Source organism: Camellia sinensis, chromosome 5 (genome assembly GCF_055761805.1).
Source record: "Camellia sinensis isolate YWXY chromosome 5, ASM5576180v1, whole genome shotgun sequence".
Taxonomy (NCBI): Eukaryota; Viridiplantae; Streptophyta; class Magnoliopsida; order Ericales; family Theaceae; genus Camellia; species Camellia sinensis.
In genome coordinates, this window is record NC_138965.1 from 69,886,829 (window position 1) to 69,958,917 (window position 72,089).

At 37.8% G+C, this 72,089-nt stretch overlaps 2 protein-coding genes and 1 long non-coding RNA gene across 3 annotated transcripts; 1 reads left to right on the plus strand and 2 right to left on the minus strand.

The window, feature by feature from the left end:
• Window positions 1–5,285: 5,285 nt before the first annotated feature.
• On the plus strand, window positions 5,286–11,126 carry LOC145791475 (uncharacterized). Its single transcript, XM_082871826.1, has 4 exons — window positions 5,286–5,487; window positions 9,773–9,964; window positions 10,022–10,317; window positions 10,791–11,126. The coding sequence occupies exons 1-4, from the start codon at window positions 5,286–5,288 to the stop codon at window positions 11,124–11,126; spliced, it is 1,026 nt and encodes a 341-aa protein (XP_082727952.1).
• Window positions 11,127–22,755: 11,629 nt separating this feature from the next.
• On the minus strand, window positions 22,756–26,404 carry LOC145790686 (uncharacterized). Its single transcript, XR_014329612.1, has 4 exons — window positions 24,517–26,404; window positions 24,140–24,291; window positions 23,959–24,050; window positions 22,756–23,134 (listed from the first exon to the last, which is right to left on the minus strand). It is a non-coding gene; the product is annotated as an uncharacterized LOC145790686 (long non-coding RNA).
• Window positions 26,405–26,908: 504 nt separating this feature from the next.
• On the minus strand, window positions 26,909–30,596 carry LOC145790685 (putative methyltransferase PMT24). The gene is made up of 3 exons (XM_082869055.1): window positions 29,204–30,596; window positions 28,552–28,708; window positions 26,909–27,326 (listed from the first exon to the last, which is right to left on the minus strand). Exons 1-3 carry the CDS (start codon window positions 29,472–29,474, stop codon window positions 27,095–27,097), a joined length of 660 nt encoding a protein of 219 aa, XP_082725181.1. The 5' UTR covers window positions 29,475–30,596; the 3' UTR covers window positions 26,909–27,094.
• Between the last annotated feature and the right edge of the window lie 41,493 nt (window positions 30,597–72,089).

Here is a 72,089-nt window from a genome sequence, read left to right on the forward strand (position 1 = left end):
CACCAAACAGATTAACAGCTTATGTTCACAAATATAAGCCATAATCTGCTAAGTTATAATTTATAATCACTTTTTCACAGCTCCACCAAACCGAGCCATGCTCTTTTTTATAAAAAGCACTTATACAAAATATGTGATAATGATATTTTCATATTAATTATTAGTGATAAAAATAGATTTAAAAAAAAAAAACTTCTAATTAATAAATATAAATGTATGCATGGTTTAAATTTTGGAAGAAAATTCCCTCTGGTCACTGTTTTGGACTGGACGGGTTATTTCAGCTTATGGGGGCCCACTACGTGTTTCGTTTTAATAATCTAAACCGTTCATTTTGCTGAGTAATTTCGTATATTTCATTCACACATAAAATTAAGTCGATTCGAAAACTGTAACTAGTTTAATTTATCTCATTTTTAACAAAAAAAAAAAAAAAAACACAAACAGCTTTTTTGATGACAAATAAGATAAATTAAACTAGTTACAGTTGTTAGATCAACTTAATTTTTTTTATGGATGAAATACATGAAATACTCTACAAAATGAACATTTTAAATTATTAAAATGAGACTCATAGTGATCTTAATTAGCCAAAACAATCCTGTCCAGTCCAAAACAGTGACTGAAATCCTGCAAATTTTTTGCATACATTTGTATCATGTACGGAAATCACTATAGTGAAACAAAATGTTTGTTTCTACCTATGCATAAAAAATAAATGTTTTAAGTCAGTGATATCACGTTTTCCTTCAAATGTAATAGACAATAATATGGAACAACATACCATCAGCAATGAAGAAAGAGAAGCTTTGGCCGATGAAGCAGCTTGTATCTTTAGGGTGCATGAAGGATTACGTCATGCAAATGAAAAGGCATACACACCTAAGCTAGTTTCAATAGGGCCTTATCACCATGGTCAACCCAAACTACTTGCTATGAAAAAACAAAAAGAACGTTATTTGGAATCGCTCCTTCAACGTAACAACAATCAGAGTAAGGATGATTATTTAGATTCCATGGACAAGTTAGAAGAAAGAGCTCGCAAGTATTATGCAGACTCATTTGACCACCTCGACAGTCATCAATTTGTGAAAATGATGCTATATGATGCTTGCTTTGTTATTGAGTTTCTTCTTGGTATGTTTGGGATTGGAAGCATAAAACATTTCTACTTTATTATCTTTTTGATTATGTGACAAATGCTAAAATACATAAGGCCTGTTTGGTAGAGGTTTGGTAGAGGTTATAAGCTGCTTATTTCAGCTTTTAGCTTAATTTAAGCTAAAATGTTGTGCTTGGTGCAGTATAAGTTAACCAGCTTATAGTTTAAATTAAGCTATTTCTCAGCTTATCTCAAAAGCTGGTCAGGGGGTGCTTAAATTTTTGACTTAAGTGCGCAGTTGGTGTGGGGGGGCTAAAATTACTTAAATGCCCTCGTCAATACCCAAGTTTTAATATTAATATTAATTAAAAAAGAAAAACTTTTATATTTCTGAAGAAAAAAAATCAATATCAATTAAAAAATAAATATTAATTGGTATTAATTATTAATAAATTCATATTGTATATTTTTATATTAATTAAAAAGTAGAAAATTGTATATTTCTGAAGAAAAAGAAAAAAAAATCAATATTAATTAAAAAATAAATATTAATTGGTATTAATTATTAATAAATTCATATTTAGCATTTTTATATTAATTAAAAAATAAAAAATTGTATATTTCTGAAGAAAAAGAAAAAAAAAATCAATATTAATTAAAAAATCAATATTAATTGGTATTAATTATTAATAAATTAATATTGTATACTTTTGTAATGAATTAATTATTAATTGATACTAATTAATAACAATTGTTGATTATTAATATTAATTGATACTAATAAAAATTAATTATTAATAGTAACTGATACTAATTAATAATTTTAGTATTAATAGATACTAATTAAGTAATTAATGGACACTAATTAATTTATAATGGAAAAAAATTGTAACAATAATACTTCCATTACATTTTTATCAAATGTGTCAATTTTTATATTAATTGATATTAATTAATACTAATTATATTAACTTTTATTCATGATATAATTTTTTTAAAATTGAAACTGAAAAAAATGACAAAATAATCATTTTTATGTCATATAAGGGCAGAAAGGACAATTATACAGTAAAAAGCTATTTTATAGCTTATTAACCAAACACTACTCTACTGCTTAAATCCATAATCCCACAGCTGCACCAAACAAATTAACAACTTATGTTCACAACTATAAGCCATAATCTGTTAAGCTATAATTTATAATCACTTTTCCATAGCTCTACCAAACGGAGCCATACTGTTTTTATAAAAAGCACTTATACAAAATATGTGATAATGATATATTCATATTAATTATTAGTGATAAAAATAGATTTTTTTTTTTAAAAAAAAAATACTTCTAATTGATAAATATAAATGTATGCATGGTTTAAATTTTGGACGAAAATTCCCTCTGGTCACTGTTTTGGACTGGACGGGTTGTTTCAGCTTATGGGGGTCCACTACGTGTTTCGTTTTAATAATCTAAATCGTTCATTTTGATGAGTAATTTCATATATTTCATTCACACAAAAAATTAAGTTGATTCGAAAACTATAACTAGTTTAATTTATCTCATTTTTAACAAAAAAAAAAAAAAACACTTATAGCTTTTTTGATGACAAATAAGATAAATTAAACTAGTTACAGTTGTTAGATCAACTTAATTTTTTTTACGGCTGAAATACATGAAATACTCTACAAAATGAACATTTTAAATTATCAAAATGAGACTCATAGTGATCTTCATTAGCCAAAACAATCCTGTGCAGCCCAAAACAGTGACTGAAATCCTCCAATTTTTTTGCATACATTTGTATCACGTACGGAAATCACTATAGTGAAACAAAATGTTTGCTTCTACCTATGCATAAAAAATAAATGTTTTAAGTCAGTGATATCACGTTTCCCTTCAAATGCACTAGATAATGATATGGAACAACATACCATCAGCAATGAAGAAAGAGAAGCTTTGGCCGATGAAGCAGCTTGTATCTTTAGGGTGCATGAAGGATTGCGTCATGCAAATGAAAAGGCATACACACCTAAGCTAGTTTCAATAGGGCCTTATCACCATGGTCAACCCAAACTACTTGCTATGCAAAAACGTAAAGAACGTTATTTGGAATCGCTCCTTCAACGTAACAACAATCAGAGTAAGGATGATTATTTAGATTCCATGGACAAGTTAGAAGAAAGTGCTCGCAAGTATTATGCAGACTCATTTGACCACCTCGACAGTCATCAATTTGTGAAAATGATGCTATATGATGCTTGCTTTGTTATTGAGTTTCTTCTTGGTATGTTTGGGATTGGAAGCATAAAACATTTCTACTTTATTATCTTTTTCATTATGTGACAAATGCTAAAATACATAAGGCTTGTTTGGTAGAGGTTATAAGCTGCTTATTTCAGCTTTTAGCTTAATTTAAGCTAAAATGTTGTGCTTGGTGCAGCATAAGTTAACCAGCTTATAGTTTAAATTAAGCTATTTCTCCGCTTATCTCAAAAGCTGGTCAGGGGGTGCTTAAATTTTTGACTTAAGCGCGCAGTTGTTGTGGGGGGCTAAAATTACTTAAATGCCCTCGTCAATACCCAAGTTTTAATATTAATATTAATTAAAAAAGAAAAAATTGTATATTTCTGAAGAAAAAAAATCAGTATCAATTAAAAAATAAATATTAATTGGTATTAATTATTAATAAATTCATATTGTATAATTTTATATTAATTAAAAAATAAAAAAATGAATATTTCTGAAGAAAAAGAAAAAAAATCAATATTAATTAAAAAATCAATATTAATTGGTATTAATTATTAATAAATTAATATTGTATACTTTTGTAATGAATTAATTATTAATTGATACTAATTAATAACAATTGTTGATTATTAATATTAATTGATACTAATAAAAATTAATTATTAATATTAACAGATACTAATTAATAATTTTAGTATTAATTGATACTAATTAAGCAATTAATGGACACTAATTAATTTATAGTGGAAAGAAATTGTAACAATAATACTTCCATTACATTTTTATCAAATGTATCAATTTTTATATTAATTGATATTAATTAATACTAATTATATTAACTTTTATTCATGATATAATTTTTTTAAAATTGAAACTGAAAAAAATGACAAAATAATCATTTTTATATCATATAAGGGCAGAAAGGACAATTATACAGTAAAAAGCTATTTTATAGCTTATTAACCAAACACTACTCTACTGCTTAAATCCATAATCCCACAGCTGCGCCAAACAGATTAACAGTTTATGTTCACAACTATAAGCCATAATCTGTTAAGCTATAATTTATAATCACTTTTCCACAGCTCTACCAAACGGAGCCATTCTCTTTTTATAAAAAGCACTTATACAAAATATGTGATAATGATATTTTCATATTAATTATTAGTGATAAAAATAGATTTTTTTTTTTAAAAAAATACTTCTAATTAATAAATATAAATGTATGCATGGTTTAAATTTTGGAGGAAAATTCCCTCTGGTCACTGTTTTGGACTGGACGGGTTGTTTTAGCTTATGGGGGTCCACTACGTGTTTCGTTTTAATAATCTAAATCGTTCATTTTGATGAGTAATTTCAAATATTTCATTCACACAAAAAATTAAGTCAATTCGAAAATTGTAACTAGTTTAATTTATCTCGTTTTTAACAAAAAAAAAAAAAACACATACAGCTTTTTTGATGACAAATAAGATAAATTAAACTAGTTACAGTTGTTAGATCAACTTAATTTTTTTATGGATGAAATAAATGAAATACTCGACAAAATGAACATTTTAAATTATCAAAATGAGACTCATAGTGATCTTCATTAGCCAAAACAATCCTGTCCAGTCCAAAACTGTGACTGGAATCCTCCAAATTTTTTGCATACATTTGTATCACATGCGGAAATCACTATAGTGAAACAAAATGTTTGCTTCTACCTATGCATAAAAAATAAATGTTTTAAGTCAGTGATATCACGTTTTCCTTCAAATGTAATAGATAATAATATGGAACAACATACCATCAGCAATGAAGAAAGAGAAGCTTTGGCCGATGAAGTAGCTTGTATCTTTAGGGTGCATGAAGGATTGCGTCATGCAAATGAAAAGGCATACACACCTAAGCTAGTTTCAAATAGGGCCTTATCACCATGGTCAACGCAAACTACTTGCTATGCAAAAACGTAAAGAACGTTATTTGGAATCGCTCCTTCAACGTAACAACAATCAGAGTAAGGATGATTATTTAGATTCCATGGACAAGTTAGAAAAAAGAGCTCGCAAGTATTATGCAGACTCATTTGACCACCTCGACAGTCATCAATTTGTGAAAATGATGCTATATGATGCTTGCTTTGTTATTGAGTTTCTTCTTGGTATGTTTGGGATTGGAAGCATAAAACATTTCTACTTTACTATCTTTTTCATTATGTGACAAATGCTAAAATACATAAGGCCTGTTTGGTAGAGGTTATAAGCTGCTGATTTCAGCTTTTAGCTTAATTTAAGCTTAAATGTTGTGTTTGGTGCAGCATAAGTTAACCAACTTATAGTTTAAATTAAGCTATTTCTCAGCTTATCTCAAAAGCTGGTCAGGGGGTGCTTAAATTTTCGACTTAAGCGCGCAGTTGGTGTGGGGGGACTAAAATTACTTAAATGCCCTCGTCAATACCCAAATTTTAATATTAATATTAATTAAAAAAGAAAAAATTGTATATTTTTGAAGAAAAAAAATCAATATCAATTAAAAAATAAATATTAATTGGTATTAATTTTTAATAAATTCATATTGTATATTTTTATATTAATTAAAAAATAAAAAATTGTATATTTCTGAAGAAAAAGAAAAAAAAATCAATATTAATTAAAAAATAAATATTAATTGCTATTAATTATTAATAAATACATATTTAATATTTTTATATTAATTAAAAAATAAAAAATTGTATATTTCTGAAGAAGAAGAAAAAAAATCAATATTAATTTGTATTAAATTAATACTGATACTTTTGTAATGAATTAATTATTAATTGATACTAATTAATATCAATTGTTGATTATTAATATTAATTGATACTAATAAAAATTAATTATTAATATTAACTTGTACTAATTAATAATTTTAGTATTAATTGAGACTAATTAATAATTTTAGTATTAATTGATACTAATTAAGCAATTAATTGACACTAATTAATTTATAATGGGAAAAAATTGTAACAATAATACTTCCATTGCATTTTTATCAAATATATCAATTTTTATATTAATTGATATTAATTAATACTAATTATATTAACTTTTATTCATGAAATAATTTTTTTAAAATTGAAACTGAAAAAAATGACAAAATAATCATTTTTATATCATATAAGGGCAGAAAGGACAATTATACAGTAAAAAGCTATTTTATAGCTTATTAACTGTAACAACCCTCATACTGTTTACCGATTAAAGACTGATTGATTACCGATAACCATCGATTACCGTTAAACTGAATTGATTATGACCGATAATTGAACTGATTAAAGTGCTGAACTGACTGACTGAAAACTGGAACTGGATTGAATGAGTACATCTGTTTGAATTGCATTTTATCTGTTGACTGTTTGTTTGATCTGTTCGTATTTTAGTGTTTAAACTGCTAATTGAAGGCCTTATCAGCGGTCGAATCTGAAATTGATTGATGTTTTATGATCGTCATAATTAATGAGATTTTATGGTATAATTATCCGAAAACTGATTAAGTATGCTTACATTAGATTAACTAAGCTAATTTAAGAGTTGGACTTAATTACCATTTTGCCCTTGAGTGGGCCACTACCTCTACACCTTGAGCTCACTATACTTGAGCCAAAAACATTTTCCTCAGCCCTCTTCTTGTTCTTGCCGACCTTGAGGGAGAGAGGGAGAGAATAGAATTGTTCTTGGGGGTTTGGCTTAGTCAACTTGAAGAATTGCTTGAAATTGAAGTGTATCTGCCTATTTGAGCTCCCTCACTTCTAATTCTACACCTAAGGTAGATCATTCATCATCTTAATGGTGTCTTTGAGTTATTCTTGCATGATTCATACTTCATTGTAGAACTAAGTCATGAATTGGTTCATTGTTGTTGGATTGAAACTTAATTGTTGCATGCATGTACATATATTGAAGTTTTGAGGTTGTAGTCCATGTTTCCTCACATGCATGTCCATCTTTTGGTCATACTCCATGAGTTCATCTTGTTTTTGAAGGTTTGAGCTCTTTTGAAACAGCATTAAAGCTTTGAAAATGATTTGAGATCATGCATGTTGCATGTTCATATTGTTCTTGAAATTGGTTTGAAATTGGGTTTGAATAAAACACCCTTGGGCTTTGATTTCTCAAATTGAGTTTTGAATCATGTTTAACTATGAGTTTACATGTGTTTTCTGGAAATTTAGCCCAAGAGGTCGAGTTTTGATGCTTTTGAACTTGGTTTTGAGCTTGGGGGTGCAATCTGGGTTTTCCAGATTTCGCACTTCCGCTCGAGCGGGGGAAATGCCGCTCGAGCGTGGAATCCGAGCAACCAGCATCTCTCTGCACTGTTTTGCAGTCCGCTCGAGCGGAGGATTGGGCGCTCGAGCGGAGTCATGTCTCAAGCTCGAGCGGGCGTCGAGCGGAGATTTCACCCATCCAGTACTTTTACAGTACGCTCGAGCGGGTAAGTTCACGCTCGAGCGTGTACCTTTGTTACGTGACCGCTCGAGCGGGGAAACATGCGCTCGAGCGGGACCCTATTTTTCTGAAAATTCTTTTAAATGTACATCTTTGCATCCTCATTCCATTCTAGGCATTCCTAGGCCTAGTTTAAGGCATCTTGTTGAGGATATAGATGTAGAACACACCGAGGCATTAGGAATTAAGTTATGATATTTCCCAACTGTGTAGCTTAGTGTGTTCAACCTGTGAACTGTGTAGGGTTGGCGACTGGGGAGACACGCTCTAGCATACCGTAGCCCAAACTCTGTGAGTAACGATTGTGTAAAGATATGTTCAACTGATATCTTTTGAATACTGAACTGAACTGTTTACTGAACTGGTATTACTGAATGAATGTATGTCCTTTATTTCTGAACTGTACTGTGGCATCCTTAGTACCTACTGTTTACTGTTACTGTTACTGTTACAGAGATCTCTGTCGGTTCCCTCGTGGAACCACTACTATTTACTGACTGATGGCCATCATTACTGTTCGGTCTTTTAAGACCTACTGTTACTGTTATGCTAATGGATGTACCACATATGACTGTTTACTGTACTGAACAACTGAAATACTGATTGAATTGAACTGTTTCCATTACTGTAAGGACATTCATTCTAAACCCCTTTACGCATTATGTTATTCACTGGGCTTTAGCTCACTGTTTATATATATATGTAGGTGCTCAGCCACCAGATCGGAGCTAGGAGCGTGGGTTAGACTCCAGTTTTGTCAAGCCAGCCTTTGTGCCTCACTGCGAGGTTCCGAGTTGCCATGCTATGGCTTTGGGGTGTTTTGTTTGTTTCCCCCGTCTGTCTCCATACTGTTTGGATTACTGTATAGACTGTCAGTTACTAACTGTACTGTTATCTAGGGATTAGGTCCCTGTACTGTGTGACTGTAAATTTTGTATAGACTGTACTGTTTGTATATGTATGAATGCATGAAAAATCTTTTTGGCATACAGACTGTCACAGCTCATTGGACATTGTTTAATTACTGTTTTGGCTTCCGCCAGGCCCTGTACTCTGTTTTACTGTATTACTGTTCAGCAGGCCTTCGGTAATCTCGGATTACTGGCCGGTTACGGTGCTAAACCCATAGGGCCGGGTTTGGGTCGTGACATTAACCAAACGCTACTCTACTGCTTAAATCCATAATCCCACAGCTGCACCAAACAGATTAACAGTTTATGTTCACAACTATAAGCCATAATCTGTTAAGCTATAATTTATAATCACTTTTCCACAGCTCTACCAAACGGAGCCATTCTCTTTTTATAAAAAGCACTTATACAAAATATGTGATAATGATATTTTCATATTAATTATTAGTGATAAAAATAGATTTTTTTTTTTTTAAAAAAAATACTTCTAATTAATAAATATAAATGTATGCATGGTTTAAATTTTGGAGGAAAATTCCCTCTGGTCACTGTTTTGGACTGGACGGGTTGTTTCAGCTTATGGGGGTCCACTACGTGTTTCGTTTTAATAATCTAAATCGTTCATTTTGATGAGTAATTTCAAATATTTCATTCACACAAAAAATTAAGTCGATTCGAAAACTGTAACTAGTTTAATTTATCTCGTTTTTAACAAAAAAAAAAAAAAACACATACAGTTTTTTTGATGACAAATAAGATAAATTAAACTAGTTACAGTTGTTAGATCAACTTAATTTTTTTATGGATGAAATAAATGAAATACTCGACAAAATGAACATTTTAAATTATCAAAATGAGACTCATAGTGATCTTTATTAGCCAAAACAATCCTGTCCAGTCCAAAACAGTGACTGAAATCCTCCAATTTTTTTGCATACAATTGTATCACGTACGGAAATCACTATAGTGAAACAAAATGTTTGCTTCTACCTATGCATAAAAAATAAATGTTTTAAGTCAGTGATATCACGTTTTCCTTCAAATGTAATAGATAATAATATGGAACGACATACCATCAGCAATGAAGAAAGAGAAGCTCTGGCCGATGAAGCAGCTTGTATCTTTAGGGTGCATGAAGGATTGAGTCATGCAAATGAAAAGGCATACACACCTAAGCTAGTTTCAATAGGGCCTTATCACCATGGTCAACCCAAACTACTTGCTATGCAAAAACATAAAGAACGTTAGTTGGAATCGCTCCTTCAACGTAACAACAATCAGAGTAAGGATGATTATTTAGATTTCATGAACAAGTTAGAAGAAAGAGCTCGCAAGTATTATGCAGACTCATTTGACCACCTCGACAGTCATCAATTTGTGAAAATGATGCTACATGATGCTTGCTTTGTTATTGAGTTTCTTCTTGCTATGTTTGAGTTTTGTGTTGTTGAGGATAAACATCAACAATCACATGTGGGTGATGAAGTCAAAGTGTCATGGAAGAGAATACAGATTGGCAATGACTTGATGTTACTTGAAAACCAACTTCCATTCTTTGTTATATCTGAATTTTATGACATGAGCTACGGCATGATAGTGACCTGAAATCCAAACCAGATTCATCATGATCCCACCTCCACCCCCACCCTCACGAAGATGGCAATGTTACCTATACTTGAGAAGCTACCAGGAGGGATTGACTTTTCCAAAATCGATTTTGAAAATACGTCCGTCTCTGAAGGCAAGCATTTTCTTGACTTGGTGCATAATGTTTGTCTTCCCTCCTGCTCTAGAGATGAGTTAAATGACCACCAAAACAAGAATCAGAGAACTTGCTTTAATATGCCGTGTGTGATAGAGCTTAAGGACGCTGGTGTCAAGTTCGAGGCCAGAGAGGAGCGTAACCAAAGTATGTTCGACATACACTTCGAACATGGTCATTTTAAAATACCAAAGTTTAAAGTCTCTGATTCGACAGAAATATTCTTCCACAACATTATTGCCTATGAACAACATTCCTTGGATGACAAACCAAATATTTCACCGATTATACGTCTTTCATGGATTAGCTTATCAACTCCAAAGAAGATGTGAGCCAACTTCGTCGCCATGAAGTTCTTGACCACTGGCTTGGTGACGACGAAAAGGTAGCACTTATGTTCAACAGCCTGGGTACAGGGGTGTTCGTTTCGGAGCAGTTCTACTATGTTGAACAGCGCAGAAAAGTGAATGCTCATTGCAAGAGATGGTGGAACAGATTGGTAGCTTCATTGAAGCGTGATTACTTCACAAATATATGGGTCACTGTTGCCACTTTTGCAGCTGGTTTTCTCCTCCTCCTCACTCTCATACAGATTGTCATTGCCCTTATTATGATTATTACTTCGCCCCTGTCCCGACACTGATATGATGTTGTTTGCTTAGGCCACCACCCTATCATCCACTATTTCATTTCAACAAAATATTTTGCATCTGCATATGTAGACAGTTTCTATGTTTATATTAATCTGAGTGAGAATGAATATGTTTTCAGAATAAGTGTAATGGTTATTAAGTTTACTCATAAACTTGAATATTAAATGTGTTATCATGTGAGTGTTTGTGATTTCTACTATGGTTTTTATGTGTTTAAATATTATATGTTCTTAAGATTTCAATTAGAATGAACTATGATTTTACTTTCTATGTCTATTCTATTAGAATTATAGCTTCTCCAGTGATCAGTGACAGATCTACACTAGACCTAAGAGGCAAATGCCTCTCCTCGAAATTTTTTTAAAAAAATTGTTTTTGCCATAAAAATTTAGAAAAGAATTTCAAATTGCCACCTGTTTTTGCCGTTTTTCAACTAAACCCCTTCATTTGCCCCTTGTATATATTACTTTGAAGAGGAGGCTATTGTAGATGTTGGAGGGACATTGAAAATCACTAGAGAGAAGCTCTCTGGCGCCCCCTTGTATTTGGAAGTTTACTGCATGCTAGTATGATTCAGGTTTGTGCGATTCATCAAAAGTTTTATTTTTAATAATTCGAATCATTTATTTTATAAAAACTTTCATATGTATATTATTCAAAAAAAATAATTTAATTATAAATTATTCTATTTATCAAATTTATCACAAATCATAGTACAATAATATGAGAGAACAAACTATGATTACTAATAATACGAGATTCCAAAGTTCAAAAAAAATAAAAATAATAAGATGAGAGCCCGGATCAAAAAATTAATAATATGAGAGACCTACAAAACTGTGCTCTCATATTATTGCCTTAATTAATGATGCAATAAAATAAATAAATAAATCAGTGTGCAAAAAAAAAAAAAAAAAAAAAAAAAAAAAAAAAACCGCAACACAGAAAAAACTTATTTACCCAAAAACACACCGAAAAAGTTTACAACCGTCTCGCTTTTATGCCTGGTAATTTGATGCAAGCTACCGTTCCCAGTTACACCTGGATAGATTGGTTACTTATTAATCTGGTCCTTTTAATTTTAATTTTAATTATTTTAATTTTTATTTTAAATTTATAAGTTTATCTTAATTTATTTTATTGATTATAATTTTTTAATTTTTTTTAATGAAAAATTCACTCATAAATCACATGTAATTATTATTTTATTAACAAAATTGTAAGTTCTTAAACTTAGCAAGTTATCTTCAGCTAATTTGGTAACTATTTTCTTTCAAAAATTCTAATTAATATTATTAATTGGATTAAATTGATACAATATCTAAGATTAATGGTCAAAATTGAGCTAACTTAAATGCCAAAGACCAAAATAACATAAAGGACAACATACATGGACTATCGATATAATTTATCCAAAAATAAATAAATGACAAAAACAAAAAATAGAGCCCGAACAATATTACCATTAAAAGACACCAAATTTATATGGTTTGGCCAACTAATAGGGTAGATATAGTCATAGTTAAAACAGACTAAATCCCTGTAGTTGAAAGCACATTTTCGTTATTATAGTCTAAAATTAAAAAACAATTAAGTTTTGTTTGGCAATAGGTTTTATTGGTTAAATTAGTTACAAAAAATAAAATAAATTAAAAATTAATAAAATAAAATGTCACATCTAAATTACAATTATTTCACTTTTTTCTCACAAAAGTAAAAAAAACGAGCTCAAACAAACTTTTTATCTTGAACTAAAATAACCAAAACATCAAAAAAAAAAAAAAATAAATAAAAAAGGCAACTAAAAAAGTCAATTGCCAAATGACAACATAATACATAAAATGAGTTAATGTTGTAATTTTTAATTCAATTGGAAAGATTAATATAAAACAATAGTTGAGGGGATAAAATATAGGAAAATTTACTTATAAATTCCATATTGAGAAATAGTGATCCATTTAGTCCCAAAGATTTTTTTATGGACCAATTAGTCTCATTGATTTTGAAAATTTATATTTAATATACTATTTAAAAGTTAGATTTTCGGTTATACCCTTATTTTTATTATGTTTCCTTTTTTTTTTTTTTCTTATGCTAGAAAGGTAAAGTACACAATGTATGAGAATCAAATTTGAGATGAATTTTTATATGAGAATCTTTTTTATTTGACAAACATTTCAAAAGGAGTGCAAAAATGACTTAAAATATGGGATTCTTCAAACATTCTAAGACGATGTGAGATTTTTCAAATATTTCAAAATGAGTACAAAAACTCCTTAGTAAGTTTTGGGCAAATATATTATTTCAAACTGTAATACACCAATGTAACACTAAAATGTAATACTCCAAACAAAATTCTTAGTATATTTTTTCCAAACGTAACACTCTAATATAACACTTCAAAAAAACTCCTTAGTGTAACACTCTAATGTAATACCCAAAAAAAACATTCGTTAGTGTACTTTTTTAAACATAACTCTTCAATATAACACTAAAAAAAATTACTTAGTGTAACATTCTAATGTAACACACAAAAAAGATATGGGATTCTTCTAAATAATAACATTAAAATTAAAATATTATTATTCAAGATCAAAAATTAAATTCTCTTTTCAAGTTTAATAATATGACAATCAATTATAATATTAAAGGTAACACTCTCATATTTTTTTTAATTATCAACTAATCATATAATTTACACATTATTAAATCAAAAAAATGGGTCTACAAAATTGGCTTTAATGGATGATTAAAACTATAACATATGACTTTTGTGAAATGCTTGACGGGTCAACAAAACATTAAACTCCTCATTTGATCACTTGCAACTTGCAAATTCACCTTTGCTTATGAGTTGAGCTAAAGAACACACTTACGGAAATATGACTTTCTTTGTTTTTTAATAATTTATGATGAATTGTTGCTTTGATTGTGCACATTTTGATGTGACTATCATGGCTAGTCTGGTTTTGAATCAGTAATCCAACACATATCTCTGAAAATTTAGGTTAGGTACATGCATGTTTTCTTCATTTTTCACATGTATATATACGACCATATCTTCAACTCTAGATTTGATTGTGCAAATTTTGATGTCACTTTCATGGCCAGTCTAGTTTTGAATCAGTAATCCAACACATCTCTCTGAAATTTAGGTTATATATGATCATATCTTCAACTCTAGATTTGTTACTATGTACAGCATCTCATGTTTATAATGTGGAAAATGCTGGTTGATCTTAAAAAATATTTTAAAAAGACCGACCAAGTGCACGAGATTCCCAATACAACAGACTCTGGACATAAAAACTTGAGGGTTGTTTGATACAAATATGTTTGCTCAATTTGTTGCCACTGTTGTGTGGTTATCTGGGTTCATTTCAATGATTCAAACTGTTCACATTTTATAATATATTGAGTATAACATATCTGTAAAAAATCAAGTTGATCGAATATCGTTAACCATTTCATCCACTCCCATTTATATTTAATTTTATACTTTAAATCACAATTGTCATTTATTTTTGTAAATACAAATGCATTTATATTTAATTTTATACTTTAAATCACAATTGTCATTTCTTTTTGTAGATACAAATGCAATTCGATGTAATGGTTAACGATATCCGATCAATTTGATTTTTTGCAAAATGTTTTACTCGATATATTCTTAAATGTGAACGGTTCAGATCATTGAAACGGGTCTCGAAATGAGCCCCATATGACTGCACAACAGTGGCCGTTATGTCCCCGCATAGTAGCGACCCTAGAAATAGAATGGAATTGTATCGCTCATACTTCTAAGAAATTTCTCTTCTTGAAATTTGTATGATAATCTGTTGAATCTCGCTACAAATGGGAAATATAATCTTCAAATAAAAAAAATATTTTAGATCTCGAGCCCTGAAATTTGTTACTGAACTTATTCTGTCGAGAGTCAGAGCCTTGTATACACTGAGTCTTTAATAGTGAATATTGTAATCCGAGAGAAAATAACCCACTTGAATCTTGTATACTAGGAAAATGAATTCTTGTAAGAAATCCACTACCTCGGGGCCCTCAGAACTCGCACTAATGAGAGTAAGGGCTATCCCTCGGAAGTCCAAACAGAAGCACGGCTGTCTCTCAAGAGTCCGAATAGTAGCACACACCCTACTTCGGCAAGAAAGATCCCTCTAGAAGGCCACCGAGTCTACCAAGCTTGCACCAACAGAAGTAAAGATTGTCTCTTGGAAGTCCGAGCAGAAGCAAGGTTGTCCCTCAGAAGTCCGAGCGGAAACAAGGCTATCCCTCGAAAGTCTGAGCAGAAACAAGGCTGTCCCTCGGAAGTCTGAGTGGATGTGCACTTCTACTTCGAAAACTAATGGAAGCAAAGGCTATCCCTCGGGAGTTCAAGTAGGAGTCCATTCTACTTTGACAAGAAAGATCTTTGGAGCTCGTACTGATGGAAGTAAGGGCTGTTCTTCGGACCCGCACTAATGAAAGCAAGAGCTGTCTCTCGGAAGTCCGAACAGAAGCAAGGCTGTCTCTCAAGAGTCCGAATAGTAGCGCACACCCTACTTCGGCAAAAAAAAGATCTCTTCTGACAGGCAACTGAGTCTCGAGGGTTGTTATTCGGAAGTCCAAGTAGGAGCACTACTTTAATAAAAAAAAAGATCCTCGAAGCTCACACTCATGGAAGCAAGGTATGTTCTTCGAAAGTTTGAGTGGGAGCACAAACTCTACTTCAACAAGAAAGATCTGCAAAGCTCACACTGATGGAAACGAGATCTGTTCTTCGAAAGTCTAAGTGGGAGCACACATTCTACTTCAGCAAAAAAGATCCTCGAAGCTCTTACTGATGAAAACAAGGGTTGTCTCTTGAAACTCCAAATGGAAGCAAGGGCTGTCCCTCGGAAGTCTGGGTGGAAGCACACTCCTTTCTTTGGCAAGAAAGATCCCTTCTGGCTGGCAACCGCAAGAAAGATCCCTCCTGGCTGGCAACCGAGTCTACCAAGGTTGTACTAATGGAAGTAAAGATTATTCCTTGGAAATTTGAGCGGAGGCAAAGTTGTCCCTCGAAAATCCGAATGGATGTACACTCTCTTCTTCGACAATCAATGGAAGCAAATGCTATCCCTCGAAGCTTGCACTGACGGAAGCAAGATTTGTTCTTCGAAAGTCTGAGTGAGAGCACACACTCTACTTCAGCAAGAAAGATCTTCGAAGCTCGCATTGATGAAAGCAAGGGCTATTCTTCGGAAGTCCGAGTGGGAACATACACTCTGCTTCAACAAGAAAGACTCTCGAAGCTTGCATTGACGGAAGTAAGGGCTATTCTTCAGAATTTTGAGTGGGACCACACACTCTACTTCAGCAAGAAAGACCCTCAAAGCTTGCATTGATAGAAGCAATGGCTGCTCTTCGGATGTCCAAGTGGGAGTACACTTCTACTGTGTCAAGAAAGGTCCCTTCAGGTTGGTAACCGAGTTTACTATTCCTCTTTCTTCTTTGAAGGGCAACAAAATTTGAAAACTGTCTCAAGCAACATAACACAATGAAGATACACAATATAGAGAAAATAAACTTCTAATGGAGATACACAATATGGAGGAAATAAACTTCTAATAGAGATACACAATATGGAGGAAATAAATTTCTTCATAACATAAGAAAGATAGAACTTCTTGAATAATGCCGTAAATATAAATTGTAAATGTCATAGATAGACTTCTTCTACGGAATGTCGATATTTGCCCCTAGAGTTGCAAGGTCATTTGGAAAGCTTTCACCAGCTGCTCGGGTTATGGCTGTCATACACCATCATAGCCATGTCTTCTAAGATATCATGGGCCCCCTGTTCTTTGAACTCTAGCTCATGTGCTTCAATTTTCTTTTTAAAGATCTTCTTAAGCGTCCGACACTTTTCTGTAGGACGTCCTATTGATCGGTGGAAAACACAATAATTAGGGCCCTCGCTGTCCCTCGCCATCCTTCTTCGGCAAAAGCTCTTCGATACGAGGCAACTTCAGTTCTCCATCTGCCACCCATTGTTTAACTAAGGCCTTCACCTCCTCAACACTACACGGAAAAAGAGTGTCATCTTTTCAGCTTTTCCTCTTCTGACCTCTGAATTCCTCCCCCTGCGACTTTCGGGTAGAAGACGTGGAAGCCACAGTGATAGAAGGTCCTCGGGATGTCTTGAAACTGGTTTTATAACTAGTCTCGAACCCAATCTCCTAGGATTAAGGTATGTTGATGTTTCAAGATGCTTCAATTAGTGCCGAGAAGGTGGGTAGCTTGTGATTAGCAAAAAGCATCTTGTACCCGTTCAATACCCCTTCAACACAGATTTGGACCACGTAGCTTTCTTCTACAGCCTCATAACAGTCCACGGCTTTGTCCTGGAACCTCTTCACATATTTGAGAATTTCTTCACCTTCCTGTTGCTTTTCCTTACACAGGGTGAGTGTGGTCACTTTCTCGGCCACTTGAAAGAATTTGTCATGGAATTTATTAACCATCTCCTCCTAACTTCAGATAGAGTTTGGGGCCAAGTTCACGTACCAACTATATGCTCGGTCGGTGAGGGACTTGGAGAATTCTCTCAGTCGAAGGACATGATTTGAACCATGAATCCCCAAAGTCTCGATGAAGCGAACAACATGTTCTCGAGCATTTCCTTGCTTGCCATTGAATTTGATGAATTTCGGCACCGTGTACCCCTCCGGATATGGATAACTCAACATCTCAATAGGGTATGGTGGCTTGACATCCAGATCGGGCAAAAAGGGTAAAGTCCTTTTGCCCCGTTCGAGATCGAACATGGCTTGCACATCGATGAGAGTGAGAAATTATTCAGGGAGAGAACTTGATGGTGGTATTTTTGGAGCTTGGCTTATGGAGCCGAAGACCGAGTCTGGAACGACTTGGCCATTTGGGTGTTGAGAATTCATCATTGGCAAAGACACATGATGATATTGGCCATCGGCACCTATGGACAACCCATTTGATGATGGGACATTGAATTGGGTCCCATAAAGTCCATTGCACACTGCGGCTATACCGGGTTGGTCTTGCAAAACCAAAGTAGCCCCCTCGGTGCATGAGTAGAATTTACAATTAGTGGAACAAAATTAGGCATGAGTGGAGCACCATTTGGTAAAGAAATTTCTATGGGCCTTCCTTGAACTTCCACCGCCATTGGAACACCATTCATCGCGTCGGAAACTCCTCCAACCACCGCTGGACCATGGCTCGATCCTCCAGGTGCGTGATTTTGCGCTCTATGGGCCGCAGGCTGGCTATGACTTGTTCCTCCTAAAACTTGATTTTGCACACCATTTAGTACAACTTCAGGGAGAATTTGGGGTGGATCTTGATGGTTTTGACCATTCCCAACATTACCATGAAGTTGTTGATGCTTGTCGGCGCCGACTGGACCTCCATTTGTTATTGGTGGTGCGAAATTCGAACCCATCACCAACATGGTGTGGGCGAGATTTTGAAAGGTCGTGAGAATCTCTTGTTGAGTGTGTTGGAGTCCTTCAATGGCTTTAAAGATGAGAGGTGAGTCTTGAACTTGAGTCCTCTCATCACCACCATTAGAGGATCCATGTTGGTGAACTTTTTCTTGTCCAGCCATCTTCACCGGAGTTGTGTAGATTCTGGATCTTGTTGAGACCATTAACCAATCCACCTCCCCAGCAAAGTTGCCAAATGTATGAGAGGGTTCAAAAACATCGTTGGAAAATTCAAAGATCGAAGATCTTTGAAGAAAATTCGAATTCTCTAAAAATGATGAGACGCTTAGATTCTTCAATAGTCACAACTAAGAACACAAAAGCAAAGAGATGATGAAGATAAGAGATTGAGTGAAGAAGAAGGCAAAGTTGTTAGAGAGATAATAATGGCAAGGCTCTCCCATGGATCTCCCACTTTCACTCTTAAGGTTGATAATAGAGAAGGGAAATTAGTTCTTTTCCAAGAGTCATCTCTCCAAAATCCATCCTTTGTAAAGCTATGGGTGGGTGCTATTTATAGGCACCTCATGATGTAGGATGGAGCCCATGTGCAAGGCATATGGGAAATATTCTCTCTAACCACCTTGTCCGAGGAGGTGACCTCTCCGAGGATAAGAAAAACCTCGAAGAGGAGATCAACATCTCGGCGAATCCTTCTTCTTAGCCACACCTAACCAATGATCCCCAATCATCCCAAAGGGTCAGGGGTAGTCCCAGAGGACGCCCTGCTGCAGAAGGGTCAGGGGTAGTTCAAGAGAACACCCTGCCGCAAATATTGCAAGGTCTCAGGGACTCCCTAGATAGTGCCACCTCGACTCGAGTGTAGGCAAGTTTAACTGAAGAGTGAATTTATCTCCACTCACCATCCTCGAGATCGGGTCCTTTGTTCGGACTCCATGACACCCATAGTTCTGGTACGTAGATCCCGAAAAGCTCCGAGTCCGCAAGTGTTCTGGGACTCATTAATGGAGCGGCTTCTAGATCGCGTCTGAATCCGTTTGAAGCCAAGTGCTTCAGATCTCTAGGTTCGTAGATCCGAACCCTTTCGAGTCCGGGTCTGAGTAAATCTCTGAGTTCGTGGATCTGAACCCTTTCGAGGCTTAGAGCGATTCGGCCCGTTTGATGGCGATAAATCTAGGCCCACCAATCTTGGACTTGCGATAAATTCAGGTCCACCAACCTTGGACTATTGGGCCTAATTAATTTTAGTGGGCTCAAATTAGCTCCTCTTATGTAATAACCCTCACGCTATCCTAACCTTACTCATATGCATCCATGTGATTCTGTCTTGCAAGCTTGCGTTTCAAGTCTTGTCCTTGTTCGTTTAAGTGTCTCAGCATGTTTTGTACCTTGCTTGGTGTGAGTTTAGCCGAGGTCGTATTCCGTCTAGGATTACCTTGGAACCACTTTGTTTGACCTCCACCTTCGCCCTGACAGATTGGCCGAGATGTCATTATGTAGGCCGAGGTGTTCATCACCAAGGCCGAGGTGTGAATCATCTTGGCCGAGATGTTACCTTTGCACCTAAGTGATCTTGTCCCGGAGAGGTATGACCTAGACTGAGGTGTGGCACATCTAGGCCAAGGTGTGGCACAGCTTAGTCAAGTGTTGTCCTTCCTAGCCGAGGTCATTATTCCCTACTTGCCGATGTCTTGTTCTTAGCCGACACTACTACAAAAACAGATAAAGATCACACTTTTTTTGTGTGATGTATGTTATTTAATCACACTTTTTAAGTTTTATTAAAGTGTGATCTTTGGGAGTGTGATTAAAAGGGGTCATTTTTAATCACACTTTTTAAGTGTGCTTAATAACATTTAGATCACACCTTTTAAGTGTGATTAAAAATATTTAGATCACACCTTTTAAGTGTGATCTTTAGAAGTGTGATTAAAAATGGTCATTTTTAATCACACTTTTTAAGTGTGATTAATAACATTTAGATCACACCTTTTAAGTGTGATCTTTAGAAGTGTGATTAAAAAGGGTCATTTTTAATCACACTTTTTAAGTGTGATTAATAACATTTAGATCACACCTTTTAAGTGTGATCTTTGAAAGTGTGATTAAAAATGGTCATTTTTAATCACACTTTTTAAGTGTGATTAATAACATTTAGATCACACCTTTTAAGTGTGATTAATAAGATTTAGATCACATCTTTTAAGTGTGATTAATAACTAATAAAATTTGTAATAAAAAAAGGGTTCGGCATATTTGAAAAATAATCAATATTATTTTTGTATACACATTTGAAGAATGTAATACACACTATATACTATATTTTGAATCATAACCACATATTGAATAGAATAACGTCATATATTTCATAAATGAAAATTAAATATTCAAAAGTATATATACAAAGGAATTAAATAAAAAAAAATTAACTGTGCTTACATATATTAAAAAATGAAAAAACTTAAAAAACTAAGTTCTTTAATTCTTGGACCATATTTTGCATCTCTCCAAAAAATTTCTGGCCTGAAAAATAAAAACACAAATTAATCCAGAAACCACTGATGCATATGAATAAACTAAAAAATTAATTCAACAAACCAAAATAGGAACATTAATCATTTCTACTTAATCTTAATCCTTTTGGAAGTAACTTCCCTGTTAACAATTAGATGCCATAGCAGCTCAGTATCAATGACATTGTAATTAAGAGGTCACTAATGAGCATAGTATTTAAAAATGATAAATCTCAATACAGCTTGTGTACGATCTTTTTGTGAATGTATATTATTATTACTGTTGAACCATAATTCTAGGTACCCATAAATAAATAAATAAAAACTCAAGAATTTAGTCCTTTTTTTTTTTGAGAGGGGGGTACATACATTGCAGTTACTATCACCAGCAGCAGCAGGTTTTGGAGAAGCAGAGGCTGCATTTATGAAAAGAATTCATCGGAGCTTCTAAATACACTCGCTTATTTTCTCTCTACACTCACTATATGCATTGTATATCTTGTATGTTACAAAGAAAAATTTGTGGATATAGGTGTAGAGGTGAACTTGGCGGGTGTGTGGTGGGTTTAGAAACTCCCAATTGCATCATTTAAAACGAGGATTATTATCCAAATGAAATTGTTTCTTTTGAAGTTACAACATTTTTTCCATTTTGTTTTCCATAGCATTTAAAACAAGTACTCTGTTTTATGTAAAAAATCATTTACAGCATTGTATGAGAATATCACCAATTATATTTATTTTTGAAAATGGATCCATTCTGTTTTGCAATCATCCAAGTCTGATTGGAGCTTTCTTTGCAATGACACTATACTAATGATGCATTTGGTTCTCTAGATGCCATGGAAATAGAAAAATCCATGGTATTTAATAATACAATAAGAAGCTGAAATATAAAGCTGACCTGTGTGACCCACTGTTCTCTCTGAGTCATATATCTCAAAGTCATTTCCTTCCTGCTCAAACAAACACCCAAGCCCTTCATTTAGTCCTAAAAGAGTACTAAAAAAAGTTAATGAAAAAAGGGCAAAATTTACTTTACCCCATATGGTTTACTCCATGTGTTGTCTACGCTCAGATGTTTAAAATAAGCATATAACTCTCTATGGTTCGAAGATTAAAGTGCACCGTCTATACACTTCAGTGAAAGGATCAAAATACCTCTGAAGTAGCCTTAACATTGAGCAAACTAAGGGCATTTTTGCCATCTTTTTGGGCATGAAATGTGTTTTAACAGAACCATTCGCATTCCAAGCACATGTTTTCACAGAAGCTATTAATTTTGATGGAATTTTGATGGTGCACCAAATCATAGGAAGGTTATATGCTTATTTCTAAATATCAAGAGGGGTAAACCACAAGTAGAATTAACCATGGGGTGTTGAAGTGAAGTTTGCCCCCCCAAAAATAAATGATCTAATACAACACATCACCACAGGGAATCATAGCTTCTGAAACAAGCTCATGGCACATGGAAAATAAGTGCAAACACTAACAGCTGGCACAAACGTATGAAAAATCATAAAAAAAATACATTATTATCTCAAAATACCTGGCCAAGCATTGTAGCCTCAGATTCAATTCCTCCAACTCCCCAGCCAACAACTCCTAAGCCAACAATCATAGTTGTATGGGAATCAGTTCCAAAAACGCTATCAGGGTACAAAATGCCATTTGTGTAGAAAACAACCCGTCCAAGGTATTCAAGATTAACCTGAAAATTACCAGAGTCACTTGCTAAATGCCAAACCAAATAGTATTATAGTGCTAAAAAAATGAAAAAATTTGGACTATGATTTACAAGAGGCTAGAGGTAAATGTGGCTTTACTCCATAAGCCCCACAAATAGTTAAACATTGCAAACCTCATGTATTGAGCCTATGCCTATCTAATGTTTTGGCCCTTTTACGAGTAAACCATTCATACCACCTTAAGGTCAAATTCTTGCACCTTGCCATGAGAATTTTCCTTAACAACAATATAACATCTAGATATTTCACCACCAAACATTGCTAAATCAATCTACAAAATAAAGTTCAATTATTTTGATGAGTAAAAATAAGATAATTCAAATCAAATAACATAAAAAGAAACCAGTTTGTGACATTTGAAATGAATTCACCGTCATGATCAAATGCCAAGAGTTAGAACCCAAAAATAATAATAATAACCCAAAATTTGGCATGATACGAGACAATAATTTAATTCAAGCCGAATGAACTTATAAGACAGGACAAGAGCCAAAATAACAAAGGTTGAGGTAGGAAGGTGAGGAGGTATGGCTTTGGATAAAGCTGAAAGGGAAAAAAATTAGAGTCTAGATTGAAGAAAAGTGTTGCCTTAGATATATCAGAATTGTGAAAAGAATTTGTAAAGCAGACCCCATATAGTTGGAATAGAAGGCAGTACTATTACTGACTCGAGATTAATACACAAGTATGAGCCATATATTTGTGCCCAGACCTTTAAAAGATTCACATCAAGGGAATGTCGAATCTGCTGCTCCATGGATTATAAGATGATTGGTTTTGATGCACCTATCATCCGTAATTTTTAGCCAAAAAGTTTTTGAACCAAGCTTTCATGAGAGCATTTTTGACATAAACATTCCAAAAGCTATTTATGGCTCCTTCGTCAAGTTTCATTGGGAGGTTCCAGACAATGATTTCCAAATATGTGGTTAAAGTCAGATAGTACCACCCAATGATAAATTTTAGGCTCTATAAGAAAAGGTTGACCATGAATCTATGGATTGGGTGAGAGTTGGAATGACGTCACCCAATTCTATGATTAATTGCTGACATTGATTTTCTTTTATATATAAGTAAATAAAAAATTTATCTTACTCTGATGGCATGTATCCAAATGTACCCACAAGACGTGTGGGCAGCGAAGTACTCCCTACTTCAGTCAGCTTTGTTAAGCCAAAATTTGCAACCTGGAAAAGACATATTTACCACAATTATGATGACCATCACATGGTCAACAACGACTATAGGACTGCAAGGAAAAGAGCATCAACACAACCTTGCCGCGATAGTTTTTGTCTATCAGTATATTTGCTGATTTGATATCACGATGGATATAGACAAGAACAGTATGCTCATATATATATTCAAGTCCTCTCGCTGAATCAAGGGCAATTTGCACCCTTGTAGACCATGGCAGGGGGTCCCTCCCTGCAAACATAAATTTTTTTTTTGATAAATAAACTTACTTCATTAAGGCAACATCAAGATGATGCAAATAATACAAAAATGCCCCAGCAATAAGCTAGCAAAAGAAAGCAAAACCAAGAAACAAAACCAATCAACTAACTAAACCTGCAAACATAAATTTAACCACCAGCATTGTTTAAAAGCACTACTGCTAGATAAAGTCTTGACATGCACATCTAATCTCACCTCCACGAAAATGTTCACTTAAATTGCCATTCTCGATAAATTCATAGACTAAAAAAAGAGAGCCCTCTACGCAATACCCAATCAAACGCACCTGCATTAGATGCCAATGTAAGTTACAATGTCTATATAAATACATATATGTATATATACTTAACATCGTCCTTTATATTTCAAAGATCAATCAGTTAAAAGATAAGAAAAAGTCGCTTAATGATATCACAATCAAAATTAGAAGACAATTGGACCCTCAAGTTTCCATCAACAGCAAAATTGTACTGTAACAACCAACCTATTGAAATTCCATATGATAATACACTTTAAATATTCATCTCCTACCGTAGAAGACTAAACCTGTGAATACCTCAACCATAGAGACTTTTAAACAATCAAAAAAAAAAATCATGATAAATTAAATGGCGCAATGTAAATATATTGGTCGTCAAATTACCATGAAATGATAAATTCTGGAGGATTAAAAATAAAAAGGATTCCCCAAAATGGAAGTAAATATCAATCAATTCCAATTACTCCAGGTTCTAAATGTCAGTGAAGTCCATATCAAATCAACAGAAGTGCATGTGCATATATTTACTAACAAGATAACCACATCTCAGATTTAAGCATGATGGTATGTCTGTAAAAATCTGTGGTACACGCACAAAATATGAAATCATGCAATGACAATAGAGAACAGACTAACCCAACCAAGACAATTAAACAATATCTTTCACACTGGTGAAGTGAAACTTAAAACTAGTAAATTGCCAAAAAGTCACACCATCAGCAATGCACAAGAAGCCAATAGAAAGAGGGCACAACATTTGCAAAGTCTAGTTTTGAAAATGTAAAAATGAAGAGAGCAATTTCTGCATTTCGCTATTTCAGTAGGGAACAACTGCATACTTGAGGTTGGAATCCAATGTAATGATTAATGACCCAATTGTCGCAATGCACATTCATAGTCATCCACCAGTCTCTGTTAACTTCTCGAGAATAGTATAAAAGTGTGTTTAAGAAGAAGTTGCATCTACATGTGCACACAAAAACATGCGGGTGATGTGGCTGTATTTAATAAGCCACTGATTATATACAATTTTTAAGGGGATATGCATTGACTATGTTCATAACCAACTAATATAGTCTAAATTTCCAAAACCATCCCTCTATTTTACTCTATTAAATGCATTCATACTCAATAGAAGGCCAGCAATTCTGCTTTATAGAAGAAAGTTTTGGGCAACTGAGATGAGAATGCTTTGGATAGATTTGAGGTAAAACTAAAAAAGATAGATTAGAAACGAATATATTCATGAAATGGTAGGAATAGCATTTATTGAAAATAAGTTGAGAGAGAACTACTTAACATGGAAGACTTGAGCTGACATCTGATGCATACTCACCACAATCAAAGAAAATATAAATTTATTTAATTTAACAGAACATACAAACTTTGATAGAGCTAAATGACCACAAAAAAAAATTATGTAGCCACCCCCACTTGATTGAGACACAAGGTTTAATTTGTTTCGGTTTGGTAAATGCATTCATACTCATCCAAAAATAATGATATTGTAAAATGCAAAATAAAATACCTTTCTTTTAAAAATGGACAACAATATTAGAATATGCCAAAAGGCATTAGTGGACAAAAAGAATGGAAAGTGGGGAATATAAACAGGCATGAAAGTAGCTATTTTGGAGGTAGATTGTCCTTCTTTATGCTTTAACAAGAAAAATGTTTTGCCCACCCATACAGTCAATTTGGCAGGGCATCCAATTTTTGGCATCTTATATTATAAAGGAAAGCACACTTGGATATTACATGGTTTTATGAACTAGAGGCCTCATGAATTAGTTAGGTTTAATATTAAAAAAGGAAAAAATAAAAATAGAAGGAGCAAGAACCACCAAACAAACAGAACATTTTTTTTTTAACTTTACCAACTTTACCAATCTGATCCATATCAGAGAGAGGAGGAGCATGTGTTATACATTTCTAAAAGCAGACACAAAATAAACCATGAAATAATGGTTCACTGCTCAGTGAATAAGAAAGACAATCATTATTTATGTCCAACCTAGTTGATTTTGTGCTATTAAGGGGAAAAAAGAAGAAAAAAATCAATCCTGTAGTTCCCCACACCTTCCCACTCCCTAAGTTTGTCGGTTATAATATTACTAACATGCAAAGAACCCAATTACAAAATTTAGCCAACAAATGATGTTCCGTGTTACACTAAAATGTTCTTATACAATTCAACAAATCCTCTGCAGATGCAATATTTCCTTTTTCTCAGTCTAAAACTAGCAAAATTTCTGGGAAAAACAATTATTTATTAGAAAAATGATTTGGACCCCCACAACCCCCACTGGCCTGAAATTGGCTAGTTTTTTTTTTTTTTTTTTTTTTGCTTCTCCAATCACCAACCCCCACGTGTGTGTGGGGGGTGGTGGGGAGAGGGGGTATCAATCACTTCCATATTTAATACATAAATGTTCACTGTGTTTGAACGTTTCAGAAAAAAAAAATCCAAAAAATCAAATCTGAAAGTTTAATAACCAAATTTTGAACAGAAAATCAACTAGAAGCAGCTCGAGAGAGAATCCACACAACACTGATTACCTGTTTACCATCAGGGCTCCAGCAAATAGCGTAAATGCTGCCTTTATGACCATCCTCTGAGGACAGCTCTCCAATTTTCTCTCCAGTTTTCGCATCATATAGTATACCCTTCTTATCAGAGCTTACCGTAATGAACTTGCTACCATCTGTACAAAACTGTACACAACTGACAAAATTTGAATGATCCCTGCATATCAATAACATCACCTTTTTGTAAAGCATAAACTTTTGAAATGCATATTCAATTTTAATTATTGCCATTTACTAGACAAGAAATATATTATATGATGAAAAGGGCAACAACTAGAAGTTCATCTAAATATTCCAAGCAGAAATCTAAACAAGAAATATACTTATTTAAGATACACTCTCATACAATTATAAGTTCTCCATCCCACAAACAGCATACTGCATTCTCAGAAACTGAATTTAGCTTTGGAGTAGATAATGAAAGACCCCTAATTGAAGTTTCCTTCAAAAGGGGCAGTTCTGGTAGGGAGCTATAATTTCAGAAAGCAGCGTTCAGGTGGATATGCACCAAATCAATTATGTGATGCAATACTGAAAATGAAAATTCTGCAGGACTAGTTCCATTATTTTCTTTGATCATTGAATTAGGGAGGACACTTGTCCTAAATTTCCTCATTTTTCTCATTGAATATTGGGAACAATCTTGCACAAGGCTGAATGACTGCAAAACTGATTCAACTTGAGATTAAAACAGTTATTCTTATCTATTTAGGGCTATACAGAGTCCTTCATTTATGTCTGCTACAGGTGCATTTGGATGAAAAATGCCTAATGAATTAACAAATTCTCCTAACCCCATTGCATTTCACATCAAACAAATCAAATATCTGCATAAACAAAATCGAATCAACATATATTTTTTTTGTGGATCAATAAGCACACAATCACATAAAATCAATTCTTAGAAGCCAAATCGTCTATATAACTTGTAACTTGTACGGGTATATATAAAGTATAGTATTAAAAAAAAGAAACCATTTTTTACTTTTCAAATTCTTGACCAGGGAGATAAGGTGGTTGATGCATCACATGATAAGACCACAACACCAAAAGACATGATAAGTCAGGATGAGAAAAGTCACAGGGAACCATGTCATTACTAGGCCAAGTGCTTAAAGTCAATAGGGTTTACAGTCCCATTTTTTACTGCTGATGGTCTAAACATAAAGCTTGTCAATATTTCATGTCAATGGTTACACATAAATTACAGTAGCTGTAGGCCTACAATGCATGAAGTTAACATGTCATACTACTGAATATGCTTCAGAAGCCTTACGGACATAGCAGTTGTCAAATAGAGATCTAAAACTTTAACCATTCAAGGCAGTTTAATGTACTATTTGCATCACCAAAATATACCAGAAAGAGGATAGTTAATATACCAAACACTGTCTGGATCATCGTCTGAATCACACAACGGAGGTCGCGTTCCTGCCTCACGACTTAAGTAGAAACTGTTATTCAAGGGCTTCTGCCAACTTGCAATATACCCCTCCTTCACAAGATTCCAACAAAGGTGGCTTGTAAGATTAATCATCTCTGAAAATGAAGGAAGACAAACGATCAGTAAACTGAACTTCTTGTCTGATGTGCTGCACATGTTACTCCTATTTAGACCACCAATAAAATGCAATAGAAACACTTCATTTGGGTGCACTGGAAGATTGACCTTCATTAAACAAATTATGGGGCACCCAGGTGAACTAACATATTACATGCTTTAGGACCTTTCCCTGCCATTTTATCTAAGTACCATAACCAGTTTGGAAAATTTTTGTTCTCCAAGCTGGGGTAGTTACCAAATTCAGATTCCTTAATTTTTTCTAAGTTATAAACAATTGCAGAAGTCACTCTGTAAGCAATTGGGATTCAACAAGGAGATCAAATGCAAACTAAGGTGCACAATTTTTCATATAAGGGTATAACAGAAAGCTGTGCAAACATTCGAAACTCAAACTCAAAAATGCTTATCGACTCACTAAAGTGAAAATAACTGTTCATCTTATTTTATAAACAAATTCTGCTTCGTCATACCTTCCCACTGCTCTTCAAGGGCTAATTCATGCTTATAAACAGGTTGTGCTGCCCAAGCAAAGTATCCTCCTGCATGTAGCATCCTGTTGACCTCGAGCAGCAAAATTCCATCTTTCCCACAATGAAAGAAACAAACAGAGGCATGATAAGAATATGTCCCACAAATGAACATCAATAATTTTCCCATATAATATCTACTACTCTTTCCAGATAACAGATTTCCACAATGATAATGAAATGCCACATGGAAAATAGTGAGGATAGACGACATGAAACAACTAGATTATAAATTATAATGCATAAACAAGAATGATTACACATTGGCCTCATAAACTTGTAGATATGAATCATATGGTAAATAAAAATGCTTAATTGCCTTTTAAACTACTTTATCTCTTGTCAATTGGAAGTGTGAAATGAGGGATTAGGCTACAACACAATACATATACACGCATACATATACTAAGTGATTGTCGAGGCAAAGCTCTTCACATGTCAAAACAAAACCTGGTGGAACTTTCATTACAGTCAACAACTAACAAATACACGGAATCAGAGTGTCGACAATAAATGAAAAATTGTCATAAACTACATTTCTTAGCATAAAAACCTATTCGATGGTTATAATTTTTTCAACTAAAAGTTTGAAGGTATGGAAATCCCACGGTGATCAATGATCCACTTCAGGAAAGAACTGATGGAACATAGAGAATTGGGATCTCATATCAGACATTCACTTGCCAGTTTGAGACTGACAAAGTCATCAATCTTTATGCAGGTGGTGGCTCCATTACCCATATCAACAATACAAGAAGTTAATGAGAAACATATTTGGCATGAAAATTTTATTTTACCTTTGAGAGAAATTCTGCAAGGAAGCAATAGGAGGTGCAAATCAACAACAAATCTAAGAAATCAACAACAATTTTGACCCAGGAAATCATATATACATAATAGGAACAAATGAGAATGATGATGAAAAAAAATCCACAACAAACCCTAAATCTTAAAACCCATAAAACTTAATTAATCAAACCCATTTAACAAATCAACAACAAATCAAACCATGGCAAGAAATCATATATATATATCAGTAACAAATCAAAATGAAGACGAAAGGGACCTCGTCGGTCGCCGCCTTCCCTTGCCTCGATGTCGCCTCCGCTCGCCTAGCTGCCGGAGTCGTCTGCTGGAGTCGTCTACCGGAGTCACATCGCCTTCATCTCCATGTCGTTTCGTCTCTGCATCTCTCTCAAAGACGGGTTGGGTTAGGGTTATGCAACAAATGAGAGAGAGAAAAAGAGGCTGAAATTCAAAGGGAAAAAAATACAAAACGATTGAGAGAGAGACAGAGAGAGATGAGCGCGACTGAGAAGAAGAAAAATGAGGGAAATTTTGGAATAATTTGTTAGTTTTTTTTTTTTTTTTCAAACGTGGCAAATGGGCGGGTCTGAACGAGTCAAAATAGATTTTGTATTAAAAATTTGTTTCAATTTTTGAAAATTATTTTTTTGAGTTTTTAATTAGTATTTTTTTATTTTTAGTGAATTTTTTTAATATTTTAATCAATTAAAAAATATTTAAAATATTTAAAAAATCAACAACTAATCAAGCTATTTTTTAATTATATTTGGTTCTAATGCTCGATTTTCTCAGCAAACAAACAGAGAAGAGAAAATTTTCAAAAAAAAAAGAAGAAACAATCTTGCATCAAAAACAAATATACAAACACAATGGTCTAAAAGTAAAATAAGAGAGAAGCACAGGTCGATTACAAATCAATCAGAAAGTCTATGTATGAAAATCAAATGATAGAGATTAAAAAGAAAAAAAATCAAAAAGTATGTATGAAAATCAAATGATAGAAATATAGATATTATTATTATTTTTTATTTGGTAGAAGTAGGGGTAATATTTTAATGAAAAATATTTTTCACTAAAATAAAAGTTTATTTTCTGTGGTCAATGAAAAATATTTTTCTACGGCCTATTTTTTTTTTTGTTAGTAAAAATCATGAACTAATTTTTTGTAGTAGAGGAAAGGTAGCGACATTAGTGGTGGAGGTGGTGGATAAGAGATGATGGTGGTGGTGGTGGTGGTGATGGCGAAAAATATTAGTGGTGAAGTTGTGGTAGTGGTAGTGTAGATGGAGTGGAAGGGGTGAAGGAGAGGTAATGGTAGTAGTAGCGGCAGTAGTGGAGTGGTGGCAATGGTAGTAGTAATGGTAGTTGTAGAGGTGAAGTGGCGACAGTGGAAGTAGTGGTGGTGGTGGAATGACGTTTGCAGTAGTGGTGAAGGGGGTAGAGGAGATGGGTGGTGAGAGAGAGAGATGAGTGAGAGACGGATAGAAGAGATAGAGAGAGAGAATAGAGCGGGAATGGAAAACAAAAACAGGCGGGAATAAAAAATATTTTTTTTGTCAGAAATGAAATTTAAAAAACAAAATAATGTCATTTAACTTTTTTCTTTTTTTTTTTTTTTGCGACGGGAGTTGCCGTCGTCAAAAAAAAATATTTTTTGTTAAAATATTTTTTTTTGTAATTAATGATTTTTATTTTTTTTTTGTAGAGGATAGAAAGTGGCAGTAGTGGTGAAGGTGGTGGATAAGAGATGATGGTGGTGGTGGTGGTAGCGGCGAAGGAGATTAATGGTGAAGTAGATGAAGTGGCAAAGGTGAATGAAAGGTAATGGTAGTAGTAGTGGCAGTAGTGGTGAAGGTGGTGGATAAGAGATGATGGTGGTGGTGGTGGTGGTGGTGGCGGCGAAGAAGATTAGTGGTGAAGTTGTGGTAGTGGTAGAGTAGATGAAGTGGCAAGGGTGAATGAGAGGTAATGGTAGTAATAGTGGCAGTAGTGGCAGTGGTGGAAATGGTAGTAGCAATGGTAGTCGTAGAGGTGAAGTGGCGACAGTGGTAGTAATGGTGGTAGTGGAATGGCGTTTGCAGTAGTGGTGAAGGTGGTAAAGGAGATGGGTGGTGAGAGAGAAAAATGAGTGAGAGACAGATAGAGGAGAGAAAGAGAGAGAGAGAGAGAGACAAAGACAGAGTGATGAGCAAGAGAGAGACAAAGTGGTCGCTAAAAGTGCATTTTCTTGTAGTGGATAGATAAATCGAGAGGGAGCTCAGTAAATAGAGAAGACAGAAGGGAGAGAGTGAGCAACGCGAACATAGTGGGAGAGAAAGAGAGAGAGAGAGAAGAGAGAGAGAGGGACAAAAAGATAGAGAGTAAGAGACAGAAAAAAGATAGAGAGAGAAGAGAGATGAACGAGAGAGAGAGAGAGAGGAGAGATGAGCGAGAGAGACAGAGAAATATGAGAGAGATAGAGAGAAGAGAGATGAACGAAAGAGACAGAGAGAGAAAAGAGATGAGAGAAGAGATAGATGAGTGAGAGACACAGAGAGAGAGAGAGAGACAGATAGACAGAAAGAAAAGAGTGATGAGTGAGAGAGAGAAAGAGAAGAGAGAGAGGAAGATGAAAAAATAGGTGAAAAGATATAGACAAAGAGAGAGGGAGAGAAAAAAAGAGCGAAAAGAGATAAACGAGAGAGAGACAGAGAGAGATGAGCGAGAGAGATAACTAGAAGAGAGATAGAGAAGAGAGACAGAGAGAGATGAGAGAGATAGACAGAGAGAAAGAGAGAGAGACAGACAGACAGAGAAGAGTGATGAGTGAGAGTGAGAGAGAGAGAGAGAGAGAGACGAGAGACAGAGACAGAGAGATAGAAAGATGAAAAAATGAGTGAAAAAGTTCCGTGTCTAAAGCCTCATTTTCTAGTAGTGAGTCATCTCTATCATTCATGGGTAGAATAGAGGCGCGGATTTGGGAATTGTATATTTTATATAAAAATCAAATTGAAATATTTTATACAATCACACCTATTTAGGGAGTGTGATTAAAAAGTAGTAATGTATATATAATCACACTTTAATTAAAATGCGTGATTAAAATATATATACATATAATCACACTTATTTAAAAAGTGTGACTAAAAAGTAGTAGTGTATATATAATCACACTTTAATTAGAAGGTGTGATTAAAAAATATATAAATAATCACACTTTAATTAGAATGTGTGGTTAAAAAATATCTATATAATCACACCTATTTAAAAAGTGTGATTAAAAAGTAGTAGTGTATATATAATCACACTTTAATTAGAAGGTGTGATTAAAAAATATATAAATAATCACACTTTAATTAGAATGTGTGGTTAAAAAATATCTATATAATCACACCTATTTAAAAAGTGTGATTAAAAAGTAGTAGTGTATATATAATCACACTTTAATTAGAAGGTGTGATTAAAAAATATATAAATAATCACACTTTAATTAGAATGTGTGGTTAAAAAATATCTATATAATCACACCTATTTAAAAAGTGTGATTAAAAAGTAGTAGTATATATATAATCACACTTTAATTAGAAGGTGTGATTAAAAAATATATAAATAATCACACTTTAATTAGAATGTGTGATTAAAAAATATATATATAATCACACTTGTTTAAAAAGTGTGATTAAAAAATAGTAGTGTATATATAATCACACTTTAATTAGAAGGTGTGATTAAAAATATATATATATAATCACACTTAATTGAAAAGTGACATAAAAAATAAATATTATCACACTCAATCAAATTAAGTGTGATTAAAATATCAATCTAATTTTTTTTATCACACTTCCAATAAAAATGAGATCTTTTTTTTTGTCAAAGTGTGATCTTTAACTATTTTTGTAGTAGTGCGAGATCATTACTCGCCAGAGTGCCCATGCCGTCTTGTTTGTTGAACACACTTTGTCATAGTTTTGTCTTGTCGCTCAGCCACCTTTCTGTGTAGCACCAACCAGCCACTGCCACGTGCCTCTGTAGAGGATTAAGTCAACCAGCAGATCTAGAAATGTATCATTTTGCTATATGTCTTTGTTTGTGAGGAGAGAGAAGCTCTAGAAGAAGAAGAAGAAGTTTAGAGTGAGAGAGTGGGTTTTCGAGTTTGATTCCTAGAGATCAAACCATTAGATTCGCGTATTGAGGTTAGATTCTTGAATTACTCTTGTCATTCTTATTGATCATCTAGCTACATTGCATGATCGAACCCGTTTTGCATGTCATGCATCGATTTAAACTCGGTTTTAGAAAGAGAAAATGGTGTTCATGTGTTCTTGAAAGAAAGGTCTTGTTTGATCTAAAAGTTTACATTAAGTTTCATGTTTTTGTGTTTGTTCTCACTAGATCCTTGATTATGGGTACCCAGGTCCATGTTTTTGAACTCATAGCATGAAATCTCAGATTTTGTAATAGCAAATCACGATCTTTGCATTCATCTTCCTCATGTTCATGTTCTTCACGTTCATCATGTTCTTCAAGAAAGGGAAACCCAGATTTTTCCCGACTTCATTCCTTTGAATGTGGCCATCGAGACAACACCTCGGCCAGGGGATGTGGAACCTCGGCCTAGACCTGGTAGTTGCCCAGCATGTTTCCCCGAGATAAAGAATTGTATTTGTTTTGATTTGACTTAGTCTTGAGGAATGCCGAGATCATCTGCATGCATGTGAAACTTGTTTGAAAGTGCATTCAGCAGGCTTTGCCATGTGTTTGTAGGGTTTGGACTTGCCTTGACCCCGACGTTTGAAGAACTAAGTGAGTGGTATTTTTAATAAAGCTATGTTATAATGCTTTGATAAAGTCTTGTTTTGATTGTTTTGGAAAGTATTTGTAAGCATGAATGGTTATTCCTAATTGGAAAATATATATATATATATATATATATATATATCTTGTTTTGATGACATTCTTGGAAAGTCCGCATGTGCTAAGGGACTATAAGCATTTGTAGCACAAAGTTTGAAAGTCTGTACGTGCTAAGGGACTATAAGCATTTGTAGCACCAAGTTTGAAAGTCCGTACGTGCTATAAGGGACTATAAGCATTTGTAACACCAAGTTTGGAAGTCCGTATGTGCTAAGGGACTATAAGCATTGGTAGCACAAAGTTTGGAAGTCCGTACGTGCTAGGGGACTCTAAGCATTAGTAGCACAAGTCCTTAGTGTCCGGGGACTATAATGCAACGACACCATCGAATTGAGATATCTCCCTTGTCTTGCCTTGTTTTGTCTTGTTTGCCACTGACGGTTTACCGCGTGGGTTTCGTTTGCCGAGATGTCATCACTTGTATTATAATGATGTTAGTAAGCATCCTTTGAAACTTGACAGATTTGGAAGATGGACTTGGTTCATCCTTTGACTTGCACTAATTATGTTAAGTATTGTTGATAAAGATCTTGGATACCAGTCATGCAAACCCCTTTATTTCTTATACCATTCACTGAGTATCCAAGCTCACCCTCTCTATATATATGTAGGTGATGAGCAGGAAAGCGGAGACGCCTAGGTGTGACTCGCAAGCTTGTTTTGGGTTTTTGTTATGTCGGCCTAACTTGTATTCACGTCGACAGTCTTGAAAATTATGCTTCTCGGCTTATAATGCTTGTAATTTACACATGTCGGCTGGAGAAGCCTTTTGATCAAGATGTAAAATGTATTTTGTACTTTATTGTATTTGTATTCAAGTTGTAATATTATGTAAAGTTGTGTGCCATTCCATGTAACTTACGCACTGCTCTTATGGACCACTTGTATTTTTAAATTATTGCTTCCGCACTCGTGAGCCCTATATATATATTATACTCTGGTTGTGTGTGAAATTTTTGAAAGTTGGCCTTCGGTAATCTCGGATTACTGGCCATCACGGCACCAAACTACTAGGGGCGGTTTGGGGGTCGTGACAGATTGGTATCAGAGCACAAGTTTCTTATAGTACGTTATTCACACACTTTGAGTCCTAAAGAGCATAGGATGCCCCTTAGAACAATTTTAGGATTGCATCATATTGCTTGTTACTTGGCAAGGTGTGCATCATCTCGGCATAACCATTTGTTATTTGCATGCGTGGTTCTTGGCTCAGTTTGTTTTAAGGTTGTATTTTGCCTACTCATAGCATCATGAGGAGAGGTAGACCATCAGTTGGCCGAGATCAATCAGAGGATAGATTAGACAGACTAGAAAGACTAGTTGAAGGTTTAACCCGTGAGTTGAGGCAGATGAGGCAACAGAATGCAAGCGCTACATCTACCCTGGCCGAACAAACGGATGGCCGACATGCAACTCCACCTCTTCCAGTGCCCCAAGTGCCTCCACAACCAGCCTTGTATGGGGAAGGGACGATGACTTTGATTAAAGAGTTCAAGAAGATGAACCCACCAAGATTTGCAGGGGGCATAGAGCCGATGAAGGCCGAGGCGTGGGTTTTGGAAATGGAAAAGCTGTTCGAGATCTTTCCTAGCACCGACACTTAGAAGGTGACATTAGCAGCATTCACATTAGACGACGACGCTCGAAGGTGGTGGATGATGATCCGGGAGGCTAATCCTGGTTTAACTTGGGCTAGATTTTTAGAACTGTTCTACAATAAGCATTTTCCGCTTAGCGTTCGAGATCGCAAGACCACAGAGTTCCAGACTCTGACACAAGGCAACAGAACAGTGGTAGAGTACGACCGCGCCTTCACCGAATTGGCAAGATACGCGCCTCATATGGTCAGTGATGAGTATAGGAAAGCCAGGAAGTTTGAAAGTGGACTACGTGGACCAATCCAGGATCGGGTCAACATGCTCAATATACCGACTTACGCCGAGGTGTTAGATAAGGCCATTTCGGCGGAAGCTAACTTAAACCGATATCAAAGTTCAGGAGAGAGTCAGAGGAAGAGACAGAACTATGAAGGTCGTCGGATGCCGTTTAATGCCAAGAAGAAGGCGAATGTGGGTAGTTCCAGTAACTCAGATCGGGATGGAAATGCTAAGCCGACGTGTGCGAGTTGTGGGAAGCCGCATCTAGGGGTTTGTCGCTGGGCGACAGGAGCCTGCTTTGAGTGTGGCGAGATAGGCCACCGCGTGAAGGACTGTCCAAAGGTAAGAGCTGGTGATGGTAAGAAAAATGGGAGCACCTGGGGCTCTGCACAAGGAAGCAACGCCGTAAGAACACAGATGAGACAGGGCAGAGTTTTTGCTCTAGTGCCAGGAGACACCCAGAATGCTGAAATAGTAGTGTCAGGTACACTCTCAATTTGCTCTCAAGTTGCATACGTCTTGATTGATTCGGGCTCTACACATTCTTTTGTATCTGTTAAATTTGCCGAGAAGTTGAATAGACCGTTAGAACCCCTTGATTATATGCTATTTGTATCTACTCCATCTGGGGGAACTATAATTATTGCATCCATATATAGGGCGTGTGTTGTGGTGATTAGGGATGTAGAATTGTTAGCTGATTTGATGCCATTGAGCATGACTCACTTCAATGTCATATTGGGAATGGATTGGTTAGTAGCGCATCATGCATCCATTAATTGTGTTACTAAGAGCGTTACATTGAAGACCCCAAACAAAACCGAGGTCTTTTTCCAGGGTAAAGGAGTAGTACCCCCACCCTACTTAATCTCATCCATGAAAGCCTATAAGTTGATCCAAAAGGGGTGTCAAGGTTATTTGTGCAGTATACTAAGTGATTTGAATAGAAGTGTTGAGTTAGCCGGCATACCAGTTGTTAAGGAATTTCCCGACGTCTTTCCAAATGAGCTGCCTGGTCACTTAGTCGATAGAGAAATAGAGTTTACTGTGGACCTCGTGTCGGGAACGCAACCTATCTCCAAAACACCCTATAGGATGGCCCCTGCTGAACTTAGAGAACTGAAACTGCAGTTACAAGAATTGTTGAATAAGGGATTCATTAGGCCGAGCACTTCCCCGTGGGGAGCACCCGTCTTATTTGTTAAGAAGAAGGATGGCACCCTTCGCCTTTGAATTGACTACAGAGAACTTAATAAGGTAACCATCAAGAACAAGTACCCATTGCCTAGGATTGACGATTTGCTTAATTAATTACAAGGGGCACGAGTCTTTTCCAAGATTGACCTTAGGTCGGGCTACCACCAGCTGAAGGTTAAAGCCGATGACATTGAGAAGACTGCTTTTCGGACAAGGTATGGCCACTACGAATTTTTGGTAATGCCCTTCGGAGTGACCAATGCTCCTGCAGCGTTCATGGACTTGATGAACAGAGTCTTTAAGCCGTGTCTGGATGAGTTCATAGTTGTTTTTATTGACGACATATTGATCTATTCCAAGAGTACAATTGAGCACGAGGATCATCTGAGGCTTGCCTTGCAAATTTTGAGAGACAAGAAGTTGTACGCCAAGTTGAGTAAGTGCGAGTTTTGGCTTTCCAGCATCTCATTTTTAGGGCATGTGATTAATGAAGAGGGTATATCAGTTGATCCGAGTAAGATTGAAGCCAATGTGAATTGGCCGACGCCGACCAATGTGTCCGAGGTTCGTAGTTTTCTGGGCTTGGTAGGTTATTACAGAAAGTTTGTGAAGGACTTCTCAAGGATAACAGTACCATTGACACAACTAACTAAGAAAGGAACAGCATATGAATGGACCGATGATAGAGAATCAGCCTTCCAAGAGTTGAAGACGAGGTTAGTTACGGCACCAGTTCTTGTACTCCCGTCAGGTAATGAGGAATTTCAGATTTTCAGTGATGCTTCACATAAGGGTTTGGGTTGTGTATTGATGCAAGGGGGCAGAGTCATAGCATATGGATCTCGTCAGTTGAAACTTTATGAGAAGAACTATCCAACCCATGATCTAGAGCTAGCAGCCGTGGTGTTTGCTTTGAAGATTTGGCGCCACTACTTGTATAGAGCCTTTTGCCAAGTTTTTACGGATCACAAGAGTTTGAAGTACTTGTTCACTCAAAAGGAGCTAAATTTGAGGTAGAGAAGATGGCTTGAATTATTGAAGGATTATGACATGCAGATTCAGTATCATCCAGGTAAAGCAAACTCGGTAGCCGACGCATTGAGTAGGAAGTCAGTGGGAAGATTGGCATGCCTAGCCATGATTTTGGTAGAGCCAACTACTATTGGGGAAGTAAAGGCAAGGCAAATGGAGGACGGATTCCTGAAGAAGGTAGCCAAGGAGATTACCACCAGGCCGAGGTTGGGTTACACCCTTGAGAATGGAGTACTTAAGTTTGAAGGAAGATTGTGCGTGGCCGATGTCCCAGAATTGAAAAGAAGGATTTTGCAAGACTCTCATGGATCTAGATTTGCAGTTCATCCAGGGAACACCAAGATGTACCAAGATGTGAAAAAGACCTTTTGGTAGCCGAATATGAAAAGAGAGATAGCCGAGTTCGTGTCTCAGTGTTTGTATTGTCAACAAGTGAAAGCGGAACATCAGAGGCCAACAGGACTTCTCCAACCTTTGCTGATTCCTGAGTGGAAATGGGAAGGCATCTCCAAGGACTTCGTGACTAGTTTGCCGAAGACACAGAAAAGAATGGATTCGATCTGGGTTATAATCGACAGGTTAACTAAGTCAGCACATTTCTTGCCTGTTAGGACTTTGTTCAGTGCTGATCGACTTGCTGTGTTGTATATGAACGAGATTGTTAGACTTCATGGTGTACCAATGTCCATCGTGTCGGACCGAGATCCAAAATTTGTTTCTAGATTTTGACAGAGTTTACAAAGGGCTTTAGGAACCGAATTGAGGTTTAGTACATCTTTTCATCCCCAGACCGATGGCCAAACAGAGAGAACAATTCAAACACTTGAAGATATGCTTAGACTGTGTGTATTGGACTTCAAGGGAAGCTGGGAAGTGCATTTGCCATTAGTAGAGTTCGCTTACAACAACAGCTACCAAGCTAGCATTGGCATGGCGCCGTATGAAGCCTTCTATGGAAGAAAGTGCAGATCGCCGATATGTTGGACCGAAGTAGGAGATAAAGCTTTGATCGGCCCCGATTTAGTTCAAAGGACAACCGAAAAGATTAAGCTTATTCAGCAGAGAATCAGAACCGCTCAGAGTCGACAAAGGAGCTACGTCGACCAGAGAAGAAAGGAGTTAGAGTTCGAAGTAGGGGATCATGTGTTCCTGAAAACCTCGCCGATGAAAGGAGTTTCAAGATTTGGGAAGAAGGGTAAATTGGCACCCCGTTACATTGGACCGTTTGAAATCCTTGAGAAAGTGAACCCGGTTGCCTACAGACTTGCTTTACCACCGAGATTAAGTCAAGTTCATAATATGTTCCATATCTTGATGTTGAGGAAGTATATACGGGATCCACTGCACGTGAGCGATCATTTCGGGATTGTGGTAGATGAAGGCCTAAGCTATGAAGAAGAGCCGATACGCATCATCGATAGACAAGTGAGGCGATTAAGAAATAAAGCAATACCGATGGTGAAGATTGAATGGAAAGAGCATTACGGCAAGGATGCTACGTGGGAAATGGAAGAGGAAATGAAAGTCCGATACCCGGAGTTATTCTCGAACCAAGGTAACTCAAGTTTGGGGACCAAACTTCTTTAAGGGGGGTAGGATGTAATAACCCTCACGCTATCCTAACCTTACTCATATGCATCCATGTGATTCTGTCTTGCAAGCTTGCATTTCAAGTCTTGTCCTTGTTCGTTTAAGTGTCTCAGCATGTTTTGTACCTTGCTTGGTGTGAGTTTAGCCGAGGTCGTATTCCGTCTAGGATTACCTTGGAACCACTTTGTTTGACCTCCACCTTCGCCCTGACAGATTGGCCGAGATGTCATTATGTAGGCCGAGGTGTTCATCACTAAGGCCGAGGTGTGAATCATCTAGGCCGAGATGTTACCTTTGCACCTAAGTGATCTTGTCCCGGAAAGGTATGACCTAGACCGAGGTGTGGCACATCTAGGCCAAGGTGTGGCACAGCTTAGTCAAGTGTTGTCCTTCCTAGCCGAGGTCATTATTCCCTACTTGCAGATGTCTTGTTCTTAGCCGAGATCATTACTCGCCAGAGTGCCCATGCCGTCTTGCTTGTTGAACACACTTTGTCATAGTTTTGTCTTGTCGCTCAGCCACCTTTTTGTGTAGCACCAACCAGCCGCTGCCACATGCCTCTGTAGAGGATTAAGTCAACCAGCAGATCTAGAAATGTATCATTTTGCTATATGTCTTTGTTTGTGAGGAGAGAGAAGCTCTAGAAGAAGAAGAAGAAGTTTAGAGTGAGAGAGTGGGTTTTCGAGTTTGATTCCTAGAGATCAAACCATTAGATTCGCGTATTGAGGTTAGATTCTTGAATTACTCTTGTCATTCTTATTGATCATCTAGCTACATTGCATGATCGAACCCGTTTTGCATGTCATGCATCGATTTAAACTCGGTTTTAGAAAGAGAAAATGGTGTTCATGTGTTCTTGAAAGAAAGGTCTTGTTTGATCTAAAAGTTTACATTAAGTTTCATGTTTTTGTGTTTGTTCTCACTAGATCCTTGATTATGGGTACCCAGGTCCATGTTTTTGAACTCATAGCATGAAATCTCAGATTTTGTAATAGCAAATCACGATCTTTGCATTCATCTTCCTCATGTTCATGTTCTTCACGTTCATCATGTTCTTCAAGAAAGGGAAACCCAGATTTTTCACGACTTCATTCCTTTGAATGTGGCCATCGAGGCAACACCTCGGCCAGGGGATGTGGAACCTCGGCCTAGACCTGGTAGTTGCCCAGCATGTTTTCCCGAGATAAAGAACTGTATTTGTTTTGATTCGACTTAGTCTTGAGGAATGCCGAGATCATCTGCATGCATGTGAAACTTGTTTGAAAGTGCATTCAACAGGCTTTGCCATGTGTTTGTAGGGTTTGGACTTGCCTTGACCCCGACGTTTGAAGAACTAAGTGAGTGGTATTTTTAATAAAGCTATGTTATAATGCTTTGATAAAGTCTTGCTTTGCTTGTTTTGGAAAGTGTTTGTAAGCATGAATGGTTATTCCTAATTGGAAAATATATATATATCTTGTTTTGATGACATTCTTGGAAAGTCCGTATGTGCTAAGGGACTATAAGCATTTGTAGCACAAAGTTTGAAAGTCCGTACGTGCTAAGGGACTATAAGCATTTGTAGCACCAAGTTTGAAAGTCCGTACGTGCTAAGGGACTATAAGCATTTGTAGCACCAAGTTTGGAAGTCCGTATGTGCTAAGGGACTATAAGCATTGGTAGCACAAAGTTTGGAAGTCCATATGTGCTAGGGGACTCTAAGCATTAGTAGCACAAGTCCTTAGTGTCCGGGGACTATAATGCAACGACACCATCGAATTGAGATATCTCCCTTGTCTTGCCTTGTTTTGTCTTGTTTGCCACTGACGGTTTACCGCGTGGGTTTTGTTTGCCGAGATGTCATCACTTGTATTATAATGATGTTAGTAAGCATCCTTTGAAACTTGACAGATTTGGAAGATAGACTTGGTTCATCCTTTGACTTGCACTAATTATGTTAAGTATTGTTGATAAAGATCTTGGATACCAGTCATGCAAACCCCTTTATTTCTTATACGATTCACTGAGTATCCAAGCTCACCCTTTCTATATATATGTAGGCGATGAGCAGGAAAGCGGAGACGCCTAGGTGTGACTCGCAAGCTTGTTTTGGGTTTTTGTTATGTCGGCCTAACTTGTATTCATGTCGGTAGTCTTGAAAATCATGCTTCTTGGCTTATAATGCTTGTAATTTACACATGTCGGCTGGAGAAGCCTTTTGATCAAGATGTAAAATGTATTTTGTACTTTATTGTATTTGTATTCAAGTTGTAATATTATGTAAAGTTGTGTGCCATTCCATGTAACTTACGCACTGCTCTTATGGACCACTTGTATTTTTAAATTATTGCTTCCGCACTCGTGAGCCCTATATATATATTATACTCTGGTTGTGTGTGAAATTTTTGAAAGTTGGCCTTCGGTAATCTCGGATTACTGGCCATCACGGCACCAAACTACTAGGGGCGGTTTGGGGGTTGTGACATCTTACACCAGTAATTCAGATAGTTTATAATTGTTTGTTCAAAATCAGAACATACAATGCATAAATAAATCTTAAAAATTCCAAACCATAAGATTATTCTTCCTGTTGACTCTAACTTTGTCTTTAGATTACAGTAGATCATACAGAGAATATTGGGGCAATCGTAGAGAGAGAGAGAGAGAGAGAGAGAGAGAGAGAGAGAGAGTTGATACCGTCACCAATCGCCGTGAAGCTAGGGCTAGAAATCAAGGGTTCAGATAAGAGCTGCATTCTCTCCCTTTGTCGTTCACCATTCATCAATCGTTGTTTCTCCTTCGTCAATTGTCGTTCGTCGTCGACCGATCTGCGTTGCTCGTCAATCCCTTGTTTTGTGTTGTGTCGTGTCATGTCGTGTCGTGTTTTGTATTACACACCGATTTATTTGTTTTTTCATCATTAATTGAGATAATAATATAAGATCACATTTTTGTGTAAGGCTCTTATATTATAATATTATTCACTCTTATTTATTGAGTTTTTCAAAAGGAAATTTTGTCAAAATCTCTTAGGATTATCATGTTAGTGTGTAAATCACAGTTCAAGATGTTTTACTTTTTAAATCTTCTAAGCAAAAAGTGTGTTCTTTACGAAGAACAGACAAATATGTTTTCATATTGCTTTAAACAAATTTTCCCTATCATATATGTGTTTGAGAAGTTAAAACTTCTTCGTCGATCTCTTTCTTTCTCTTAGAGAAAAAAAAAAGCAAAGTAGATTAACAAAGAGAGAGAAGAAAGAGAAGACAACGATTGAGGAGAGAAATAAGAACATACGAAGAGCTATTATGAAAGACTCATAACTAAAGCCATCCACCGTTTATCATTCGTGGCAGCGTGGTCCATCGGAGCCCTCAATAGGATCTCTCATCGCTCTGAATTTATTATCATTTCTAGATTTCTCAATCATTAACAGTGGTTAGAGAGAAAGAGATGCAAAGTTTGTTGTACTAATTGACTATATAAATTGATATTTTATGATGTGCCACTGATGTACCATTTTTGATTATCACAAAAAGGGTTTTTGAAGTCCCGATTGAGTATTCTACGAGTATGTATGAGTTTTAATTTCTAGAGGTAGTGCCAGTTTATATGCAGGGAGGGCCGTACTTTGTTTTCATTGTTGATGTTCTGTTCAAACATACAGTAAAATGTTCTTGTCAACCAGAGTAACATGTTACTGTTTATGTTAATTTCGACGGTAATTTTTTTTGTCAGCTAGAGTAACACTCTCCATTCCTGATCCTCGAAGGTATCACCATCCCCGTCCCCACCCCCAATCCTCGGTGGAGAACCCATACCCACCGCCCCCGCCCTCGCTTTGTCCCCTAACGGGGATTAGGTTTTCCCGACCCAGAAAAATCCATAACTTTTTTTTTTTTTGAATTTTACATATCCCATTTTATTTATTTATTTTGGATAAATTACAAACACATTCCCGAGGTTTACTTAAATTACAAATTACCCCTATGATTTTAGAAATTGCATTATGCCCCTAAGGTTTCTAATTTCATAACAAATAGGTCATTTTATTAATAAATTATCAAGTTAATTAATAGTTTTTAATAATGTTAAAATTTTATTTCAATTAATAATTCAGATAATTTTATTATTGTATAGGTGAACATTTAGAAATTTTACTTTTTCAATTGATTCTGTTAAATAAAAAATTATGACAGGGAAGTATTTGTAATTTTTTAAACTACAGGAGATAATTTGTATTTTAAGCAAATATCAGTGGTGTATTTGTAATTTAACCACCCCTCTCCCCTTTTTTTCTTCAAACTAATCAAAGGGCCAAAAAGAAGACAGTATTTTTTATTTTTATTTTTTTAGACACCAAAGTTCAAACTAAAAACATATACATATAAAACTTCAAATTTTCAAGACATACACATCTACCCAGATCATAATTAAACCTAAAAATAGCAGCTGAAATTACAAGAAGTACCTAAAAACTGCACAGAAGTCAAAACAAGAATCAAAGGAAACTCTCTACTCAAACACATTCATAGTTTGGGAATCAAATCAAATAGGCTTTTACATACCTGGGTTCTTTCCTATTATGCTAATTTCTTAGATTTTTCTATGGAGAGAGAGACAGAGAGAAAGGAATTCCTCTTATTTTTCTAGAGAGAGAGAGAGAGAGAGAGAGAGAGTAAAATGGTGTTGTGTTTCTGTTTGTGTTTGTGTGTGTGTTATGGTGAAATGAAGCCTCTGAGAGGTTTGACGTTGATTTTTATGGAGACCACTGAGAGGATAAAGTTAAATGCCCCAAAGTTGGTATGTAACTACATAATTGCCATTGTTGAAAAAACCAGATTAAAGTTAAATATATAGAGGGGTATAATAGTAATTTTAGTTCGGGGCAGAAACGGAGATGGGACGGGAGAACCTATTACCGTTCTCGGCCTGAAAATTATCAAGGATTCATTTTTAAATACTATCCTGGCCTGTCGGGATATTTTTCGGAGAAAAATAATTCTAATTGGAATCAAAGGGCTAGATCCCCATCAAGTCAGATTTAAATTACCATCCCTACCCTGTATCCTCCTTGGCTCCTACTCTGTTGTGACTCGCGAGTCAACTATCCACCTAGAGATTTGCAACACTCATCGTCTTCCTTTGTAACCCAAAATCTATAAATAGAAAGTGAAAATCTATTTACTTTCACTTGTTATTAGGCCTCGTTTGGAAATATGTTATTTTAATAATTTTTTGACCTTTTATAAAAAGATGTGCAAAAAAATAAAGAAGGTGATGTGACAATTTATAGTGATTTTTTAATTTTTTAACTAAAATATGTAGTTGACAAACGAGACCAAAAAAGCAACTTGAGACATTTTTGTTACTATAATTAGTTTTCTCTTTTTTCAAAAGGTCCAAAGGCTCCACATTTGAAAAGGTAAAATGTCCATTTTTATTTTAACTCTTTACAACTAATTAGCCTTCATTGAGAGGTAAAAAGGTTTTCTGCTAAAATTGTTTCCTCCATCTGATCAAATACTCTTCTTTTGATTGGTTTTGTGTTTATATATTACATCTAATTGATTTGATTTTGTATTTGTATATTATCATTTAAAAATATGATCGTTTGAAAATATTTTTTTTAATAATTTAATATATATATTTAAATAATTTAATTAAATATTAAAAAAATATTTACAAATGCCACGTCAACATATGTAACATGTCATAAAAAAATTTATTTATGTTTATAATATTTTCTCTTAAAAATTAGTTAAATTAATTTGATTGATTAGCTAAAATAAAGAGTATGGTTAAAGTACTCACTAGCTAAACTAGTTAGGAAAAATAAAATAGTATTTTTCTGTGTACTTTTGCAAGGCATTTTGCCACTTACCCTTGGAATTGCTCTAAATAACCCAAGGAGGTGTGGCAACTTGGTAAAGCCTTGAGGTAGAAAGTTTGAGATCCCAGGTTCCACTCTCCTTGGGACCAACCATCTGAACGACAGCACATATGATGATTGGTAAAACAAACCTTTCAAGTATGGACAAATTGTAAGCGTGGGTTCGAATCCCTACCAGTGTGCGAGTTTCGCGACTTACTGCTACATGGTTGAGTGGCCTTACTATGTAGCACCACCTAAGGATGACCTTTGGGGCCTCGACTCCATAGGGTCTAACCCCAGAAGTTAAAGCCCTTTTTTATTTTTCTTCCAAATTAGGAAAAATTTCCCGATATGCAATGCATACCGTATGCAATCCTATCACAAGATTTACTGCTACATAGTTGAGTGGTCTTGCTATGTAACACTACCTAATCATTGAATTGGTTGAGGTTAACTCACCGAGGTGAGTAAATTTATAATTTTACTCTAAAAAATATGACACATGCCATTTATATACATATTTTTCATTAAAAAAATGCTAAGAATTGTAATTAATTGGACCAAATTGAAATAAAATTATGTACTCAAGATCAAAATCAAGTCAATTGAAATTACAAAGACCAAAATGACATAAGCACCAAAACACATGGACTACTATTGCAATTTGCCCTTCTTCTAAATTGGGAAAAATTTTCTGGTGTGCAATATCACAAATTTACTTAAATAATCTCATAAGAATGCATATATTGAATACAAATTCATGTAAGTTTTAAGTTTTCATGAATTTACGTGAATTTGTGTTCAACTTATACATTTTGTGAGATCACTTACATAAATTCGTAAAAACTTACATAATTTTATAATAGCATTGCATATAGTATGTATTGCACACCAGAGCATTTCCCTTAAACTGGAATTCTCTTGTTGCCTCCCATGATTCTATTATTAACAATATTACGTTTATTACCTTTAGTATTTTTGAATTTGGTCTTTGATTCCTCTTTTTTTCAAGAAACATTTGGTCGCTCTGGACTAGTACCGCAAAGAAAATATATCTACCAAAGAAAATAAATTTGTCATAGCACTGATGACTTGGTAGATCTAGATTTCTATCAACTACAATGATTATCCATTATAACTGCTCTATTTTACATTTGGGTTTGTCTCTATTGTTCAAATTTCCATTATGACAAATTAATTTTGGGTTATTAATTTGTTATGAAATTTTGATCTTTATACGGAGGAGAAATATCCATCGTCTTCCGTACGCTTTGCTACCAAGCTTGTCTCACCACCAAAAGAACTCCAACTAACTGCAAACAAAACAAAGATGAGCTACCCGGCTGGTGGTTTGCCGAAAAATTCCTTCGACGGCCAAGTTAGCTTTCTTGGAAAAGAAAAAAGAATACAAAGTGCTAGGGAGAGAGAATTGCTAAAGTTTGCTTACCCTTCCAGGGTCTGCTCGCGCTTCCTTATCTAAGCTGGCCATGCAGCTCCAGATTGTGCGCGCACTATCTCTGTTGTCTTTTGCTGGACGCGTGGTGGTATTGCCCTCTCCATTCCTTACACGTGTGTGCGTCAATACTGCCAAACGATATTGGCCAAACTGCCAAACGGTATTGACACGTGCCAAGAGTGGATTCTCCTCTTTTTGCCATTGGTCCACGTGGGAGGTCTCAACCGAGCGATCACTAGTGGCACCAAAGTACTAACTTAGAACACCCTTGCGCCGAGTTGAACCTCGCCAGCTCCCAAGTCGGCTTTGTGCTTGGCCAATGTCTCAAGATCAACTACAATCTTAGTCCGGTTCATTTCATCAACATGCTAGGCTTCACCTCGGCTTTGGGCAGCCGCTCGGCGCACAAATGGCTTGGTCCTCATATCCGCCTCACGTCACGTCCAACACCATGTCACTGCACAAGGGCCTAGCCTGGCCCAACACCATATCTGTGTTGGTTTGGCTCAACCCAACACCACATTCCGTCAATCCCTTGTTGCTATGTTGTGTTATGCTTTGTTTTGAATTGCACACTAATTTATTTATTTTTTCATCATTAATTGAGATAATAATATACGATAACATTTTTGTGTAAGACTCTCATATTATAATATTATTCACTCTCATTTATTGAGTTTTTCAAGATAAAAATTAGTCAAAATCTCCTAGGTCTACCATGTTAGTGTGTAAATGATAGTTTAAAATGTTTTGCTTTCTAAATTTTTTGAGCAAAAAGCGTGTTCTTCATGAAGAACAAACAAATATGTTTTCATATTTCTTTGGATAATTTTGCCCTATCATATATATATATATATATATATTTGAGAAATTGAAACTTCTTCATTGATCTCTCTCTTTCTCTTAAAAAAAGAGCAAAGCAGATTACTGAAGAGAGAGAAATAAGAACATACGAAGAGCTGTTACGAAAGATCCATGACCAAAGCCATCCACCGTCTATCATTCGCGGCAGCGCAGTCCACCAGAGCCCTCAATAGGATCTCTTATCACTCTGAATTTATTATCATTTCTAGATTTCTCACAGTCATTAACAATGGTTGGAAAGAAAGAGATGTAAAGTTTATATTAACTGACTATCTAAATTGATATCCTATGATGTGTCACTGATGTACCATTTTTTATTAGCACAAAAAGGGTTTTTGAAGTTGCAATTAAGTATTCTATGAGTATGTATGAGTTTTAGTTTCTAGAAGTAGTGTGAGCTTATATGCAGGGAGGGTTGTATTTGTTGTTGATGTTCTGTTCATAATAGACAGTAAAATGTTACTGTCAACTAGAGTAACATGTTACTGTTTATGTCAATTTTGACGGTAATTCTTTTTTATTTTAAGAATTTTATAATCAACCTAGATCTTATTTGATAGATTTTGATGAAAAGATTTTAAAAATAGTAATTTTATTAAAAATCGATATCTAGATCAAAAGTTAGATCATTTAAAATTTAAAATTTAAAATTAGTCACTAAGGATATTTTGGTAATAGTAATGTGTGCTGGACTTTTCAAGAAATTTTTTTTGTACTTGTCCTTAATAAATTAAAGTTTTATTATAAGGAAATTTTGACCAAATCCGTCTTTTTAAAAACAATTTTTAAATTTATAATTTGTATTTTTAAAAATATTTTAATCAATATTTTTTACTTTTTAGATCCACTTAAGTCTTGTTTTCCATTTGGCTAAAAAAAAAAAAAAGTCACTACGTTATCAAATCATTCTCTCTATTTTTTTGCAAGTCTCTTTGTAAAAATCAAAAAATTAATTAAAATAGTTAACTCCCAAATGAAGCATTAATTTAAATACACTTAAAAAGAATAAAATTTATATAAAAAATTAAAAAATTTACTAAATACTAACAAATATTAAAAAATACAATATTTTAGTACATTTTTTTTGTATTTTTTTATATTTATTAATTGTTTTAAATATTTATTTACAAATTTTTACTTTTTAATTACATCTACATTAAATTCATTTAACAAATAAAAAAGTTGATCAAAATATAAATAAAGAAATATGAATTTAAAATTCAAAACTCAAAACTAAACAAAGTGATTGGTACTGCAATTTGTGCTCTCATATTATTGGTATCATGATTTGGGAGAAACGTGAATAATTAAATAAATTATAATTAAATGATTGATTGATTTATTTATTTATTATTTTTATAAATGATGTATACGAAAATTCTTACAAAATGAACGTTTCAAATCATTAAAATATTACTCATAAAAGCATCTCCAACACTTTATGAAATTTGATGAAAAATTTAATCTCATCTGATGCACTGTTACGATAAACTTAAATTTTTGATCAAATCTTGTTACAAGCTTGGTTGCCCAGGAGAATGTCCTGGCAGACATCCGTCCATGAGTGAAAATTGACGTTCAGATAAAGAAAGCAGGGTTGTCCGAGAAAATATCGGGCGGACATCCAGCTCAACAGTCACCTACAAAATTTGTTGAAAGATAAAACTCCTTGATTTGATGAAAAATTTAATTCTCCCTTTATTTGATATTGATTTAATGAAACGATTGGGGCACCGTTTGAACCAACTTTTCATCAAATTTAAATTTGATGAAGGATTGGAGATGACCTAATAGGTCTTACATACCCGAATATGAACTAGCATACTGAATCTATGTATACATGTGTAGACGCGCCCTCGGGGGCCTTCGTGTTACAGTTCAGACTCAAATGTCACGGTTCTGAATCTAGTCTCGCAAAGTGCAATGCAAGACCGATAAATCACCAAAGAGTCCAAATCTGGCAAATCGTTTTGGAAAACTGATTTTTGAGAAAGAAGTGCCAAACATGGACTGCTTTGCCAGATACAAAGTCGCCACCTAAATATTTTATTTTGGGGGAATTTAGGAAACCCTGACTCGTTGCTTAAGGCCACGTGTCCGTCATTACCAAAGTTACCTCGGCTCAGGAACTTGGGTACGATTGGGGAAGGTCAGCTATGAGCACCCCCGCTCGCCCGATCAAAGATTGGCCACTACTAAACATGATATCTAGTTTTTGAAAACACATGTGTTCTTATTCCGATTAATTAGCTAATCTTACTATGTGATGCGCACAGCAAACAATTATAGACTAGATCGCCTAATTTGGAACAAAGCATCACATATCCGTTTGTTTGGAAATGGTTTGAAGTTTGCTACTCGCAAGTAGGCTAAAACACGGATTTAATGAATTGTTCCAATTCAAGTAATCCAACCTTCACCCACCGGCATTCAGGCAGTTAATCAAATAAGCAAATAGCCTCATGGCAAGCATGCTTTCATGGCAATCAATAACACACATGCGGTATGCTAAAGCGTAAATACTTATAGCGTACTCCGAGCCAAAAAAGAAACTAGTTAGTAATCAATGCATGATCCTAGTTCATGTTAAGATGGCTAATGCAACGCATGCAAAATGCAACTAGAAATAGGCTCGGCTATTCTAAGATGACATATGAGATGCGATAATTGATACATGTATTCAACTTGGAATTTGAAATATGATGCAGTTAGTATGATGCACCGAGCCCGGTGCATGCAATATAGATGAATGGATGCAAACATATGGGCATAAGTATGCTAGACAGATGAATGGATGCAAACATGCAAAGCATAAGGATACTAATTGAAGAATGACCTAAAACTAACCAACAAAAGTAGGTAAGTAAAAGGGAGAAAGACGTGGGGTTGGAAGACATGCACACACGCACGCACACTTATTACACAATTCGTCCTCTTGACGGAGGGTTCGAATAAATAATACATGCCCGCTAATTAACTAACCTACAAGCTAGTTAAATATTACAAAACCGAATTGAATAACTAGCAACAACTAATTATTACAAAATGTAATTAATTGACAAATTAATTAATTACAAATTGAAGCTAACTAACAAGTAAGCACTTAAAAGTAAGCTGCTCCAGCTCTGTTTGAAGAACGAGAGTATTCATGCTCGCATTCGATTTCTCGCCTCGAAACGCCTTCTGGTTGCTCTTTTGAGGCTTTGCTGGCAAGGTGCCTTCCAGTGTTTGTTGCTGAAACTTACCAAAACACTACTGGAGTAATACACCAGTGGCCTGCCGGCCATGGGGAACCACTGCCGACCACCTGCTGGCCAGGGATGGCACACTACCGGCCAAGGATGAGAGGCTGCCGGCCAAGGATGAAGAGGTGCCGGCCACTGGTGTGCTGTGCCACCAAGCTGCAACAAAGCACAAAATAGAGAAAATAGAGGGTCTCCCAAGGGTATGTACGCACTATGCCACCCCGTATCATCTCGAAACATCAAGGGGAAGGCATAATTGGATCCACGGCCATCAATCACGCATCCCGATGCATGATGGCCAAAGATCTAACTTGTGCAAATTAGTGCGAAATGAATGCACAAACAAAACACATAAGTGCCTAAAACTCTATCATGGATAATCAAGAGCGTCGGCGACCGAGAATTGAGACACGTTTCATCACTCGAAGTATGAAATGCCCCTCGTTCCTCGTGCTCGGATTAACACTTAATCCAAACAACAATGCAATGTAAGGATGGCATACATAATGCTAACTCAAACATGCAATCATGCAATATGACTTAAGCATGCAAAATGTAGTATAATAAACATGCAACAACATGTAATGGAACTAGCATGCGACAACATGCAAAGATGGAGCAAGCATACAACAATACGCAAGACAAGCATGCAACAACATACAAGGAAATGGACTTAAACCAATGTGGGTAGCTCTCAAATAGGCCCAAATCAGTGGCCAATGGTGATGGAATTAAGTCACCAAAACACACACAAGCATACAAAATGCAATGGCTCATCAAAGAGGCCTAAGAGCACAACTCTCTAGAGTGCTTAAGGAGTGACAAATGTGCAAGTGTAACAACACTAAGTGCACTGAAATTAAGTAAGAAATGATGCCAAATCATTCAAATGACACAAGTATGGCATGCAAAGTCCTAAGGTATGAAAGCTAGCAAGGAGCAACACAAAGGAGGCATGCAATATATGGCATGAATGCATGAACTAAGCATGGACAAAGCTTAATTAGGTCTAAATGAGTGCCTAAACATGCTGAGATGGAGGCTCAAATACCTAGGCAATATGGCATACATGCTAGGCCATAAGTAAGGCAACAATGCACAACGTTCAAAGGCACTTAAAGCATGAAAGAGGTGGAAACATAGCAATGCTATAGGCTCTGAAATGAAGCATTAAGTGATGCCAAATCATCTAAATGGCTCAAAAATAGCATGCATGAGTCAACACAACACAAAGCTTGCAAGGCCAATTACACTACAGCTATACAAAGCATGAAGGATATGGTAAGGGCAACCCAAAACAGTCCTAGTACATGTTAATATGAGACTAAAACATGCATGGAAGAAAGCCAAAACGAGCTAGCATACAATGCCAAATACAATGGTGCATGCAAAGCTACAAAAGAGGCAATGTACTACATCTATTGGAACCAATCATGGCATGACTTAGACAGCATAAAACAGAGTTACATTATGGTATAATGAGACAAAAAATGCACTAAAATGAGGAGCCAAAGGCTTGGGCTTAATGGCATGCACAAAAGTCCATTCTTAAGGCACAAAGCACAAACCCTTCAAGGCATTCAAAGCATGTCAAATGCAAGTATATGACCACATTTCATGGATTGAAATAACATATGAAATGATGGCTAGGCATGCAAACATCACATGTATGGCATGGTAGGGGCCTCAAAACCCAAGACTAGCCTAAGCATTTATACTATAGCTATACAAAGCATGAGCGATATGGCCATGGCAGCCCAAAACAGTTCTAGGACAGCCCAAAATAAGAACAAAATCTTGCTGGAGCAAAGCTAAAACATGCTAGGATGATGAGTCAAAGCATCATGCACATAAAGCTAGTAAGCAAGGTTTGTTCTATAAGTATATGGAGCATGCAAAGGATGACCAAACCAGCTATGGAGAGAGTTATGATATGGCAAAACATCACCAAAAACAGGTTGAAATGGAAACCAAACAAGCTAAAATGACATGACAAAGCATGAAGCATATGAAGCTAGTTTAGGTGATTTACACTACAAGTGTGTGATGCAAGCATGGAGTGACAAAACCAACCCAAAACAGATCCAAGGCATGGTAAAACATCACCAAAAACCTACTGAAATGGACTCAACACAAGCTAAGCAAACATGCTACTTTGATGAGCTATAAATGGGATTACACTACACATACAAGATGCATGTAAAGAGTGACCAAACCAGCCATGGACAGGGCCAAGGAAGGTCCTAAAAGTCAATGGGGGTGCCTCTCTTTTATAGTTAACTCAATCGTTGTCCCAACAGAAGCCTTGCTTCAATGGACTTTAGCTTAGTGTTTATCCTGGATTCTTCAACAGATAAAGATAAACTCTCTAAGAACTTTATCCTTATACAAGCTGAAGTCCTTCCTCATTCTAGGACTCTTGTCCCTTATCCGCTTATCCCGGGTTCTGATATCTTCGGAGATAACCTCGGCGTCATGACCAGGACATGTGGCACATCAGCTCACACGTCGGCGTCACCTTGGCCACGTGTTGGTACTTAGAAAATATATCCCCACAACTACCCCCTAGGTTCTTTTACCTCGGCATCCTGAGGTGATAGAACCTATATCATATCATATAGCATGTTGGCCGTCTCGCTATATCATCCTTTTACCGAGGTCATGATACATCGACTTTACACAATTAGGTCTTGCAATCTTGTCTCATCAAGGTTTCAGAATTTCCTATCAGCCGATGTCATTACTTCATTAAGCCAAGAACTCCAAGAGTTTTATCTTGCGTATGAGCTGTCACGCAAAATAGACCATTCGTTTCTACCATGCGTTTGACCCCTACTGGACCGTACTCGATATGCGCCTGTAAGTCATCTCGCGCCTGCGTGTGCCGTCTGATCAATACGTCATTCTAGGCTCATTGGTGGTGTTTTGCCGCTATTCTCTGTGTTTTGATCAAAAATCAATTTCTCTCTCTTCGTCTCTTCACTTTTCATCGTCTTTGTTCAAACTCTCTTTCTCTCTTACTTTCTCAAATCCTCCATTGTTCCAAGTTTCCAAGCTTTGCTACCACCGCCGTTCACCCCATCCGGCGAGGCTCTTGCTAGTCTTTTCTGCTGCTTTTGCTCGTTTGACTTCGGTGAACTTAACACCGGCTTCTTTTCTTCGGTGAGTTACTGTTTCTTCCCGATTTAACTTCTTGTTTCAGTTTTTTGTCTTGCTTTATTGAACTCCACTGCTTTGCCTCTGCAATCCTGCTCATATCTTTGATATTTTAATTTGTATCTTGTTTTCCACCACATGTTTGTTTCATGATTCTGTTTTTGCCCCATTCGTTTCTTGAATATACAATGTTCACACATTTGCTCACTTTTGCCACTATCCTTGGCCTCGCGCCCTTATGCACATCTTGTCACAATTTTCTTTGATAGTTCACTACTGTTCTTGGTTCTGAAACACATTCTTGCTTTTCTATGACTTTTCCAGATTCGTGCCTTTAATCTTCATTTCTGTAGATTTAGGTTTGGGATTTGTTTGTAGAACCGACAAATCTTTAGGAAAAAATGAAACGATCCCCACAAATTCTTACCCCAGCTTACTTTTAGGTTTTTGCCGAGGTCCATATAACCCTTACAAAACACCTTTTTCTGAAATCCAGCTCCCACAATTTAAGCCGACATCATGGGTATGTGGAAGCATAGGGTAGATACCCCGACCAAATTAGAGCACTTTAGGCGAGAGTTTGACATCCCAGCCGACGTCCATCTGAGGTTGGCTGGGGAGGATGACTCCATCATGCCTACAACTGATTATATGCCCTTCCCTGTTGTAGCTTTTATTAAGTGTGGACTTCGGCTCCCACTCAACATCCTTTTCCGTGAGATAATCCATTACTATAAGTTGAACCCAATGCAGCTTGCCATCAATTCCTATGGAATCATAAACAGTATAATAGCCTTAGCCAATCAAGAAAACGCTAGGGTTACTTTAGCTGACATTCAATACTGCTATACCATGTGTGGCCTCAAAAAAGACACATGCTATATTTACTATCTTAAACCGAGGTCCACAGAGTACAAAATCGTTGCCGATGTCCCAGACTCCAACAAGGGAGCTGGGGATGACTACTTTATTACCTCGGGAAACTGGGAGTTCGCTCCAGATGAGGACCTCCACCTCTACCCTCTTCCTCGAACAGTCTTTGTAGAGGGTAATGGTAAGAGCCCGGTGTTTGTACTTATTCGTTTTTAAAGTCTTCAATACTTCGTTTATTCTAATGTCTGTTTTTCTTGCAGCTCTTTCTCAGCCACCAAGGGCTTCCGCCAGTCTTTCTTCCCCAGCAAAGACTTGAAGAAGCTACTAGATCTGCCAGTCCATAAACGCAGAGCCCCTTTGGTACTCAATTTCATCCTAACCTACAAATCCGTACTCCCCGACATCCCAAAAAGGAAGAAAAACCAATCTCCCACTTCTGCCACAACTCCACCAGCAGTTTCCAAATCTCGGCCAGACCAAGGATCAACCTCTGATCCAGCGGAGCAACCGTCGACCTCGGCTCCATACCTGATCCCATCATCTCAACACCAACGGCGGCAACGAACTGCTTTTGCTGCCGAGATGGGCCGCCAGAAGGCAGTTGCTAAAGATCTCCTGGCCAACATTCTATCCTTTGTTGATGCTCAACCAGCACCAACACAGCCCTCAAAGCCAAAACAAAAAAGGATAAAGAAAGCTCAGCCAAAGACAACGGTGACTCAGATTGATACTGAGGACACCTTGCCAATATCAAAATTGGCTTCGAGCGAGAAGACCACCTCTGTCCCCAAGATGAGGCCTACTGAGGCCGAACCGTCCCAATCAACTCGGTCAAAGAGGCTGAGATCCGAGTCTGCCACGACCTCGGGGCCAGCGAAATCAGATGCCCTCTGGGCTCCACCAATTACTTTAGAGGACAGGCCAGCCAAAGTGAATAATAGTGCCGACGACGTAAATGTCAGCGTCGCTCTCAGTACTGCTCTACTTCTTCCTGACAATCTTGATCGAAACGCCAAGATGAGCGAATACAAGAACTTTGCTCTGATGCTCCAGCGTTCTGTTCACGTAAGTCTCTTTACCTGGAGATTTTCTTTCTCTATTTTTCTAAACTTGGAGAATTTTACTAACTTCTGTTTTGTTCACTGTTAGGCCACCCAGCATGCTCATTCCTTCTCAATGCAAGCCTTTGAGAATCGGAAGGAGCTGGCCGACAAGAAGAGGGAGGTCTCTAGTCTGCAGAAGTCCAATAAAAACGTACAGTAAAAAATGAAGACTCTGGCAGACCAGGCTGAGGCTGTTGTTAAAGCCAAGGATGATGCTGAAGAAAGAGCGGATTTTGCTGAGGCCATCAAGAAAGTTCTCGAGGCCGAGGAAAAGATGGCCCAGGCCCAGAAAGAACTTCAAGATGCCTTGGCCACCAAAGCTGCCGAGGTCAAGGTCACAGACGAAAAGGCATACGCTGAGGGGGTGGCCGATGTTACGGTGGACTATGAAAAGCAGGTGAAGCAGGCATGCAATAAGGGTTTCACCCTTGGTTGGATGTCTGTTCAAAAAAACTTGAAGTCCTCGAGGACTCCCCCATCAGGAACACGCCGACGTCATTCCTCTTCCGTTTCCCCAAACTCCAAGCCAATCCGACGACGATTCTGGGTCTGAGGAGGAGGCTTTGGTGAGGAAGTCAAAGGAGGCTGCTCGGGCCAAGGCCCCTTCTCCAAATGAGCAAGTCCTAGACTTGACTCAAGATGAGGAGGGTGAGGAGGTTCCCAAGGATGCTACTCCTGAGAAGGTATCATCGGACATGCCTCTTGCCGACAAGAGCCTCGATCAAACCCTTCATGAAATAGATGTCGAGCTTGCGGCTGAGAAGGCTGTCAAGATGTCCTCCCAGCAGTCTTCTGAACTTCAAACCCAACCATCTGGTGTTGCCGAGGAGTCTTAACTTTGATATCCTTTTCTTTTGTATTTTGTACTTTTGTTTTTCTTCTTTTGAAACAATGTAAGCTCTTCACATGGCCGATGTGCCTTCTTATAAATACAACTTCCTTGCTTGCATGTTTGTATCTTTATCTTCCCTTTATTGCTCTTGTATGATTCCATACTTAGAATATTTTGCGTATCTTCAATGCACACTTTATCTGTGTAATTTTCTCAGGGTGAATTACCTCGGCTATACCCGCCTACGGTTTACATCGGCAAGTACACAAGTACTCAGTTTAATACAACCTTGGCCTTAACTTGTAAATTTTTCACAAATTTCAACAAGGGTTAGACATAACCTTAGTTTAATTTCAACTTGTAAATTTTTCTCAAATTTCAACAAGTGTTAAACATGATCTCGGTCTAACTCAACTTGTAAATTTTTCTCAAATTTCAACAAGTGTTAAACATGATCTCGGTCTAACTCAACTTGTAAATTTTTCTCAAATTTCAACAAGTGTTAAACATGATCTCGGTTTAACTTTAACTTGTAATTTTTCTCAAATTTCAACAAGTGTTAAACATGATCTCGGTTTAACTTCAACTTGTAAATTTTTCTCAAATTTCAACAAGTGTTAAACATGATCTCGGTTTAACTTCAACTTGTAAATTTTTCTCAAATTTTAACAAGTTTTAAACATGATCTCGGTTTAACTTTAACTTGTAAATTTTTCTCAAATTTCAACATGTGTTAAATATGATCTCGGTTTAACTTTAACTTGTAAATTTTTCTGAAATTTCAACAAGTGTTAAATATGATCTCGGTCTAACCCAATTTGGAAATGTCCAATGGTTTCAATCAAGTGTTAAAACCATTTTCCAACTCTCTGCCCCCCAATGTGAACTTAAGTTCCACTTGGGTTCTCATTGTGCAAGTATTCCAAAGACATCATCAACTATCTTATCAGTCACAAAAAAATCAAGCTTTATTTATTACTTCGGCTAATAACAAAGAACAAGAAAATTTAATGATAAAAAAATTTAAGATTGCAAGTATTCCAGGGCCTTAGCAACTCTTTGCCCTCATTATCTTGAAGCCAATATGCCCCATTGCCCAGTACCGAGATGATTCTGTAGGAACCTTCCCAATTTGGGCCAAGCTTGCCCTCTCTGGGATCCTTCTTGTTGCCGACCACTTTTCTCAAGACGAGGTCACCGACTTGAAACTCCCTTGGGTTGACCTTCTTATTATAAGCCCTGACAAGTTGCTGCTAGTATGCTGCCAGTTGAATTGCAGCTCTCTCCCTTCTTTCTTCTAGCAGATCCAGATCTCGAGCTAATAATACATTATTTGCCCCGTTCTCTACTCCTTAAGTTCTGATTCCTGGGATGCCGACTTCCAGAGGAATGACTGCTTCTGTGCCATAAGCCATGGCAAATGGGGATTCCCCAGTTGATTTTCTCGGCGGGGTCTGATATGCCTAGAGTAAATTTGGCAGTTCATCCACCCATGTCCCCTTTGCTGCTTGCAGCCTCTTCTTTATCCCATCCAACATAACTTTGTTGGATGCTTCTGCTTGTCCATTGCTTTGGGGAAAGCTTGGGTGTGATACCCCTGTTCCGTAGTATGCTAATTGGTCCTTAAATTGAGTAGGATTATGTGTTTATCATGATTTTATGTGCCATTATGTAAATATATGTGATTTAGAAGTTTTATCTGTTCACCGTAGGAATACCTGTTTGACTAATCAACTTTGGAAAATTAATCGAGGGCCTTATCGGCCACAGAACCCAAAATTGACTACGCCATTGTGATTGGCATAATTTTTAGAGCCTACGGTGAAATTTAATTGAAAAATTGATTCGGACCAGATTAAGTTGATTAAATTGGTAAATTGGTGCCCAATTATTTACTAATATTATATTGACTTAGTGGGACTTGCCATATTTGAGCACTACACCTTATTTCTCTCCCTTAGCTTATTTTGGTTGATTCTTGAACTCAATTTGAGAGGGAGAGCCGACTATAGGGAGGGAGAAAGAGGGATTGTGCAACTTTGGTCTTGAAACTTGGAGATTGGAAGCCTAAGTCAAGATTTGATCATAGATTGTGAGAATCAAGCTCCTAGGTGAGTGATTCTTGGATTATAATTGTAATTTTGTGCATGTCCAAGCTATCTTGGTGATCAAGAACAAGATTGTGATGAAGTTGAGTTGTGTTTGTTGAATTGAGGCTTAATATTGTAGACGGCGCCCGCGGGGGGGACCTCGATGCTACTACAGTTCGGACTCTCGATTTGTGTCACGGTTCTTAATCTGAACCAAAGAGTCCAAATCTGGCAAATCGTTTGAGAAAACAGATTTTTTTGAAAAAGTAGTGCCAAACATGGACTGCTTTGCCAGATACAGAGTCGCCACCTAAATATTTTTAAAATGGGGAAATTTAGGAAACCCTGACTCGGTGCCGAAGGCCACATGTCCGTCATCACCGGAGTTGTCTCGGCTCGGGAGCTTGGGTACGATCGGGGAAGGTCAGCTATGAGCACCCCCTTTCGCCCGGTCCGAAGACCGGCCTCTACTAACCGTGATATCCGTTTTTGAAAACTTTACGTGTTCTTATTCCATTTATTAGCCTAGAATTACTATGTTATGCGCACAGCAAACAAGTATAGACCAAATCACCCAAATTGGAACAAAACATTTCATGTTTGTTTTGAAAATGGTTTGCTACTCGCGAGTAGGCTAAAATACAGATTTTGCCACCCTCAAGTAGGCTTTTTAGAAAAGACGGTTTTGCCACTATCTAGTGGGCTTTAACAAATATGGTTTTAACGCATTATCCCAATTTAAGCATTTTGACCTCCACCCACAGGCATTCAGGCAATTTATCTCATGTAAACACTTAGCCGCATGGCAAGCATACTCTTATGGCAACATTCACACGCATGTTGGATGCTAAAGCATAACCACTTACATTGTACTCCGTGCCAAAACAATAAACTAGTTAGCAAATGTGCGTGTCCTAGTTCATGTTATTTTGCCTAATGCAACACATACAAGGTGCAATTCTAGTTAGGCTCGGTTAACCTAAATATGGCATACGATATGCAACCAACTAATTCATGTATTCAATTTTGGATTTTGAAAATACGAATGCGGTTAGCATGATGTACCGAGCCCGGTGCATGTTAACAGATGCATGAATGCACGCATGCATATCATAAGGTATGCTAATTTCAAAAATGCCCTAATCTACCATCATAAGCTGGTAAATAAAAGGGAAGAAAGAAACGGGGATTGGAAGACATACACACACTCACCCACACTTATTACATGTTTACCCTCACTCAGAGGGTTCGAATTAATATTACAGTCCCAAAATAATGAACAAATAAAATTATTACAAAATTTCCTAATTAATTAAAAAAAAGGAAGCAAAAGAATGAAGAGGGTGGCCACAGCCTCTGCCTCGGGGCGCGCAGATGATGCATGCTCGAATCCGTCCTGCCCGGAAAACCCGTACTATGCTCTTGTCGCCTCTGTTTGTACTGCCTTGTCTTTCTGAAAATTTCCAAAGTGCTGGAACAAGCTCTCTGCATCCTGCAGAGCACCACCGGCCAGACAGAATTGCCACCGGCACTCCGAAATTCCCGTCGGCACTTTATCAGATTCATCGGCACTCCAGATAGTGCCGGTCGGCACTAAATTCTGCCGGTCGGCAGAAACTTCCTGCAATAGACAGTTTGACAGCAAACAGAGGACAGGCAGTGCATAGTATGGAGTTTTTGGACACATGTAAGCATGGTCCTACTTCTTATCATATTTTAGACTCAAAGAAGCATGACTTTCGATCCTTGAATCATCAATGGTACATGATGAGTCAAAGGATCGAATTTGCCATTTGATATGAAAATGCTGCAACAAACAACATGAAAAACCGAGGCCTTATCAAGTTAGAGTCAAAGGTCCCGATGACCGGGAATCAAGGCGCGTTGCATCACTTGAAGTATGAATGGTCCTTGATTCCCGAACTTAGTTTGACACCCCAAACCAAGTAAATGCAATGCATGTAATGCTCAACAAGGCTCAAATACATCATGCCACCAAGATATAAAGCACAACAAACATTATGCAACCAACATGACAAATGTACAATGCTAAGCATACAAGGTACAAAAATGGTGCAAACATGGACCAAATTGACTATGGGATTGATGTGCTACAAAGCTTAATGGAACAACTATGCAACAAACATGGAGTAAGCATGCAAGAGGGCTTAAAAATGGCAAAAGGGCAGGCCCTTACCCTCCTCAAAACGGTGGCCAAGAGTGCTCAAAATGATAGACAATCAACTCATGTTAACAAGCAAATTCATGGTCCCAAAGCTAAGGCACACAAGGAGACAACTTACCTTCAATGACATGACCACTCATGGCATGATCAAGACAAGTAAAAAAACAGAATCTATGCATGCAAAATAGGACCCCAAAGGCTCCTAATATGGCAACTAAGATATCCCCCATGAAGCAAATACACTAAGGCTCATTCTTAGGCATAAGAGGACACACCCTCAAGACATGAAAAAGACCATGCATGCACACATGTAAGCATGATTCTTGGACTAAAACATGACCCTAGATGATGCCAAATCAAGAGGGTAAACACAACCATGCATGCTAGAGGTCAAAATGCTCAAAGCTTCCAAGCCAAAATACAAAGCAACTCTAACAAACATGCTAAACATGACCAAGTTGATAACCAACAGATGTTAAACATGGAAAAACAATGCTAAATGCTCCATAGAACCAAGCCAACACACACAAAAATCATGGCCTAATCATGGGATGTATTTTTAAGCAAGATGGAGCAATACAAAGCAAATATCACAAGCATACAAGAGGGCCAAATCCGGCCAAAAACAGAGGTTATGTAAGACCTAAGATGCCTAAAAAAAGTGCTGAAATGAAGCCAAGAAACAACAAGCACACATGCTATCCTTTTGAGCCCAAAAAGCAAGGAAACAAAACCATAAAGGGAGAGGGGTGTCCCTCCCCTATGCAAGACTTCAAACCAACTTTTTTGACACTAAAATACACTGATTTTTGGTGATCAAAAGATCAAAATGCTGAAGTGAACGAAACCTTATCAAAAAGGCACCAAAATAGGCCAAACAAGGCCTATGAGGGTGAGTTTGCAATCTAACCACAAAGTGACCTTAATGAAAGTGTTAGAGCAGGAAAATATGAGCCTTTTTTATGTTATACACAAGAGCCAAAACAATAAACAAAATAGGTAGAAAATCAATGCAAGTTTGGGGAATAAAAGGGAAGATGCTCACCCTTGAAGAACCCTTGAAGAACAAATGGCCTAACCTCCTTCTTTGGATCAAAACCAGTCCAAAACTCAAGAAACAACTCCCCCAAGCCCCTCAATCTCGGACTAAGGTGTAATGGTGTGTGTAATGGTGCAAAAGTAAGGTAAAACACACCTTTTGGGCCAAGAAACACACACAAGAAGGGAGAGAGAGAGAGGTATAGAGATAATATGTATCTATATCTCTAAAGGCTGATTTTGCTTCTGTTTTTCTAACCTAGAACCAAGAGGAAAGCCTCCCTCTTATAAGGATCCCTCTTGCAAAGCTTCTTCAACAAGCTTGGCTAGAGGGAAATCCCTCCATACACGTGTATGGAGGGGAAAGGAGTTGGTGCCAGCTATCACAGCTGGCACAAAATATCTCCATAAAGTGGAGGAACAGTGGTCGGCTGCCCAAAAAGGCTATTCCGGCAAAAAACAGTGCCGACCGGCAACATATTATGCCGACCGGCAATAAAGTGTGCCGACCGGCAAACAAAATTGCCGATGGAAGAAAAAGACCAGCCGGTGGCCTCCAGCCACTGCCGGTGGTGTATGGGAATATCTCACAAGGCATTCCCTGCCCCTCTAAGGCAAAACAAAAGTGTTTGGTGCAAAACCAGACACTAAACAGTCGAGTTCGGGGATCCTGAGGCAAGGCGCGCGAGCCGAGACCTCCGGGAACTCCAAACGAACACAATCATGGATGATCACCGAGTGTTCAAACGGTGACGTCCAAGTCTTGAGGACGGTCAAAAATGGGGTGTCTACAGTTGCCCCTCTTTGACAGAACTCGAAAGTCATAACAATGACGGGAGTGAATGTCAAAGCCCAGAGACGACCCATTTTTGACAAGGCCGAAGACTTAGACAAACATGTAAGACAAACAAGGTATGCGCCCGGAGGCAGGGGCAAAATGCAAGACAATGCACGAAGCCGAGCATACTTATGATCATGCAAAGAAAGCTGTAATGAAGCAAACATGCGACAATTTTAAGCTAGCATACCAAACTATACTACAATGTAGAAAGGATGTAAGAGAATTATGGAATTCTCAATACGTCTCACTCGGGAGATACAATACCTGTGCGGCTCGTCTGGTTGCACCAGCTTCAAATGAACCGTACATACAATATCGTGCCTGCAAAGAAAACAAACTTAACAGGTACAATATGGTTAGCGACATGCATGACAATGCAAGAATAGTGGTGTACTCGAAATGCGTGACAGCGCGAAGTAAATAGAGAGCATGACAATGCATATTGAAATACAACTAGGCAAGCGGAGCAAGCGGTCTACGCAGGCGACGAAATTGATCACAAGCACGCGGTCTACGCAGGCGATGAAACTAAACAAGCGGTCTACGTAATTAACACATGCGGTCTATGCTGGTGACAGAGTTAAACATGCGGTCTACGCAAGTAATGGAATTAAACATGCGATCTACGCAATCAAAACATGCGGTCTACGCAGGTAATGGAATTAAACATGCGATCTACGCAATCAAAACATGCGGTCTACGCAGGTAATGGAATTAAACATGCGATCTACGCAATCAAAACATGCGGTCTACGCAGGTAATGGAATTAAACATGCGATCTACGCAATCAAAACATGCGGTCTACGCAGGTAATGGAATTAAACATGCGATCTACGCAATCAAAACATGCGGTCTACGCAGGTAATGGAATTAAACATGCGATCTACGCAATCAAAACATGCGGTCTACGCAGGTAATGGAATTAAACATGCGATCTACGCAATCAAAACATGCGATCTACGCAGGTAATGGAATTAAACATGCGATCTACGCAATCAAAGGAACGTACTATTACACAGCATAATCGAAACAATTTGCGGGGCTCACAAAGCATGAAAAGGATACGGGGCGGGACATTCTTCGCATGCATCGAGCGTTGCTTGCAGAAGTTGTGGCCTGAGGTCAACTCAAAGGTTCACGTTTCAAAGGTGTGATTTCCCGTATTGTGAGGGCGTCCGACAACGCGGCTGACCCGAACAAAGATACGGAAAGTGCGTTAACCGCAAGGGGAGTTTCACCGGTATCAGTTCTGATACTTGGCTACCCTGCCATTCTACGTTTTATTTTCCTTTTTACTAGTAGTTTAAGCACATTGCACTGCCTCAGGCAGGTTTATTTTCTTTCTCAAAATTCATACACTTTGCAAAACATGTGATGGGGAATGAAACTAATCATTTTATTCAAAAGGTGTTGCATTTGTGGATCTTCTGTGCATCGCATCGCAGGGTTTCACACCACAATGTGAACGAAATTGAACTCATTTTGGAAATTCGTCATCGTAATAATCAGGTAGTGAACCGACTTACAACTCGATAAGCAAAACAAAGCTATGACACAACCAAACAAGTGTGAATACAACTCGATAAACGAACCGAGAGCTACAAGAGAGCGAAATACAACTCGATAAGCAAATGTTCAAAACTCGATAAGCAGACGGGCGTGACTTCGCAAGAGTTTATCGCCGGGGGGGATTTGGAGGTGGTGAAGTTCCCCAATTCTTAGCATAAACAGCTCAGGAGACCAGGGAGGAAGCCCACCGGCACGGTGTAGGAACCACCGGCTGCAAGGAGTGGCTACCGGCCGTATGTCTGTTTTGTCGGCAAACTGAAATGGCCGGTCGGCATATTTTTCCGGCCGGTCGGCACTAAACGAGGGGAACCACCAGAATGTTGACACCTGTCTCCCCACTCAACCTTATCTCCTACAAAATATCCCAGCTTCGTAGTTTTCCTCATTTTCACACTGATTTGCTCCAATGGAAGAGTTTCTTGCTCAAAATCTCACAGCTTGGATTGCTAGCTTGGATGGTTCGGAAAAGGTGAATTTCTGGGGTTTCGGCATAAATGCACTATTCACTCTGGGTCGTACCCCGTTGCATCTCCCGTTTCTTCACGCCGCGGCAAGATTTTGGAATCCGGTGACACATGTCTTTAGCTTCGCCGGGCAAGAGATATGTCCTACCTTTGAAGACTTTCGAGCATTAATGGAGTCCGAGCGCGACGAGGAGCTCCTACCCCAACTTAATTTTGGTCATGCCCAATCCTTAGGGCGCATGTGTGGACTCAGCATGCGTGATGCTCGGTCTTTGACGGATGATGGGATGTTAGACATTCCGAGTTTGGCCAATCGATTTTCTGATGCTGGTGATCGCAGCAACCATCACTGGCAAGGCTTCCGGCGACATGCGCTCTGCTTGTGCATGCTGTCTCATTTCCTGTTCATTTCGGGCTCTGGAGGGGCTAGTGTCCGGCTGATTGAGGTTGCCCAAGGCTTGAGAGAGGGCAAGAGCTGTATCGCCATGGTTCTGGCCGAGACACTAAGGGGCCTAGACGCCTTTTACTGTCATGAGGCGACTAGGTTGGCAGGGAGTCCACTATTGCTACAGGTAATATTTCCCACCCAATCTCGCATTTCTGTATTGCTCACATCACTCGGCCCTCGAGCTCAGTCTTTTCTCACAAAACCCCATTCTCATTTTTCTCTCCTCGTACATCTCTCTATTCTTTAATCTCTCATTTTTCAATCCCTCCCCAGGTGTGGTTGATGGATAAATTGCAGGTTGTGGACTCCTGCCCAGCATATTCAGCTCGCGGCTACTTCTTCCGGCATCGTCTAGTTAATGCCTTGGATGAGGAATGGTGGTTCGCTTGGATGTGCCACTTGTCCGCAGACCGTATTGCTTGGCGGTGCTCTTGGTTGAACCTTCCGGCAATGAGTTACAATATGCCTCGGCAGACTGGGATTCAACTGGTCGGTCTCACTCATTGTGTATTCTATTTCCCATTTCGGATTCAACGCCAATTTGGCCATGATCAGACCTGCCCGCCAGAGGGGATAGAGTATCCTGCTGCATTTCCAGCCCGAGGCGCGCAGCTTGCTTGGCAGGCCACTGCGTGGAGGATGAGAGAACTCCTGGCCCCCGCTCCTACTTTCAGTTGCACTTTATCTGACGAGTGCATAGATTGGCTCAATGAAGAAGCACAGATCGGGCCCAGCTTGGCATCAGAGGCTTCGACCAGCTCTGGGAGGGGGCGCAGGAACACCTGACTTGACCATGCCCTAGATTTATTGCTTTATTAGTACTTTCAAGTTTTCTTTCATGAATGTAATAAAAAGCAACTTCAATTGTATGTAAGAGCAGGAGAACTCTGTTTTGAAATCGAAGAAATTGAAAGTTGTGGTACTGAAAATTTTCCACTTTGGTCCAAAAATGGTCAATGTTGTAAAAAGATTTATTTGAACAAAGTCCGCTTATATTAAAACTTTTCAAAGGTATTTTTGACGTGGATCAGAACTGGACACGCCTGAGATCTGTCGCTTGAGATGCACAACCCCAAATTCCTGCAACTGGAAAGTTGCCCCTAGTCTGAAGAGCGCCGCAGCATTGCATAGCAACGGAAAGTTGCCCCTAGTCTGAGTGGCACTGCACCGGAGATTCCAACGAATGCTGATGGACAAAGATGGCTGAGATGATCAAATGGACAAAGTTGATCGGGGAAGTGTCATGGCTGAACTTCAGGATGAAGCTGCCTACGTATCCCAAACATGGGAATCAAGCCTTACGTAGTTCCGGCTCGGGTTCACTCGAGTATTTTCACTCTCCTTTTGCGCTCTAACTTTTGCCAAGGCCGCCCTTTGCGGGTTTTCAGCCTTGCGAGCTCAGTTTTTATATTTTCTAATTTTTTGTGCTCTAACTTTTGCCTAGGTCGCCCTTTCGGGTTTTCGGCCTAGCGAGCCTCTCAAGGGTAGTATTTCTTCAACTTGTCCATATTGATCGGTTGAGAGAATTCTAAGCCATCTAAGTCCATTAGAACCACAGCTCCGCCTGACCAGATGGTTTTGATGATGTAGGGACCAGTCCAATTGGGTCTGAACTTGCCCCTCGGGTCGTGGATGGGAGCTCGGTTGTCTTTGAGTACCAAATCCCCTTCCTTTAGATTTCTGGACTTAACCTTCTTGTTAAAAGCCCGAGCAATCCTGCGCTGATAACTCTGAACGTGGTCCAGTGCTTTCAGTCTTCTTTCATCAAAGAGCATTAGTTCCTCGAACCTGCTCTGCAGCCAATCTGCCTCAGCTATCTGACATTCGGCCAATACCCGTAAAGACGGAACTTCAATTTCAATAGGTAGAACAGCCTCCATTCCATAAACTAACGAATACGGAGTTGCTCCGGTAGAAGTTCTAATCGAAGTCCTGTAGCCCCACAGAGCGAACGACAACTTATCTGGCCAATCTCGATAGGTCTCCACCATTTTTCGCAGTATATGCTTGATGTTCTTGTTGGCGGCCTCAACTGCTCCATTGGTTTGCGGCCGATACGTAGATGACTTATGAAAAGCCACGTTATACTTTTCCAACAAGTCGACCGCTTCTTTCTTAAAGTGGGATCCATTGTCCGAGATGATCTCATTTGGCACCCCGTAGCGACAAATGATGTTGTTTCTGATGAACTTTGCGACGTGCGACGCCTTCAACACCGCGTATGATTGGGCCTCGACCCACTTTGTGAAATAATCTATTGCTACGAGGATATACTCATGTCCGTTCGATCCCTTCGGGGTAACAGCTCCGATTACATCGATCCCCCACACGGAAAACGGCCACGGGGAAGTCATATTGTACAATTTGGATGGTGGGATGTTCATACGGTTTGCATGGATCTGGCATTTGTGGCATCGCCGAACAAAGCCGATACAATCCTCTTCCATGGTCGACCAGTAATAGCCCTGTCTAAGGATTTTTCTGGCCAACATTACTCCATTCATGTGTGCACCGCATTCTCCTCCATGGATGGCCTCCATTAGGCGCTTCGACTCTTCAGCTTCTACACAAAGCTTATGCATTCCCAGATGACCTCTTTTGTACAGTTTACCTCCGCAGATGATGAACTGAATAGCCATTCTTCTAATGGCCCTTTTATCCTTGGTGCTTGCCCCTATCGGATACGTCTCCTTTTCCAAGAAGTTCCAAATATCGTAATACCAGGGGTTGTCGTCTTGGGTCTCATCTATGGCGGAAACTGACTCGTATGCTGGCGCAAACTTCTGATCAATGATGACTGGACGCATCCGGACTCCCGACGGGATGTCTATCATGGAAGATAGAGTTGCTAACGAATCTGCAAACCTGTTGTTCTCTCTTATGAGGTGCGTGAAATTTAGTTTCTCGAACCGAGGAATTAACAAATCCAAGGTTTGGTGGTAAATTATCATCCTTTCCTCCTTGACCTTCCAGTCTCCTTTTGCTTGAGACACAACAAGATTCGAATCCCCAATGACGTCCAACCGTCTTACCCCTAGCTCTAGGGCTGCTTCCAGACCAGCAATACATGCCTCATACTCTGCCTCATTGTTCGAGACTCTGAACTGGAGCTTGAATGCCAAAGGGATACGGGAATCGTCAGGCGCTATCAGCAACACTCCTATCCCATACCCATACTGGTTTGACGCTCCGTCAAAGTACATCGTCCAAGTTTCATCCTCGATATGCAGAATCGCTTCATCTGGGAATAGGTACTCAACCGCTTCATCCCCCTCAACCGGGTGGTCGGCGAGGAACTCCGCTACTGCTCTCCCTTTCACCGACTTGCGTGTTACATACTTCAAGTCGAATTCGGAAAGCAAAAGCAACCAACGAGCTAGCCTACCTGTAAGTGCTGGTTTCTCAAAAAGATATTTGATGGGATCCAAACGTGAAACCAACATTACAGAGTGAGCTAACAGGTAGTGCCGCAGCTTCCGGGTAGCCCATACCAAGGCCAAACAAGCCTTCTCCAGTGGTGTATAGCGGGTCTCGTAATCCAGCATCTTCTTGCTCAGATAATAGATAGCCCTTTCCACTTTGTCTTCCGACTCCTGTGCGAGCATGCAGCCCATGGTGGTCTCAGTTACCGAAAGATACAATATCAACGGTCTCCCTGGTTCTGGCGGTGACAATACCGGCGGGTTCTGTAAATATTCTTTGATCTGCTCAAAAGCTGCTTGACATCGGCCGTCCCATTGGAATTTCTTTCCTTTCTTCAGGAGGCCAAACAGTGGTTCACAAGTCACGGTTAGTTTAGAGATGAACCGCCTTATGAATTGCACTTTACCTAGAAAGCCTCGCACCTCCTTTTCAGTCCTTGGTGGTGGCATTTCTAAGATGGCCTTGATTTTGGAAGGGTCGACCTCGATGCCCCTTTGCGTTATCAGAAACCCTAGCATCTTTCCTGCTGTAACACCAAAAGTACACTTCTGGGGATTTAGCCGCAGCCGAAATTCTCTGATCCTTTGAAAAAACTTTTGTAAGGCGGTGTAGTGGCCCTCTCTTTCTTTGGACTTGACAATCATGTCGTCCACATACACCTCGACCTCTTTATGGATCATATCATGCAATATCGTAGTTGCTGCCCGCTGATAGGTAGCTCCCGCGTTTTTCAGCCCAAATGGCATTACTCGATAACAATATGTACCCCACGGGGTAGTGAATGCAGTCTTCTCCCGGTCCTCGGGCGCCATTACTATCTGATTATAGCCTGAGAAACCATCCATAAACGAAAGCAAGGCATGTCCTGCCGTGAAATCTACCAGTTCATCGATGTGTGGCAAGGGAAAGTCGTCCTTCGGACTGGCCCTGTTCAAATCTCTGAAGTCTACACAGACCCGAATTCTGCCGTCTTTCTTCGGTACCGGAACAATGTTGGCCAACCAAGTCGGATACTCAGACACCAACAGGAAGCCTGCGTCAATCTGCTTGGTGACCTCTTCCTTGATCTTAATGGCCCAATCAGGGCGGATCCTCCTGAGCTTCTGTTTGACAGGTCGGGCCTCGGGATCAAGAGGGATCCGGTGCTGTACAATCTCAGGATCGATTCCAGGCATGTCTTCGTAGGACCACGCGAAAACATCTTTGAAATCTTTTAACAAAGCGACTAAGCGCTCGCGTTCCTCAGAAGACAACGTGGACCCGATCTGGACCAGCCGCGGGTCCTTCTTAGTACCAACATTCACAGTGGTGATTTCATCCATTAAAGGTTTAACAAATCTTTCCTGCTCTTGATCAATTAACCGTTGCAAAATCGGAGGAATTTCTTCCTCGTCGTTTTCATCAAAATTTTGAAAATCCTGATTTAAGCAATAAATCAAAGGCACAGAAAAATACTCCGAAACCACACCCACGTCGTTCTCATTAAATATTTCCGAGCCGTCGGATTCTTCCGTTACAACAGACTCAAAAGAAAATGAAAAAGACGATCTAGACAGGACTGTGGTATCCGGGTTATCACCCCCGGGAATACCGGACTCAGACTCAGTTGAGCTGGAATCTGATTCCGACGTACAAGATTCGGTAGAATCAGATTCCGGCTCACTACCTGACCCGGTGCTGCTTGATAGAAAGCCTTCTTCATATTGCCAGATGAGAGAAGGTGCGATGGATGCATCCAAAATAGCTGATGGTAGACCCGCAGCCGCTTCATTCCCAATCACACATACCGAGGAGCTATCCCCCAAGCACCTCTGTTCGATCGGAGGATCTGACAGCAGACATGCCAGCGCTGCCCCCATTTCATTTTCAGCGTCCTCGGACTGTACCTCCTTACTTTGTTTGGCCTCAGCCGATAGATCTGCCTGCCCTTCGGCGATGTCATCCTCAAGTAACTGTAAATCAAAGAAAATTTCAAATCCCGGTACGCGC

Coding starts and splice junctions, on each gene's coding strand:
- LOC145791475 (XM_082871826.1), top strand. CDS start 5,286: ATGCAAAAACGTAAAGAACGTTATTTGGAATCGCTCCTTCAACGTAAC. Junction 9,965..10,021: donor TATGCAAAAACATAAAGAAC/GTTAGTTGGAAT, acceptor ATGATTATTTAG/ATTTCATGAACAAGTTAGAA. Junction 10,318..10,790: donor ACATGAGCTACGGCATGATA/GTGACCTGAAAT, acceptor TTCATGGATTAG/CTTATCAACTCCAAAGAAGA.
- LOC145790685 (XM_082869055.1), bottom strand. CDS start 29,474: ATGTCGTCTATCCTCACTATTTTCCATGTGGCATTTCATTATCATTGT. Junction 28,709..29,203: donor CCTTGAAGAGCAGTGGGAAG/GTATGACGAAGC, acceptor CTTCATTTTCAG/AGATGATTAATCTTACAAGC. Junction 27,327..28,551: donor GATGATCCAGACAGTGTTTG/GTATATTAACTA, acceptor ATTGATATGCAG/GGATCATTCAAATTTTGTCA.